Source organism: Squalius cephalus (assembly GCF_949319135.1).
Source record: "Squalius cephalus genome assembly, chromosome: 6".
NCBI classification, from domain to species: domain Eukaryota; kingdom Metazoa; phylum Chordata; class Actinopteri; order Cypriniformes; family Leuciscidae; genus Squalius; species Squalius cephalus.
In genome coordinates, this window is record NC_137127.1 from 43,031,862 (window position 1) to 43,098,033 (window position 66,172).

General features: G+C 40.8%; 5 protein-coding genes across 10 annotated transcripts in view; 4 read left to right on the top strand and 1 right to left on the bottom strand.

Annotated features, from left to right (window-relative positions):
- Positions 1-2,533, top strand: part of bicra (BRD4 interacting chromatin remodeling complex associated protein) — a 12,307-nt gene extending 9,774 nt beyond the window's left edge. For all 6 annotated transcript variants that reach the window (XM_079874752.1, XM_079874754.1, XM_079874756.1 and 3 more), the window contains one exon: positions 1-2,533. This exon is cut by the window's left edge and continues 293 nt beyond it. In XM_079874752.1, coding sequence (XP_079730878.1) covers positions 1-1,404 — 1,404 coding nt within the window. In that variant the 3' untranslated portion in view covers positions 1,405-2,533.
- Positions 2,534-2,968: 435 nt separating this feature from the next.
- ehd2b (EH-domain containing 2b) lies at positions 2,969-11,575 on the top strand. Its single transcript, XM_079874868.1, has 7 exons — positions 2,969-3,315; positions 4,375-4,848; positions 5,183-5,359; positions 7,522-7,619; positions 9,249-9,661; positions 9,895-10,059; positions 10,143-11,575. Exons 2-7 carry the CDS (start codon positions 4,628-4,630, stop codon positions 10,698-10,700), a joined length of 1,632 nt encoding a protein of 543 aa, XP_079730994.1. The 5' UTR covers positions 2,969-3,315; positions 4,375-4,627; the 3' UTR covers positions 10,701-11,575.
- A 2,219-nt stretch (positions 11,576-13,794) lies between these two features.
- napab (N-ethylmaleimide-sensitive factor attachment protein, alpha b) lies at positions 13,795-29,455 on the top strand. The gene is made up of 11 exons (XM_079874516.1): positions 13,795-13,984; positions 16,826-16,905; positions 17,089-17,205; positions 18,302-18,348; positions 19,587-19,664; positions 19,801-19,856; positions 20,224-20,308; positions 27,199-27,303; positions 27,411-27,479; positions 27,794-27,844; positions 28,515-29,455. The coding sequence occupies exons 1-11, from the start codon at positions 13,887-13,889 to the stop codon at positions 28,614-28,616; spliced, it is 888 nt and encodes a 295-aa protein (XP_079730642.1). The 5' UTR covers positions 13,795-13,886; the 3' UTR covers positions 28,617-29,455.
- Positions 29,456-29,941: 486 nt separating this feature from the next.
- Positions 29,942-35,549, top strand: b3gnt2l (UDP-GlcNAc:betaGal beta-1,3-N-acetylglucosaminyltransferase 2, like). The gene is made up of 2 exons (XM_079874515.1): positions 29,942-30,058; positions 32,054-35,549. The coding sequence occupies exon 2, from the start codon at positions 32,322-32,324 to the stop codon at positions 33,585-33,587; it is 1,266 nt and encodes a 421-aa protein (XP_079730641.1). The 5' UTR covers positions 29,942-30,058; positions 32,054-32,321; the 3' UTR covers positions 33,588-35,549.
- Positions 35,550-43,335: 7,786 nt separating this feature from the next.
- LOC307160732 (myelin-associated glycoprotein-like) lies at positions 43,336-60,593 on the bottom strand. The gene is made up of 8 exons (XM_079874920.1): positions 60,541-60,593; positions 60,368-60,422; positions 59,229-59,588; positions 57,052-57,366; positions 56,715-56,972; positions 54,693-54,777; positions 54,525-54,546; positions 43,336-43,738 (listed from the first exon to the last, which is right to left on the bottom strand). The coding sequence occupies exons 2-8, from the start codon at positions 60,408-60,410 to the stop codon at positions 43,577-43,579; spliced, it is 1,245 nt and encodes a 414-aa protein (XP_079731046.1). The 5' UTR covers positions 60,411-60,422; positions 60,541-60,593; the 3' UTR covers positions 43,336-43,576.
- Between the last annotated feature and the right edge of the window lie 5,579 nt (positions 60,594-66,172).

Genomic DNA, 66,172 nt, shown 5'->3' on the forward strand with positions numbered 1-66,172 from the left:
GTATCCTGGTCCACCAGTTCAACCCCTACACCTGCTCCTGTGGTCCGGTCATCTGTGGAGCCAGTCGCACCAAGCGCCTCCTTCAGCCGCACTCCGTCCTCCCGCCCTGCTGATGACGACGATGACGTCGCGCTTCCCCAACGGACCAGCAAACCGCCCATGAAGACCTACGAGGCACGCCGGCGAATAGGTTTGAAGCTGAAGATCAAACAGGAGGCGGGGCTTAGTAAGGTGGTTCACAACACTGCCTTAGATCCGGTCCACTCCCAATCCCAACTCACGCCACAACTACCGACCCCTGAGCAGCCGCAGAAAGTCAAACCACATGTAACCCCACCCACCACTGTCATTAGAACTCCACCCCCAACTTCTCACCCCACCCCCTCCTCCACAATCACTACAGTAACAACACACACAGGTTCTGCCTCCAGTAGTGCAACTTCCTGTAGTGGGGCTAAGCCCTCATTTTCCTCCTCCTGGTCTTCATCGTCCCCTTCCACGTCTTCGGCGCAGATGAATGGCACTCTGGAACACCACGAGGTAGGCGGGGCCAAGCGGATCCCAGCGTCCACAGCAACTCCTTCACTAACCACTTGCCGGCTCCCACTACGAAAGACGTACCGTGAAAACATCAGTCCACGTCACAGGCCGGGAGTACCAGGAGGAGGTGGAGATACGTTGCCCATTCTGCCAACAGGACCCCCTCTTACCGCTTCCCCCCAGCCACAAGGCTCTTCCCCTCAACCTGAACGGACTGTGATAGCCAGTGTTAAACTAGAAAGGCAGGGTGGACATGGGCGGTCTCACTCCCACACAGAGTCGCAGAGCCTCACAGCGGTGGAGGACGTCCTCTACCGTGGCATCAAAAACGCGTACCAACACCACCGAGAGTTCTCAGACAAAGAGGATGAGGACGAGGCAGAGGAAGGTGGTGGTCTGGGGCGGTTGAAGGCCATAGGGAGCAAATACCGAGAGGGAGGAAGGGGCACCTTCAGGATGGATCAACATGCCCCTGGCCCGCCTTCTCCTGGAGAGTCTTCCTGCACAAGAGACTCCTCACTTCCTGCCAAACGCTGTAAGTCAGACTCTCCGGACATGGACAATGCAAGCTTCTCCAGCGGTAGCCCGCCACCGGACGACTCGTTGAATGAGCACCTGCAGTGTGCCATAGACAGTATACTGAACCTCCAACAGGGCCCTCCTGGACATGGAGGCTCAGGGAGAGGGGCTTTAGGGAGGGTTCATGGGGCAAACCTGCCTAACCAGCACCAAACCCATCCTTCCTACAGACAGTCCATGCCTCCTCTCTCCACACCTCCGTCATCCACCCCCATGTCCCAGCATCCACAGGTAGGGGGCAGAGGACAGAATGGAAATCTGGTTTCACAGACGCACAGTAGATAACAGCCCCTTTAGCTGAAGTTGACTGAAAGACTGAAAAGCAGGATGTCAATGGATGGGGGAAGCAAACGGAGACACTTTTCCCATGTTCAGCTGTGTTTGCTTTGTTTGTCTGTGGTTTGTGCTGATGAAATGTGTTCTTTTGGTTTACATATGGCCCTTTAAGTGTACTTTCTAAAGTATAAAAAGTGCACTTTGATATGATTTTCAAAATTTTGTCCCTTTTTGTTTTTTCCTGGGACGGTTCCTACGTGGGTTCCCCAATTTAAAGATTTCTCAACTTGTGAGAGACAAAAATATATCACCATTCATTTAATAAATAATGTTTGTAATTACTGTGACGTATGCAGATTGCAGGAACTTTTTAAGTGATATCATGAAAATTGTCATATCAAATGGTAGTTAATTTGTTTATTTTTTGAGAGACCAATGAATCACTTCTCCCTTTGTTAGAATGGTCCCCCCTACCATGTAATTATATTTTTAGGAACTGGTGATCACTGCATAGAAGCTCATTAATGCATATTAGTATAGTGCTCTGTCTCCCCGAAGACTTGAATTCAGGTTTTGGTTATCTAACTACAGGAATTAACAATGAAGCATTCACAAACCGAAAAGTCACCAGAACTGTAAGAAATCTGTTGACCTTTAAAGCATTCCAGCATCAAGAGCACATTTACAAATCAAACATACAATTACAGCACAGCAAATTTGGGTGATCCTTCTAATACATTTTTTTTTTTGGGGGGGGGGGGGGGGGAGAATATTATTACAAGCTTGAAAAACAAGTCATTTTTGCATCTCTGAAGTGCAGACACAAATCCTCCCTCATTCATGCTTTTTTTTTCCTTCTCTTCGTAGGCATATGTATGTTCAGACACTCGTACACATTTAAGATAGAATCACTGAAAGATCTTTGAACCGTTCAGAAGCAAACACAGCGAAAGCAGTGACATGGAAAAAAGAACAATAATAATGTAAAGAGAAAAAAGAAAATAGAAGAACTGTAAGAATTTGAAGTATAGTACTACAGATTAATTTTGTATTGTATTTATTGTGTATAATGACACTTTTTAAAAAAAACTGTACATTTAGTAAAACTGTAAATTAAACCTTGCTTCTTTTATGAAACAATCACACCTTTTGTTTGCCATGTGACTTGGTTGTTTTTAAGACTGAGTGTATTTGACTTCATCGTGTACATGTAATGATCTTACTGGCCAGTAGGTGGCATTGGTTAATCGGGTCTGAGTCAGAAAGGAGCAACAGAGTGCAATATAGATGATCTGCCATGTGTCTCAAATGTGGTCTTTCATGCCATCATCAAGAGTCACGTGAGCGTCTACTCTGCAAACAGATCTCTAGATCAAACAAAAAAGTCATAATAGAATATGCTGCCCCATGGTGAAGCATCCGCTGAAAGACGAGCAGTGCCACACCCTCATGTTTGCAGGCAGTACTTTATGTAAATGACTGACTCTCCCTATAAAATGCTTGACTCCACCTTAACATGTGGATGCAACTCCTCAACTCCCTGTCCCCACCCTGGTTTAAACCCATTGTCATCACTCGCCTAAAACCAATCAGCCGTCCTGGGCTCTCCCCTGCTTCTGCGTCAAGCAGTGTTTGAAGAAGAGGTGCAGAGAAAAACGTAGGCAGGGAAGAAGGCAGTACTTGTGTGCAAGCCTAAAGCTTATTTTGCAGCAAGGGACAGAAGCACAGGCAGATCAAGACCTCTCCTCTGAAGAAGAACCGTTACTTGAAACGTTTTACTTGGTGCTACTCCAGTGTCTTGGACAGATTGTTCCTTCTAAAGCGTATCCTCGCGTGTAGAAACACATCCAGAGCAAGAGAAGAGTTGCTAAGGTCCGTCATCTCTTTAAGTACTTCAACCTGAGATTCGGCATTCTCCAGGTAAGAGGACAAATCTTGGATTTTTTGGAATGTTCCATTGTTTTGTGTTACACTTTAAAATCCCTTTCTAAATAAAAGAAAAGGTTTAGAGTAGTTGATGCGTGCATTGTTGAACCCCCCCCCCCCCCCCCCCCCCCTCCAAAAAAAAATCCAAAAAAGGATTAAACATAGGAGCAAATGCCTTTGGCCTTTCCTTCCTTTACTGGCACACATCAGTGTTCTGGTTCTGTATTACTTCTGGAAATGATCTGAAACTCAAGGCTTCTCCCAAAGAGTCAACTGTCTGTTGCAACTGAAGGATGCCACAAGGCATTTTCCATCTCCTGCGCAACATGTGAGTTTCATTACATAAAATCAAATCCCAATCCATTAACTTTTTTGCCAAGGCAGCTGTGCTAAAGTTGAACTTTTAATCCGACATACAGTAACTAGTTTCTTTTCAGTGGTTAACTAAGGTTTGGCACAACTGTACTTCACTGGAATACGTTTACTTCAGCATAAACTCCATTTTGATTCAGAATAAGTCCTCTGGAAAAGCATTAAGTAGGTGGTGTTTAGATCTACTGTGTGCCAAATGCGCATTAGGGGAATTGATGAAAAATCCTGTCAGGATTCTGTCAGAAACACTGAATATGCTTGTGTTTGATGCATCACTGGTGCTTTCAGCCCTTTACACACCGTAATCCTTCACACATTTAACTTTCCACTGTGAGCCGCTGCTGGAAAATATGTCTCACTTTTTTCAATATACGGAAGTAACTTATGAATGTGTGTTTGTGGACTCAGAGTTTGGGTGTGTGTGTGTAAGTGTTTCCAAAATGAGCACCAACTTTTTCCAGGGACATGCATGGACAATGCACTCTACTTTCCCTCTGGGCTAAAAACATTTCTTAAGATTCTTTATTTGAAGGTAAATGGAAAAGTTAGACATTTTAATGGGAGCAAGGCCTTCTAACCAAGAAATTATTAAGATGAAATATATAGTTAGAAAAACACCTACAGCATATACTGTAAGCAATATTGTTCTAATGTTTTATTTCCTGTTTTCTTTTTTTTCAGGCAATTTTTTTTTTTAAACTAAAACAAGAAACCCGGGGGTTACAAATTATATAACATTGTATACACTATAGCTTGCTTTATAACTCCAGCAAATCACTGTAAACCTTCAAGGCAGAACATTTAGTTGCTTTACAGAAATACTGTAAGCAAGAGAAGAGTCTTCACAGTCATCCCCGAGGACACGTAAACAGTGCATAACACAGCCATAAATTAACTGCAAAGGAAACTCTGAATACTCCCGCAAGTTTGCAAGATGTCACGCTGGGGACGTAAGAATGTCAAAAAGGCCCCTGAGGTGATTAGGACAGTGACCGAGGGCCTTAAGTCACTCTATCGAAAGAAACTCCTGCCCCTGGAGCAGTACTACTGCTTCCATGACTTCCACTCACCGAGTCTGGAGGACGCCGACTTCGACAACAAACCCATGGTGCTAGTGGTTGGACAGTACTCAACAGGAAAGACCACGTTTATCAAGTAAGGGTTTTTTTTAAGTTTTTTTTTTAAGGGGTTTAAGGAATTAAAACATGTCTATGGCGGTTAAGGGCTTGGATAGTGGTATTAGTACACTCATGGTTTAGGATCTTGGGAGATATATACTCTACATTACATTGGTTTGGCCTCTGTACTAAATTCAAAGGTTATTCAAATTCAAATCAGATTATTTAGTGAATGGAAATACATTTATCTGAACTTAAACAGCAGTTCCATTGTGTTTTGTCCATCTAGTAGAGACATAGAAGACAAGCTTCAAGGTTATTAAAGACTATCATGTCAACACGTTAACCATGGCTTTGTTCTGTCAACACAGGTATCTGCTGGAACAGGACGTCCCAGGGAGTCGTATAGGGCCGGAGCCCACCACCGACTGCTTCACCGCTATCATGCACGGAGACGTGGAGGGGCTCATTCCTGGAAACGCCCTCATAGTGGATCCCAACAAACCCTTCCGCAAGCTCAACCCCTTCGGAAACACCTTCCTCAACAGGTGAATAGATTCATACAGGCAGATGTTACACTGATCCGCTATGTACGACATGACATGTGAGATGAAGGCGGGTTGTGTGAAAGAATGTGCCCACTGATCCGTCTGCTTACACTGGGCACGCAGGGAAGATAACAGAGAAACAGTGTGTTAGTTTTTGCTCTACGGAATTTCAAGAGTCCGTGCCAAATTTCTAAGGGAGGAGGGACTTTCCTTATTTGTGGAAAACTTGTGGAAGGGAGAGATATCACAAGAGAGGGCAAAAGCAGAGCTGTGATGGGTGATGACTTAAGAGGCGTCAGAGTCCTTAAAGAGGTTAAAGGGCTAATTTCAATTTATGTTTTACATTTTCTGAAGATAATGGATTATGCCAGGACATTACTATGGTGTTGCTTAGGTGTTGTAAACATTTTTTAGCTTGTTTCTATACGGTTGCAAGTGTGTGATTGCTTAGAACCTGGTCACTTAGAAAAAGAAACAGAATAAGGTATCATTCATGTAGCACAAATCATGGGGGATGCGTTTGTTCGTTTATTTTTAATGCTTTTAAAAATGTCATGTGGTGTAACCATCAGCTAAAAAGAAATAACCTATTTTTCTTACACCCTGCATACATTTTAGTGTAAAGTTTTACAATTTCAAGTTAAACAGGTAATATATCATGAATTATGAATTCATAAATATCATCACATTTGGGGAATCACACCACATGACATTTTACTACCTAAACTAATCTTGCCTTGACCTTAAAAGGTCAAATTAACTGATATTTTAAGAAACTTGAGCTTGTGAAAAAAGTTTTTCAAATATTAAAAAAGTAGTGAATCAGATATAGAAATAATATGGAAAGAATGATAATATATTATGCCAAACTAAATAAAAGAATGATTTTTTTTCTGATATCACCCTGACATTTTTTACTTCATGCCCTCCACAAGATAAAAAAAAAATTAAAAACATGCTCATTGTAGAAGAGGTGTTTTCAAGTCATTGCATGTACGAATTGCATATTTATTTTTTATATTTTGAATAAATTAGTACATCTGGACAAAAAAAAAAGAGCATTGACCCTAACATTTAGAACAAATCTCGAAACCTCTGTGTGAACGATAATGGCAGTGAAGCTTGCTTTAGCAAACTCCACTTATTGGTGAATTAAGACAGAGCAATGTCTGGTATTGAAATACCAGGCAGTAGCCAAAACAGTGTGAGGAAACTAAGCTGAAGTTCAGGTCCAGGTCATCTAAATACCTTAGTCCTCTCATTAAGTGTGCCAAGAGAGTTTCAACATAATTAGCTTGTAGTTGTCTGTCAACACCAAAGGGGACGCTATTTTGAGTGCCAGGGAGAGTATCAGATCCAGTTTTTCCCTGTTCTCTTTGGGAGTATTTTTGCAAACATGTTTTGAGAACTTCTTTTCTCCTACTTCCTGCCCAGGGAAGCAGTCCACTCATTAAGCCATTTTGAAGCAGGAAGAGACCATGTTTTTCTATGCCGCAGATCATTAGTGACAAGTATTGTTTGATTTTGGCAGCGCTGGTCATTTTCCCTCAGGAAGCCCCGTGTGTTTCAAGCACCACTTCCACACAATGGACCAGCCTGGGTGGAGTGACGCTAGAAGTCTGCTTCTTAGATCACACACAACAGCTGTGATAGGAGTAATGGGTCATTTTTTCAGCTTTTCTCAGGGGGAAAGTGATTTTAACTAAAGAGCTCCTGAATGTTTGATAATTGTGCTGTATCCTTTTAAGGAATCATACACCAACTGTTTTGTGCATAGGATGTAGATGAGACCTACAGTGACTCTGAAGAATATTTTGGGCAGTTTTGGACACATACCCATGTTGTAAAATCATTGTATTAGTTATAAAAAAATGTTTGTGGATGTATGAAGTTGAAAAATGCTACACAGTTTAACATTTTGTTTCATGCTAAGACATTCATGCATTTTTTTAAGTGTCTAAATATTTTGGGGCAACTGTATCTTAGTAAATCAGATGAAACATGTAATGCTGTATTTAACAAAATACATCAGCTTAAAGTCTGTAGCCTTGATTTACCCATTCAACCAAGAGGAACAATTAACTTATGAAGGTTTTTTTTTTTTTTTTTTCGTCTATCACCGAATGCAATACAAACTCTGACCTCATCTCTTTCTCTGACAGATTCCAGTGTGCTCAGCTGCCCAACCAGGTCCTGGAGAGCATCAGCATCATCGACTCCCCAGGCATCCTGTCCGGGGCCAAACAGAGAGTGAGTCGAGGTAAGGCTGAAAAAAAAAGTAAGGAGAGAGATTTGGAAGTATTTTCAGCCAAATTTCAATAAATTTCCCACTTAAAATTCAACTTTATTCAAACTGGTCTACAATATCTCTTTAATATGTGTTTATTAAATGAGAAAATGATTAGTCCTTCACTAGTCCCCTGGGAAAACTCACAATATGCTCCAATATGTCTTTTACTGCAAAAAAATGTAGAACATTCTGTTAAAAAAGTAAACTAGTCCCCTGGGAAAACTCACAATATTCTCCAATATGTCTTGTACTGCAAAAACGTAGAACATTCTGTTAAAACAGCAAAGCTGAATTGACCCCATAAAGACCCCAGAGAAACTCTAGATGTTGGGAACTAAGTGGTGTCATCGTAAATAGAAAGGACAATACTGATCTGAGATCTTTTTCATGGTGAATAACAGATGAATAATTTCTAGGCTCTCCCCCAGACAACATCATTGGGTAATCCTAGCTTATCAGTGTTGGACCTCACTGGGTCATGTCTGCTTTTTCTCACATATTTTCCTGCCTCACAGCATTTGAAATGACGCACAGAATGGGAAAGTGAGCCATAAAGGTGTGACAGGGAGAGGAAAGGGAAGGAATGTAAAAGAATGTTAGGGGGATGTAAGAGACTCACAACATGAGTCTCATCAAAAACACAACATTTGCACATAATAAACAAGATGATTGTTAAAGAGCTAATAAGATCTCAAAATTTGAAAATAGTCTCAATAGAGCACAACAGCTGGGTTCAAGAATTATAATCCATAGAAAAGGGGTAGCCAGCTCTACTCCTGGAGAGCTTCCTTCCTGCAGAGTTTAGCTCCAAACCTAATCAAAAATGCCTGAAAATTACAGGCAGGAGTGTTGAAGCAGGGTTGAAACTGACATCTGCAGGAAGGTAGCCCTTCAGGAGCAGAATTGGCTATCCCTTCCGTAGAGAAACAGCAATAACCTACAAACCAGGTGTAGCCAACCCTACTCCTGGAGGGCTACCAAACCTCTAAACCTAATCAAACAAACCAGAACCAGCTAATCAAGGTCCTGAGTCCTGAACGGATTACTTAAAAACAACAGGTAGGTGTGTTGGATAGGTATGGATCTGAGGTTTACAAGAAGGTTGGCTTCCCACGATACAAACCTTTCAAGACAGACCTACCATGAGCTCTAAGGTTAAGCAATAGTGTATCTAATCTAGAATGTAATCTAGGACCCATAACCCAGTGTGAGTTTACCTGAAAAGAGAATTTGCATGGAAACAAGAACAATGACCACCCACTTGCAAATCAATCTGAATGACATAGTCGTTTCTACTTATGTTAACTACTTATGTATTTGTATCTGAACCTTCAAATGCATTGCATTTTATATTTGTAGCCAATAGTTTTTGTACTGTTGGCTTTGAATTGTTTCTATCATTTGCAATACTTCATGGGATTAGGTCATTCCTTTATAAAAGAATTTAAGTACATAGTCTTTTACCTTTTTTCAGATTTTCAAATACTCTCTTGCTTTGAATCAAACCAGGGCTGGTGGGTCTGATCACCGCAAACTTGCACAACACTTTTCTTTTATTCAATTTGATGATTTTCTTCCACCTCTTCTTTCTCTTTGTAGGATATGACTTCCCAGCAGTTCTCCGCTGGTTTGCTGAGCGTGTGGACCGCATCATTCTTCTCTTTGATGCCCACAAGTTGGAGATCTCGGATGAATTCTCAGAGGCAATCGGAGCCCTCAAGGGCAATGAAGACAAACTCCGTGTTGTGCTGAACAAGGCTGATATGATTGATACCCAGCAGCTCATGCGAGTGTATGGAGCTTTAATGTGGTCTCTGGGGAAAGTGTTTGGTACTCCTGAAGTTCTGAGGGTGTACATCGGGTCCTTCTGGTCTGAACCTCTTATGGTGTCCGACAACCGCAAGCTGTTTGAGTTGGAGGAGGAAGATCTGTTTGCTGACATCCAGAATCTGCCACGCAACTCAGCCCTACGCAAACTTAATGACTTGGTCAAGAGGGCTCGTCTTGTGAGGGTATGTTAATGTATCATTAATGGCTTTTTGTTGAAACTGTGATATCAGAAGGTAAATGATCGAATGTAAACACTTAAAATGATAGTTCACCCAAAAAAATCTAAATTCTGTCTGCATTTACGCACCCTCATATCATTCCAAACCTGTATGACTTTTTTCTTCTGTGGAAAACAAAATAAGATTTTCTGAATAATATCTCAGTTTTTCTGTCCCCTGGGCTGCTTTTCTCATAGGTACATGCCCATATCATCAGTTACTTGAAGCAAGAGATGCCATCTGTCTTCAGGAAGGACAATAAAAAGAAGAACCTGATCTACCAGCTCCCGGTCATCTTCTCCAAGATTCAGCTACAGCATCATATCTCTCCAGGAGACTTCCCTGATTGTACCAAGATGCAGGTTAGTGCAACCACCTTGCTCTTGTATTGAGCTTAAAACACTACTTTTCTTGCTTGACTGTCCTTTCTGTGTTTATTGTATAGGAGCAGCTAATGGCACATGACTTCACCAAGTTTAAAGCCCTGAAGCCCAACCTGATGGCAATGCTGGATGAGCTGTTGGCTAACGACATTGCCAAACTGATGCCCCTTCTAAGGCAAGAAGAAATAGATGCTGGGGTCCAACCTGGGGTCCAAGGCGGGGCCTTCTTGGGAACCCGTGCCGGACCTTTTATGGAAGGGGACCCCTTTGGCGAAACCGCGGATCAAAATGGCGAGGTGGGTGAGGAAGACGAGGAATGGGTAGTGACCAAGGACAAGCCCAAGTATGATGAGATCTTCTACAACCTAGCACCAAACGAAGGCAAACTAAGTGGCATCAAAGCCAAAGATTGGATGGTGAGCACACGGCTGCCCAACTCTGTGCTGGGCCGCATCTGGAAGCTCTCGGATGTGGATCGTGACGGCATGCTGGATGACGAGGAGTTTGCCCTGGCCAGCCACCTGATTGAAGTGAAACTGGATGGTCATGGGCTGCCCCCTGAGTTGCCTGCCCGTCTCGTGCCACCATCCAAACGCCGACAAAAAGGCTCTGATGCTTAGACAATGCACATTTACGATCAACTGATCCTCGTCCGCACTTCCCGCATGTTGTCCAGCTCCACAGCTGCTGCAATGCATCTCCATTCACTGTATTTTGGTGTCATTTTGTACTTTGGTCATTTTGTAACTCGCAATTAATGTCTTACTATGTATTCTTGGTTCAAATGCAACAATGCAAAGATTCCCAGCTGGAAGCCAAAGAGCTCTGTGATAAACCAAAGACTGGTCTCAGTCATTTGAAAGGAATGTCGCATCTGTCGCCATTTTAAAATCATATGACCTCACATCCAGAAATGCTACACACATGACTCAATTCATAGAACTTATAATGGCTCCTGAACTAAGGGATAGCAAATTAACTCTTGTAGATAACAGACATTCATTTTTATCATTTAGTGTGGAAATCTATAGACTTGGCTTTACGCATTTTTCAGTGTGGCTTTTAATGTTGTAGTCAACTAAATCAGAATGTGAAGTCAAGGCAAACACTCAAAACTCTGAAACTGCTTTGAGAGAAGACCTGAGGAGGCAAGTTAAAATACTTTGTTTTTAGAACATGTAAATCATTTTACTAGAATGTTGCTGTCTATGCCTTTAAGATTGAAAAGGAAATATGCTTTATATGTGATCAGTTTTACTGTTTTCTTCCTTTTTTGTATTGAATGAGCTCTGCATACTATGAAAGACTGTCACAAGATATAAATATATATATATATATATATATATATATATATATATATATATAAATCAATGTCATACAAGCAAAAATGTGGAGATTTCTTTCTGACTACTGTAAACGGTTCCACTGACTGCTTCAGTTAACCAATGTTTTCACAGTAAATATATTGAGCTGAATAAAGACCCTTTGTATCTTGGATCTGTTTTGTTTTATAAAAGATTTTTTTAACAAAAAGAACTGCACTGAAAAAGCATAACTTTTGAATAAGTAGAAAACAAGAACAAACAAATTGCCCCAACTAACAGGGCTGAGAACATGCAAAGCTCAAAATAAAATGAATGGAAAATAAAACAACTCATATAGGCTAGTATTTAACTTTACCTCCTTAGGCTGACATTTAACATTTTCTGCTTTTCATTGACACTTTGCTATAGGGGAAAAAAATAAACGTAAACGTTTCAAAGCCTGTTTGGTATGGTTTCTGTGGAAAGAGTCTTACGAATCTTGAAATTTTGGGAAAGGGGGCATACTAGCAGACAGAAAGGCTGCAGTCTTGTGCACACATATGCTGTACAGTTGCTCGGTGACAGGCCAGATAAACAGTGAGTCACAGAGATCCCAGCCAAAACCCCATACCACCATTTTCCATCCTCCAGTACAACCACCCGTTCCTCTCTTCGCTTATACTTTCCAGCTCTGCATCATTCCAGAGACTCTGTTATAACTTTTCACACATCTTGCTCAATGCCTGTGTTTTTCCTCTTCCCTCATGCAATCCCACAGCCTGTGAGAGCATTGTATGTGTGTAACCCTTCAGGTTTATAAAGAAAGAGAGGAAGGGTATCTCCCCGTTTCCACAATTTCGCCATGGAAAGATACACAAATGAGAAACAGAGGCAATCCACCCCTGGCTCCAATTGCTAGCTGGTTTACATTGTGACTCAGTGGTGAAGAATGTGGTGGGATGGGCTTGAAGGAGTTATTAATATCTCTTTTCCTCGGGTCCGTTAGATTTTCTAAAGTCCAGGACTTCGACACAGTCTCTTTATGGAAGACGTTAACATCCCCCTATTTGGACTTTTCTTCAGGCCTGAATCCTGCAAGTTTCTCTGTGTGTGTGGTGACAGAGTTACAGAGGCTGTGTGAACATGCAGACATTTGAGATCCACCTCATAAATTGAGCAAGTGAACACAAATCATTATAATCATCTGCAGCTTATACTGAAGCTCCTAACAAATTCCTTAAACAAAACCGGGTGTTTCAAGTATTTGAGGGTAAAAGAATACGCAAATATATTGCCCATTAAACAGAGAAAGAACATATTTTAGTCAGTGTGTCAGCATAACAATATTCCCTTGGCATGTACAAGGGATACAATGGCATGTCATTTTCCATAAGTCTCTTACCAAGCGTTTAAATGTGTTCACAAACATGCAAACTATAACATTGTATAAGGGATAATTCACCCATAAATGAAAATGTTGTTATCATTTACTCACCCTTATGTTGTTCCAAATCTGTATGAGATTCTTTCTTAGGTTGAACACAAAAGAAGATATTTTAAAGAATGTTTGTAACCAGACAGTTGACGGTAGCCATTGACTTCCTTTTCAATTGGGTGCCTTCAACTTGTGCTGTCTGGTTACCAACATTTTTTTAAATATCTTCTTTTGTGCTCAACAGAAGAAAGAAACTCATACAGGTTTGGAACAACATGGGGTGAGTAGACTAAATGATGACAGAAATTTCATTTTTTTGGGTGAAATATCCCTTTAAGAGGGAAAAAAGTGTTACATAAAGTCATCAAACACGTGGCAGTCTTGACTACATAGCAACCACACAGGCAAGAAAACACGCACAATATTTGTCCATGTCTTGGACACCGCCTCCGCGCCGGGATTCCCTCACAGACCAGCACACGGGGGTCGTATATACGTCACCATGCCTACATGGGGAATTCCTCACAAAGATGCCCAGCAAACTGCATGATAGCTGGGCCAGTGTCATTTCACATTATCAGAGTGCGTCCTCTGGTGGACTTTTACAGAGACCGCACTGTTTTAAGTGTTTGACTCGTAGACTGTAAAAAGAAGAAGGAATCCTGGAGCTCGGAATATCAAGCAGACATTTTGTTTAATTTTTTTTAACACATTTGCTATGTTTATAATTTTAAACGTATTGTAGTGGTTAGTTTATAAGAATCTTTCATTAAGTGCCAAAGAGCGCAGAATTATTATTATTTATTTTTTTAATTTTTTTTAGAAAGCCATATTAAATATATTTGTGCTCATTTTTGAACTTTGAATAAAATTGTACACAAAATGTATTGGAAATAAATAAATTAATATTATATTAGGGTACTTAAAAAAAAAAGAAAAAAAGAGCCCAATTTAACTTTTATTTTGAAATGAAACAGTAGAAGGACATGTTGGAAGTTTCCGCAGGGATGTGTTGATGTGGCTGGATTCCATAGTCTGCCGCTAAAGTTGATCTGTAAACAATATTCATGGATAACTCCGGTAAAGAAAAAGAGGCCATGGCTCTCATGGCAGAAGCCGAAAAGAAAGTGAAATCCTCGCAGTCGTTCTTCGGCTCTCTGTTTGGGTATGTTTTCTAACTTTTAACACACTGCTGATAGGCAAACCGGGGTAAACAGACAGTTAGCATGCTAGCAAGTTAGCTGTCAAACACTAACTTTATATAAGTAATTATCAGAGTGAAAAGAAGAAGAAAAAAACTCCAAACATAAAATCTTGTGGCTCTATATCGCAAAGTTTGAGGTCTAGTCTTGTGATCTGGCGCTAAATGATAAAATAGTCTAGTCAGGCGACGAGAAATCAAGTCAGCTGACACCCTCTTCAGCCAGTTACAACATCACTCAGCGTGTCTGATCACATGAACTCAGAGAACCCTCAAAACCCTCATAGATGAAAATGTAATTCACATTAATTTTATGGTAAATAAAAAAAACTTAATACGTGTCCTTAATGACAACATTTACTGAACCGAAACAACTTCGGCTTACTTGACTACCTACACACACACACATACATTCATATATATGTGTGTGTGTGTGTGTATATATATATATATATATATATATATATTATTAGAAATATCATGTTAAAACTGTTACAGGAGGCTTATATTAACAACGTTTATTTATAGCCTTACATCTCACAATCAACATTGCAATTGCACAATTTCAATTAAAGCTAACTTACAGAGCTTTATTTCTTATTTCACGAGTATGAGCTCCATATTCTCACTATATCATACTATATGGGCAATAAAAGCCTCAAATATATAACTTTTTTTAGTTTGGTTTAAAGGTTCATAAGGTTCATTCCATTTTAAAAAAATATATCCACATTCCTATCAACAAAATATATGTACTAATCAACATTAATTTTATGGTAACAAAAAAAATTTGCTTAATAATGTGTCCCTCATGACAATTGTTATATTACATATATTTTTCGAGCTCTTTCGTATGTATATCGTGGCCACAAATTAACAATTTGTTCTTCACCGATACGTCAACGCGTTCTACTAATTTGTTCATTCACTCATTTAAAGTAAATTGTGCGCACAATATAATAATTTGTTCCCTCGATTTAATAAAACAAGAGAACAAATTCTTGGTGGCCATAATATATATATATATATATACAGAGTTGTAATCAAACTTATTCAACCCCCATTGCAAATCAGGTTTATTTGCAAAATGTACAGACTTTCAGCTGTTTGCAATGAACAAATCAAACAGAAGTAATTGAAATAGTTCAACAAGTGGTTTCCCTAAATTCAACTGAAAATGCAACTTTTAATGACTTCTGCAGTCTCAAAATTATTTAACCTCTTCATGGCAAGCATCTTTAGTAGATAGTAGAACACCCTTCTGCTGTTATGACCTTCTGCAAACGAGATGTATAACCAGACACCAGCTTCTGGCAGCGTTTCTGAGGAATCTGAGCCCGTTCCTCTTGAGCAATGGCCTCCAGTTCAGTAATACTCATGAGATTAGTCAGGTGACTTTGATGGCCACTGTAGAATCTTCCAGGACGACTTCTGCAACCAAGCCTTGGCGGAATTTGAGGTATGATTGGGATCATTGTCCTGCTGGAAGGTCCAACCATGCTCAAGCTTCAGCTTCCTCACTGACGGCATGACGTTTTCTCCTAGGATTTCCTGATATACAAAAATTAATCCATCATGCCTTCCACACGCTGGAGGTTTTCAGCATATGCTTCATTCTTCTTCCTCCAGACATACCACTGATCCACAGGGCCGAAAAGTTCCAGTTTTGTTTTATTGCTCCACAGAACAGAATCCCTAAACTTATGTGGCTTATTTATATGATTTTGAGCAAATTGGAGCTGACTTTTCTCGTGCTTTTGGGTCAGAAGTGGTGTACGTCTTGAAGTCCGGCATGCGTTTAGTACGTGCCTTACTGTGCAGCTGAAACCTCAGTGCCTGTTGCCACCAAGTCTTGCTGGAGGTCTTATGTCTTTCGAGGGTTTTTCTGAACCTGCCTTCTCAGAAATTTGGTTGCAGCCGTTGATCGCTTCCTTTTTCTGCCCCGTCCAGGAAGTGTAACCACTGTTCGTTTAACTTTGAACTTGCGAACTATGCTTCCAACGGTGTCTCTAGAAACATTTAGTGCCTTCGCTATCTTTTTGTATCCTGTTCCTTGTTTGTAAAGGGTGATGATATCTTCTCTTAACTTTTTGGACCATTCTTTTGACTATTTATAATAGGAATGCACTAAAATAAAAATTCTGGGCTGAAAATGAAACCGAAACTTCTGGATACATTTGTCCGAAAACCGAAACTGAAAATGACTGAAATAACCGCAAGCACCCTTCTGAAACCTAAAATGACAAATAGGACACCCTTCAGTCTCATGGACTTAACGGGCACGCAGCAGTGATTGTAAGTCCACAAGACTGAAAGTGCATATGAGGTGTGCTCTTTGTGACAGGGCCTGAGCAGTTGCTTTGAAGTTGTGCGTCTTCAGAAGCGGAGCCGTTTGCAAAGTTACAAAACATGTTAATAGATAATTCCTGATTGCTGAACACACGGCATATTTTTGGCTAAAATTTTCGGCCTTTTTTCTCTTTCTAACAAAAAACGAAAATAATAATATTATAATTTTCGGTGCATCCCTAATTTCTAACATGCAGTCAAACGTGACACTCAACAAACTTAGCCAGTTCAGATATTTCATGTGTTCTAGCTCAAGCAAACCTGGTGCAACTAATGAAGCCCTTGATTTGCATCAGGTGTGCTTGAGACAAATATTTTGCAGATTATATACATATAGTATGTACAATATAAATATGTCCGCATGCCATGTGTGGAGCTCTGTAGTTTATGATTTGTTATAATTTATGACTTATTTAATTGAAATCATCATTATAATATTCGTTATATTTTCACCAGGGGCTCTTCAAAGATGGAGGATGCTTGTGACTTGTATGGAAGAGCTGCAAATATGTTCAAGATGGCCAAGAACTGGAGTGGTAAAGACATTACAATTAGCTTCAGCATAAATAACATATTAACATATCTACTTTTGTCATTTTGTCCTCTTCATTTACATGTGTGAATGGGACAACAATGAGGAAGAAGTTTGTGTGTTAAAGCATACAGTCTATTTATGTCTATTTAATGTTTGCATTTTGTTGTGTAAATGTGTTTGTTAGCTGCAGGAAATGCTTTCTCGCAGGCGGCCCTCCTACACCTGCAGATGCAGAGTAAACATGACGCAGCCACAAACTTCATTGATGCCGGAAATGCCTTCAAAAAATCCGACCCTCAAGGTATTTATTTAAATGTCACTTTACATTTCTCAACATCCAGCTACTATTAACAAATATGCTTTGGGTCTCATTCACTAACCGCGCACACACATAAAGTTGTGTGTGAAATCAGTGTACAAAGATTTTCACAATCATGATTCATCAATAACTTTTGCACTAACATTCATTCAGAATTTGAAGCAAAAATATAGTAAAAACAGTAATATTGTGAAATATTATTGCATATTAAAACAATTTTCAAATGTAATTGTTCAAGTTTTTGCTTCTTATTATTTTTGTGGAATCTGTGATACACTCCCATTCAGAAAGAAATACTTTTATTCAGCAAGGACACATTAAATTGATCAAAAGTGACACAAAAGACATTTGGAAAGTTACTATAGATTTCTATTTCAAATAAATGCTGTTCTAGTGAACTTTCTATTCATCAATAAATCCAGAAAAAAATGTATCAGTCTGCACAAAAATATTAAGCAGCAATAAAAGTTTTCAACATTGATAATAATAAGAACCACTATTAATAGAGCACCGATAAAGCAGCAAATCAACATATTAGAATGATTTCTGAAGGATCATGTGACACTAAAGACTGGAGTAATAGCTTTTGAAAACTGTATATAATAATGTATATAATATTTTACAGAATTACTGTGTTTTTGATCAAATAAATCCAGCCTTTGTAACATGAGAGACTTCTTTCCAAAGCCTTTTAAGCGCATCTTTAGAGAGTGTCATATGTTTGTTATGAGGGACAAAAGGTGAGTTTGCACAGAAAGCCCTTATATGGGCGTTTTAATCAAATGACTTACCTAACGCACGCGGTCGCTCATTTAGAATACTACAAATACATTCATGTTAAAATGAGGTAAAAAATAATTCATATGCATTGTGACTTAGTATAACAAGTTCTCCTGTGTGTACAAATATGAATAATTAACACATTTATTAGTGAATGAGACCCATTGTTTTTTTTTTGTGCACCAACAAAACCAAAAAAAAAGGGTTCTTATTACTTTTGAGTTAATAGTTATCTAGCAATCTGCAGTTCATTGAAAATGATTATGGTTCAGTCAGATGTCTGTCATTCTCTCCACAGAGGCCATAAACTGCCTGAACAGGGCCATTGAGATCTATACAGACATGGTAAGAGTCTTTCTTACATCTGTGGAGGCTGTAGACAGTGTTTCAGAAACAAATAGAGCTGCTTTTGTGGCACAGAATCATTTTGACTCTTTTCAACTGTTTATCTTTTTGCAGTGAAAACTTGTTTTAGAAATTATTCAACATATCCAAACCATTTGTTTATAAAACATATTGCAAGTTACTTAATACACCACTGGAGGGCACTGCAACCCAATGCATGTGTTTTAGTGTGCAGAGACCTGAGTTCTAATTCCCACACAAGATTTAAGCCTAGTCTCAGACTAAAATGCATGTTTGTGCTGTTTTAACTGAAATCAATTTTCACTGGCAAATCTTAAAATGGCAGTCCCATTGTTTTATCTCAAGAGTCACACCAGTCATGTTTTTTTCTAAGGCACGTTTATAAAAGCTACTTAAATATCCTAATTAAACCAAGGCTTAATCCAAGCCCTGTCTGTGAAAACAGGCCTAAATGTCAAGTTATTAATCACAATTAAAAAAATGACAATATGACCTGTAATTCCTGATGAAACCACGGTCTCAAACTTTTAACTTGTGAATATCCTGAGCAGATGGAAATATGCTCCTGAAATTTAATCTGTGCAACCTAAAAATATATTTGGGAGCATTTGAGCAAGTGCAAATAATGGTTGTGGTGAGACAGGTTTTCATTTCTGTACAAAACGTTCACAAATTACTGTACAGTGTGTACCTTATGTGCGCTGATATGCGGTGGCCGGACCATCATTCTATCCAACGTTACATAACCAATCAAACTTCATCCTTACGTTCTTAACTTTAAAGCAGATTTTAGATTGGTTAATATTAGCTGTCAATCACTCCTATTATGTATGGGAATCTTAAGGTTGTCAAATGCCATGCGACTCCCCAAAACTTGATGGTATTTATGAATTCGTTTTTAAGATATTTGTAAAACTTAAGTTTTGATATTTTGAAATTAGATTAGATTAGATTTGAAATGAGATATTTTGCTTGCAGAAATTTTTTTTATCAGTATAATCTGATATTTTCGAATGGCTTTCAATGGAGGAAATAGTTCCCCCCCCCCCCCCAATGTGATGGTGTAGTTTTTCGTCTCAAACTGACCATCTGAACTCGCGAAAGACATTTAAGCTGTTTTTCTCCTGTGAAGTCATTTTCTCTGCTGCGTGTTTCCTCTTGCCTGGGAGGAATGAACCCGCATCACAAGTGATTGTTTTGTGTTTCTCATCTTGTAGGGTCGTTTTACAATCGCAGCGAAACACCACGTCACCATCGCTGAAATTTATGAGACTGAACTGGTTGATATTGACAAGGTCAGACTTTTTTTGTCACAATAATAGATCATTTTCTTTTGTAAACCATATATAATCCATCAAGTTTATCCAAAATCTGAAAGGAAAATGTATTCACCTTATTCAGTGGTTGTTGTACTTTATGACCTTTTCTCAGGCCATAGCTCACTACGAACAGGCAGCAGACTATTATAAAGGCGAGGAGTCCACAAGGTACGTCAGTTTTGAAGCTTTTTTTTCCCTGCTGTTGCTCAATACTTATAGGTCTTCAGTGACGATGTTGAGAAGACCAGTACAATGGGTTATCTGTAACTTTAGATGTTCTCCAGGAAATAATTTAGATTACTCATTAAAAGACGTAATGAATCACAAGCATGTTTGCTGAAGCAGACCTTTGCCCCTTTCACACATTTACAGTACTATTCGAGATATATGGCCTTGTATGCAATATATGACACATGACACTATTATTCATTAGGTCATGGCCTTTTTGGGGGATTTTTCCCGTAATTGTAACAGAGTCTTACTCTAGGACTGTGGAATAGTTTCTAATCTGTTCACTTTGTCTCTGATGCCAAAGTTCAGCCAACAAGTGCTTACTCAAAGTTGCCACCTACGCCGCTCAACTGGAGCAGTACCCTAAAGCCATTGAGATCTATGAACAGGTAAACAAACATATGACAGCCTTGGTTTCAGTGCACTTGATCTCATTGGAGGTCCCATATAAGGGTCATCAAAGTTTAGCCATAAATATTTCCTTGTACAAATTTGTGTTGCTAACATTGATCTGAGATACGTAAATGAAGGTAGCTGTTAAAGGGATAATTCACCCTAAAAGGAAAAGCAAGCCATCATTTGCACACCCTGGTGTTGTTCGAATGCCCTTCTTTCTTTCTTTCTTTCTTTCTTTTAACCACAAAAGGAGAATTTTTATAAAAATGTCCCGCTCACGCTCGTGCGTACAATGGCAGTGAATAGCGATTATGCTTTATCAAGCTTTAAAAAAAGATGCAAAAATATCACAGAATTATCTAGTGTGACTCGTGCTGTATATTCCAAGTGTTCTGGGGGTGTAACGATAGGGCTTGGTGAAAAACAAACCGAAATTTCAAGTATTATTTAACGAAAATCCTGACCTTGGCCGTTGGTCTTCTGTGCACGGCATGTGTTCATGAGACTCTGTTAGTGCTCATGATCACTCCCTTTCCCAAAAGAAAAGGGAAAATGGCTCATAATTTGTGGTTTGCTGATGACGTTATGCAGAGAGCTATGAGAAGGGAATATTTCCTCTTAAATATTTCTTTTTTGGCATCTTACCATGTTTTTGTATCTTTTATATACGTCTTTAACGCTCCGCTCAACGGTCGGATTAACGCTGTTAACTGTCGTAGCAATCTTTTTCCAAATGAAACATTTCCTACTACATTCTCTGCTAATTTTCCCAAGTAAAATGTCCTTGTAACTGTTATACTCCTCCAACAAACACATATTTTCCGGCATTTTTCGGGCATTATTTGGACTTAAAGGCAAGATTTATTTCGACTACCCAGACTGCACTATCAAGGCTCGAAATTGCGACCATTTTGGTTGCATATGCTCCTGAAATTTAATCTGTGCGACCTAAAAATATATTTGGGAGCATTTGTGCAAGCGCAAATAATGGTTGTGGTGAGAGCAGTTTTCATTTCTGCACAAAACGTTCACAAATTACTGTACAGTGTGTACCTTATGTGCGCTGATATGCGGTGGCCGGACCATCATTCTATCCAACGTTACATAACCAATCAAACTTCATCCTTACGTTCTTAACTTTAAAGCAGATTTTAGATTGGTTAATATTAGCTGTCAATCACTCCCACTCCCTTTCACTGCTCTCCGTTGTCACGTGACAGGGAGCTGACTACGGCGCGAAATTTAAAAGGCTGAATAAGAGAGAAGATGACATGCTGACAGATTTCTTTTGTAAGCTGTCACCTAAAGTCACAAATAATCCTGCACTGGAGTTGATGTGGTTAATGTGGATCCACCAGCTGAAAAGAGATCGTACAGCTTTTGGAGAGAGTGGCTAAAAGATTTCGAGTGGCTCCGCTATGCTGATGGACCAATGCATTGCGTTCATTGTAAAACCTGTGGGACAGACAGCACCAGTGCTACCAAGTAAAAAAGTTAATTTTGAGCTCTGTCTATGCTAAAGTACTCTGCCATGCAACTTTTACAGCTTGGTCTTTCTGTGCTAATGGTGTTTGGGAAAAACTGTGATCGCTACATCTTCTCCGCCGGCCAAAATACATTCTTCGTGGCTCCTGCCAGAATCTGCTTTCAAGCGGAGCCAGTATGAACTCAGTTTGGTCTCAAAAGCGTTTGGATCGTCGCAATTTATCTTCGCGTCATGTCTGCCCTGCTAATTTCTACTACCTCCAGAAGTCTACTCCATCCAGCTGTGGTGTCCGACTTGACACAATCCGGTTTGCACATCTGAACACTCGCTCTATAAACAACAAAGCGGCTTTACTTTGTGACATTGTTTTGGACAAAAAACTGGACTTTTTCTGCCTTCCTGGCATCAGCCAAATGACTATTTCAATCTAAATATGTGTGCTCTGCCTGGCTACACTTATCTTGACCGGCTGCGCTCCACCGGTAGAGGTGGCGCTCTTGCTGTCATTTATAGATCTGATGTTGCAGTAACTGAGGTTTCATTGCCTTGCTTTTCATTATTTGAATGCTTGGCCTTTAAGATGAATGGTCTCTCATCAGTTCTTGTGTTAAATATCTATCGTCCTCCCAAACTTAACTCTACATTTTTTTCTGAATTTACAAAGTGTTTGACACTTTTAACAGTTACTCTTTTAACTGGTTATTTAAATATTCATGTTGACAATACACAGCAAATCCCCAGTGTTAAATTAACACTCTCAGTGTTTGAGTCCACACTCAGTGTTATAAGTAACACTGAAGCAGTGTTAAAGTTAATGAGATAATTAAGTGATTAATTGAGTAATGATTGAGCATTATTGAAGACATCTGATGTTAACAAGCAGAATCACTGAAGGAGAAAACCATAATTGGTATGTTACCATTATGGTGATCAGTGTTTGCTTTAGTTGGACTGTTGACCCTTAAATCATTAACTTTAGATTTTGTTTGACTGCTGTAACTGAGTTATAACAGCCAGGTGAACAAAGAGAAAAGGTGATATGATGGTGTTGGTTGTGTTAATATAATCATTATTTCACAATCATTTAACCTGAATCACTGAACTCATATAGAGCCTAATTTCTGAGTTAGATATACTTTAATTATAGCAGCACTGTCCTTGAAAAGCATTTTTTTTTTTTTTACAATGTAATCCAAATAATTTCCTAAAAGTTGTTCACATACAAAAACATTTTTTTTTGTTTTTTTTAGACACAGACATCAAGAATCAGCCTGTGAATCTCAACAATGGTGACAATAATAAAGCATGTTGCAGTGCATTCTGGGTACCACCAATCAAAACTCATTCATGGCTCCCATCATGCATTGCTGCATGAATAAATAATGAGCTTATGTTCAGAGTTGATCTGTTTGTCACCATTGTTGAGATTCATACGCTAATTCCTGATGTCTGTGTGTGCCTAAAAAGAACACTTTTTAAGAAGTTTTTTTTTTTTTTTTTGCGTAATTGATTTGATCATTTGGATTTCATTAAAAAGTCTAAAAATGGATGCTCGACAAGGACAGTGCTGCTACAATCCATAAGGTAAACTTAACTCGGAAATTATACTCTCAATGAGCTCAGTGATTCAGGCCAACTAATGATTATGTTAAAACACAACCAACACCATCAGATCACATTTGCTCTTTGTTCATAACTGAATTACAGCAGCCAAACAAAATCTAAAGTTAAAAAAGTAAGGGTCAAGAGTCCAACTAAACAAAACATTTTTAAAATTCATTTTCTCCTTCAGTGATTCTGCTTGTTAACATCAGGTGTCTTCAATAATGCTCAATCAACACTCAATTAATCACTTAATTATCTCATTAACTTTAAAGGTTGTATCAGCGATTTCAGGCCCAAACATAAATGATCACATTCATCTAATCTTTCCTAACGATCCGCTAGCTGCCCGCCCCATAAGCAAGCCGTCAAAAAAACGCGTCTCTGTAGGCAGCCTAGAGATCTGCACACAAAATCAACTGCGCTCACCAACACTCAAAACCAAAACAAATAGTGTTCCAACCAATCAGGGATGGGTGTTGTGAGGTTTTGCGCTCGTGCACGGCTGCCTATGACGGCTGCACGCGAAAACCTCACAACACCCGCCCCTGTCGGTGATTGGTTTGAACACTATTTGTTTTGGTTTTGAGTGTTGGTGAGCGCAGTGTTTTTGTGTGCAGATCTCAGAGCCTAGGTTGCCTACAGAGACGCGTTTTTTTGATGGCATGCTTATGGGGCGGGCAGCTAGCGGATCGTTAGGAAAGATTAGATGAATGTCATCATTTATGTTTGGGCCTGAAATCGCTGATACAACCTTTAACACTGCTTCAGTGTTACTTATAAAACTCTGAGTGTAGACTCATATAAACACTGAGAGTGTTAATTTAACACTGGGGATTTTGCATGGATTGCAATAATGCTGTGTGCTTCATGGATACACTAGAATGTTTTAACTTCACTCAGCATGTTAACTTTCCGACACACAAACACAGACATATATTAGATCTGGTTTGCACTTCAGGAGTACTTATTGAACAACTTGAGTGTACTGATGTATGTATAAGGGATCACAAGCACCTCGCGTTCAATTTGACTCATCCTCCTTTGTGGACTGTGAAAGAAGTGTTATCTGTTTTAGGGAAATTAGTGATATTGAGCTTGACCTTCTTAGTCATACTATTGGTGACTTACCAGTTGCGGTCTCTATCAACCAGTATTATGCTGCTTTTACATCTATTCTGGATGAGTTTGCCCCTCTGAAAAAATGTTGTTTCTTTTAAGAGATCATTTACCTTGGTATACATCTGAGTTAGCCTACTTAAACATTTAAGGCGATACGCAGGGAGTTGGAGCGGAAATCTAAAAAATCTGGCCTAACAGTTCATAGATCGATGTTGGATCAGCATCAGATTGAGTATCATAGTGCTCTCAAAGCTGCAAAAGTGGCATATTATTCTACTATTATTAGTAGTGACATCTCTAATCCCAGAGTTCTGTTTAGAACAGTCAATAAGAGAATGCTTGTTGAGATGCATTCTCCTAATCTCTCTGGTTTCATTTTTTCAAGTTTCATTTTTTCAAGTTTCACTAAACTTTCAGTTTCAGTTTAGATTTTATGTCTAAACTTGTTTTGTCAGTTAATTCTACTACTTGCATACTTCCACTCCCTACGAAAAACTGTCTGCCTGTTATTGTACCGCTCATCACTGCTATTGTCAATGCTTCACTCAATACAGGGAATGTCTCTTCTGCTCTAAAAATGGCAGCAGTTACGCCAGTTCTTAAAAAGCCTGGGAGTGATATGATCGATATGTCGAATTATCGACCCATTTCCAATTTACTTTTCCTGGCAAAAGTGCTTGAGCGTGAGGTTGTTGACCAACTCCATACTCATCTCTGTACGAATAGCTCTGTTCTGTCTAGAACTGTGTTAAACTGGTTTAAATCTTACCTCTCAGATCGTGCCCAATTTGTCTACCTGGGTACTAACAGATCTCAGACTGTGCCTCTGTGTCAGGGTGTCCCTCAGTTTTGGGTCCTGTTTTATTTGGTGTTTATATGCTGCCTCTTGGGCTAGATCATTCAGAAGTATGGCCTGAGCTATCACTGTTATTTGGACGACACCCAGATTTATATCAGCTCTCAGCCTGATCTCTATTCTTCCTCTTCAGAACTTTCTGAATGTATTTTGGAAATGAAAGCGTGGATGAAACTCAACTTTCTAAAACTAAATTGCTCCAAAACTGAAATCCTATTAATTGGCACTCCATCTAATGTCAGTAAATGTAATGATTTTAAACTTTCAGTAGACAACACTCAATTGTCCCCTTCTGGCCAGGTGCGTAATTTGGGCGTGATTTTTGATGCTCAGCTTACTATTCATTCTCATTTTAAAAACATAACAAAGGTTGCTTTTTTCCATCTGAGGAACATTGCTCGTATTAGACCCTTTCTCTCTAGGCCTGATGCAGAGAGGCTTATCCATGCCTTCATCACGTCAAGGCTTGATTATTGCGGGTTTACCAGCAAATTCTATTAAGAGGTTGCAATGTATACAAAACTCTGCCGCACGTGTTTTGACTTGTACATCCTCAAGCCATCACATTACTCCCGTGCTCCAGCAACTAGGCTACATTGGCTTCCAGTTCAACCATGTATTGATTTTAAAAATTCTGATTTTAACCTATCAAGCAGTACACAGGTTGACTCCAGATTACATCTGTGATTTGGTTACTCTATCCATTCGCGCTCGCGCTCTCCGCTCTGCTGGCTCTCTCTCTCTGTGTCAGCCTTGTTGTAAATTAAAAACCATGGGGGGAAGGGCCTTTTCCTATAACGCGCCAGTATATACAATGGTAGTGTATATATATATATACACTACCGTTCAGAAGTTTGGGGTCAGTAAGATTTTTTTAATGTTTTTAAAAGAAGTATCTTTTGCTGCTCAAGAAACATTCATTATTATCAAAATAATAATATTTTTTACAAATTCTTTGAGTAGAAAGTTCAAAAGAACAGCATTGATTTAAAATAGAATATTTTCTAACATTATAAATGTCTTTACTGTAACTTTTGATCAGTTTAACTCATCCTTGATGAATAAAAGTATTGATTTATTTTATTTATTTCCCCCAAAAATAAAATTAATTCTTACTGACCCCAAACTTTTGAACGGTAGTGTTTAATGTTACAAAAGCTTTAGATTTCAGATAAATGCTGTTCTTCTGAACTTTCTATTCATCAAAGCATCATGAAGTGAAACCCACAAACACGTTTGTCTAGAGTGTTTACAGAGAAAACAGTGGAAAAACAGCTCAGTGGAATGCAAAAGTCTACCAAGAACTACTACTGTATGTTAGATATGTTTGCATGATGGTGACTTGAAGAAATGTTTAGCATTTTTCTTATTTTCTATTATTTCTGAGCATATATCAATCATTCTAATGATTCTTCTGCATCTTGATGTTGGTCGCTATTCACTGCCATTATATGGACCAAATATATATTTTAAAAAATTTCGCTTTTTGTGGTCTGAAAAAGAAAGAACGTGATACTGCATTAGAACGGCATCCAGGTGAGTTAATGATGACTTAATTTTCACTTTAGGGAGACATATCCCTTGAAGAGTGATCATACACATGTTTCACCAGTCACAAAAGCATCACATTTATACCACAGTCTATCACTTTTTCTAATTTTCTCAAATGAAGCCTGATCGAATCTCATGTGTGGGTTTCATTATCTAATTAACAGATCTCAAGAATGCAGTCAGTTTAACCTCAAACTCACTATTTGTAAAATGTAGATTTGGAGGAAAAAAGTTAAGCTATTTCTTTATTTCTGGTGGGTTTCCAGGTGGCAACGCATGCAATGGACAGCACTCTGTTGAAATACAGCGCAAAGGACTATTTCTTTAAGGCAGCTCTCTGCCACTTTTGTGTGGACATGCTGAATGCTAAGGTATGAAACACCCTACAATTACGCATTCCTTCAAACAAGCAATGGAAAACAGCGATGTCTTTTGCAGCTTCCTTTCATATTCCTTGTCTTTGATGCCTCCCTTGTAGCTCGCCCTCCAGAAGTATGAGGAAATGTTTCCAGCCTTTTCAGATTCACGTGAATGCAAATTGTTGAAGGTAAGGTTGGCTCTCAGCTCAGTATTTATACAAACCATTTTTGTATTCTTCCTGCTAAAGGTGGGTTTCTAGATTGGCTTGTCATGCAATGATATTTAACTAAATCTGCTGAGAGTTCAAACTATACAAACTGTAATCGCAACTGTTTTAAACCAGTATGTTTAAACGAAACTTCCTGGTGGTGTGAAAGTATTGTGAATAAACCACAATCATTCTGCCTGAAAAGCGTGTTGGGTGACATTAGCACATTGTGGTCCTGACAGTGGGATAATGCATGAATTATGTGCTTAAAATGTTCTTTGTTTTTTTAACAGAAACTTTTAGAGGCCTTTGAGGAACAGAATGTGGATTCATATACTGACGCGGTAAGATGAGCTATTAATTGCTCTTTCCATTTGGTTTCAACATATCAGTTTCACTCAAAACAAGTAAAACTACCCACCTGACACGCCGAAAGCCGTTAACAGTAGCCATGATTCCAGCCACCTATTTTTATGCAGTTTTTAAGGTATTGCGTTAAAAAAAAAATAATGGATGGAAACCCCAAGGTGTGCATAAAAAAAAAGGAGGATGGGATTGATAACTGGACTAACACTGGACTCAAATGTTGGTTTGGTCATTCTGAAATGCCTGAGCCAAAGTCTGTCACCAAAATGATTCGGTATAATGACCTCTCAAAAGTGTCACAAACACCAGGCATCCGAATGCAACATGACATGACAACGTTTACTGCGCTTTGTCATTAAAAAAGTCATTTATAATGTAAGATAAAAGATCCGCAATGGCTTCCCTGATTGCTGCAACTTCCATTTTTATTTCAGATATTTTGCGCCGGTTTGCCAGGAAGTGACTATTTTGTTTTCTCGAACACATAGAATGTAAACGGTGCTTTATACGTAAATGTTTCCAATTTTCCGCACAAGTTAAATTTGCAACGTTGGATAGAAACATAGCTAGTGACTGTCACACCAGTTAAGCTGAACAATACCAACTTTATCTTCATCAGTTTCACTGTCATTTCTCTCCATCCTTCAGGTGAAGGAGTACGACACAATCTCACGGCTGGATCAGTGGCTCACCACCATGCTGCTTCGTATCAAGAAAACCATACAAGAAGACGAAAGCGACCTTCGCTAAGATCCTCCTCCTGATCTCTGCCTCTTTCCGCTCGCTCTGCCTCGTGCCTTTAACAGCACAACTTCAGTACGATGGCTGACTATCTCTCTCTTTTACCACCAGCTCAACTGTCAGTGCCTTAATTTCCTTGCTTTACTTCAGACCTCTCTCTATGATATGCCGTGCCGCCAGACCTCAAAGAACACTAAATAAAGAGGGGCTGGTTGTTTAAATGTGATTTTGAGCGAGTGTTGCATGAGAACTGAAACCAGCCACATTTATATTATGGTGTGCTGTGCACACCAAGCTTCAGAAATGCTTTGTCATCTGGCTATTACTGAGCTCAAAAAAGCCTTAGTTCTTTCTGTTAACCTCTTTTGTGGCATACATATTTTAATTCTTAGCGGAAGTACCTTATCTTGCATCTCTGCATATTTTGCTTGCGACTAACCTTTTTAATCAAAATTTTCCAGTTTGTTTATTGTTATTATTTTGACATAAGGATAAGTAAAAGGAGGACTGATTCCACCATGTACAGGGTGATTTTATTTATTCTCTAAAAAGTGAAAGGCAAGTGCTGGCCTGTCCTGTAACGTTTAAAATATTTACTTTCATCTGTGATTAAATTGTCTCTCAGCTTAAAATCTAAATACATTGCTTCTGTAATTAATATATCTGCATGTTTTAATGCTCTGGTGTGCAAGTAAGTTTAGAGAGGTTATTTCCCCCCAAAATAACCATTTCCTCACCACACTGGAAAAATGAGAGATTCCTTAAGGTCTTAATTATAAATATATTATAAATTATAATCTTTTCATTGAAAGATGACATAAGAAGAAGAAATGATATAAACCATTTCTCTGCTTTGTTTATAATGTTAATATTTACCAGTCGCTCATAAGTGACATAAGTGATCGGCGGTCTTGTACAACGCTTCTCGAGAGACAACCGTGTGATTCACTCTTTAATTTGCATGTTGATAAATGAACGGGGAAACATATCAAACATATTTTCATATCGTGACAACTATTTTTATAAGTCAGGAACACGTTCATGCCCTCAAAATAATTTTGAAATGCTGTTGCAATTATTTGTAAATAAATAAATAAACAATAATAAAAATAATGACTTGTGAATAGTGCTATATTCTGTAATTGTACATTGCTATTCTTGTTATGGCGGGGCTTAGGAGCCGTTCCTTACACATTACATCTGCATAAGGATATCAAAGCATTCCGCTTAAATAAACTCCCAAGAAAAGGTGTTAACAGTCCCGTGGTTCAGTGTCCAGGTGTGTTGAATGATAAGCACCAATCAAAGACAGGTGCTGATGGGAAAAAAAGGGAGAGGCAGACGTCGCGTTTTACAGTGAGGAACAAGCTCACACTCCTCGTGGGTAACGACGCGGTTCCTGTAGTGAAGGAGATCAGTTTGGACTAAGAACGTTCATAGACGCTCACACGGTAAGTCCTAAATGTTTTTTCTCGCTGGTTTGAAAAACGTTTAACGTTACTTTTAATTTAAATTTAACTTGCCAGTCGGTTTAATACCTTCCATAGTGAGCCTTTACCTTTTATCCACCGTTAGTATTAAACCATCATAGGTAGCATATAGCCTATACATTAATCTGCTCAAATCTTATTCACATTTTTACAGCAGTGACACCGCGACGATTTAATATAGGATCTCCTCTAAACCGTATAAAGAGCTTATTTCTTTGTTTAATAACTATTTTCTTGATCTACTGCTTTCTTTTGTAACAAATGTAGTGAACTTGTATTTTTTCCCGAAAACAACACTTAATACATTGTAGGTAGGCTAATGTGAGTTTTCCAAAGTAGGTTCAGTTTCTAAACGAGTTGTTTAGAACTAGGCTACTTTTTCAGGAAGCTGTTTCTCAATATGGCCAAAAAATTAGTCTAGAAGGGCTATGACCCCTCTCAGTTTAATCTAACGTAGTACATGGTTTTTTGTTTGTTTGTTTTTTTAATATAGAATAGAAGAGTGTTAGTATTACTGGATCAAGTGCTGTCGAAAAAGAAGCGTCTTCAGCTGCAATATGCATAGCCTATGTATGCGCCTACACTGTTTAACAAAAAAGCAGTAGCATTTTTAAGTGTTTCGAACAGTTACATTTGATGATGTATTATCTTGGAAATAATTATTTTGCCAATTAAGTTTTTGTAAACATGCTTAACATTTAAATTAAATAATGATTCAAGACCGATGGTGGTTTATCCATAATGCTGGTAATACTGGAAAGGCAAGCACATTCCTGAAAATAGGTAATACTGGAAAAGCAAGCACATTCCTGAAAATAGCCATGGCTTTGAGATTCAGCCTAATTTGAAATGCTTTTATCATTGAATCAGGGCAAGGCTGGAACATAAGTCACATGTTAGATCAATCAGAATCCAAATACCGCTCCTGAAGGATAATCCATTGAGAAAGGAAACAAATATTTGCTGTAGAAGTTTCTACAAGACCAAATGCACACACTTTCAAGGTTGCCTGCGTTATCTGTCCCTGAGCTCAATACAGTGTCCTTACGGGAGTGAAATGTACTTCATCTAGAGCCTGTGCTGTTTAATTGGTCACCTGAGACCATATTTCCAGTAAATGTAAAGCTTGTTTATTTTTAGATCCAAATGTTTGCCAATGTAGCTGTAATCTTGGCATCTACAAGCTCTAGCCCTGTTCCAGTGAGTTTTAAGAGTTTGTTCACCCTAACAATGAATGTTCTGTCATCATTTACTCACCCTCGTCTTGATCCAAACCCATGCGACCTACTTCTCCCACTCCTGCGAGGAGTTCAGATGATGCAAACTCTGAATCAACAAGCACCAATGCTACATTTCTAAATATTGTAATCATTATGTTGACAACTTGTAATTAATAACCTCAATGAGCTCATTGTCTTAAATTTAATACATTGTTTGCTAAATGTGTGATTTGCTGAAATACTTTACTTTGGCACAGTCACCTCTGATATTAGATCACTCTAAATTGTAGTGTAGACACATGCATTTTCTGTAAAGCTGCTTTGAAACAATATGTATTGTGAAAAACACTGTACAAATAAATGTGAATTGAATTTAAATTCTGAAACACAAAAGAAGATATTTTGAAGAATGTCTTGGTTTCTTTTGTCCATACAATGGAAGTCATATTGAGCCCCTTCGAAGTATCTTGTGTTCTGCAGAAGAAAGAAATCCAGGTTTTGAACAACATAAGGGTGAGTAAATGATGACAGAAATTTTCATTTGAGCGAACTGTCACTTTAACTTTCAGAAAGTTAGTATTTAGGCAAGGCTTCGAGCCCAGTGGTATTTGAAGTGCTATGTGTTCATAGTACAAAACCAAACAAACAATCTTTGTTTCAATATGTGTTTCAAACTGCTGTTCAAGAGGATGTTCCTGTGATCTCACTTGCATTACTGTTTCCTTGTGTCTGCTAGGCTCACAGCTGAACTTGACATCAAATGGGAATATAATCGAAGAAACTGAATTCGAAGGAAGATGCACATAACAGATGTTTGTCATGCCTATAAAAAGCAAGTGTAGGATCAACTAACATTGATCCCCCCCCCCACCCAAGAAAGAACAAAAAAACAGCAGCACTTCAACGCAAGAGCATTCTGTTGTGTGAACCCCACCATTTCCTGTTGAGACCAACATCCTTTCTTGCTTCTCAAAGTTAGCTTATCTCAACACAGTTGTTGTAAAATGAGAAATAAGTATGCTAAATTCTTCATCGTAGCAGTAGCTAGCAGCCTTTGCTTTGTCATATTCTATTCCAAACTAACGGATGTGGAACGCACACAAAGAGACTTTGCCACAATCCCTTCGGTTGCAACTGCCACTTCTAGAAAACCCACAGTTGTACTGACAAACACTATAACCAAAAAACCCAAAAGTGTTAAGCCAAATGAACTTCCTCCCCTTACTATTTCTGAGAAGTTCCGAAATGACATTCCCAAAAACGGTGCCTTCTGGAACCGAAAACTTCATTCTCTCTTCAGGCAGTTTGACTCCGCCAACAATGAAACGCATAGGGAGCTGCATAAAAAGTTTCACTGTCAGCCTGAGAGTTTAGAGTTGCTACAAACGAACATTCAGGATATTCATTCGTATCCCCCTCTCTACGGAGACTTCCTTAAAAGTATGGAGTGTCGAGACCCACCGGTTCTTCACGATCAGCCTGGCAAGTGTGCGTCGGATCAAATCTTCCTTCTCTTTGCAATCAAATCCATCCCAAAGCACTTCGAGAGGCGCCAGGCAGTCCGAGAGACCTGGGGAAGAGAAGGGTTGTATGAAAACGGACTTCAGGTACGAACGGTCTTTCTGCTGGGTCGATCATCTGTGGATGATCCCAGTCTCGACAAAATGGTTTCATTTGAAGCTCAGCTGTTTAAAGACCTGCTTGTTTGGGATTTTCACGACACCTTTTACAACCTGACTCTCAAGGAGCACGTGTTCTTCAAGTGGATGCTGGATCACTGTCCTCAGGTGCCTTTCATTTTTAAGGGTGACGATGATGTTTTTGCCAACACTCAAGCAATCCTGAATCACCTGAAGTCTCTTGATTCCGCACAGGCCTCGACATTATACACTGGGCAGATAATTTCTGATGCCGCGCCATTACGGGACCCTAAAATCAAATATTATGTTCCTCAGTCTTTCTACGAAGGTCCTTACCCTCCTTATGCTGGTGGCGGTGGATTCCTCTTTTCTGGAAACCTTCTCCCATCTCTTTACCACGTTTCCTTTTACATACCCTTCTACCCTATTGATGATGTCTACAACGGGATGTGCTTTAAAGCAATTGGAATCACTCCGACCAAACACGATGGTTTCAAGACATTTGACATTCGGGAGCAAGATCGAGAGAACCCCTGTGTGCACAAAGACTTGCTCCTGGTGCACCAACGCAACCCTCAGCAGACCATGAGACTGTGGAGAAATATGCACAGCTCCATGCTGACCTGCTGATATGTCTGGTCAATTGTAAACGGACTATTATTAGACCAATTAAGATGATAAATAAGTTAAAGAATAAGCTGGCAACATTTTCTGGGGACAATAATGTGCATTAAAGTACCTTTCAAGACATTTCTGATACTCTGGATGAAGGCTTTTTTTTGTTAGTTTTCACTTGGGGTTGAAATGACTTGGGATTGTTTCATTATTGTACTTGAAAGAGAACACGGGTGATGGTGATGAACACCATTTATGTTTCTGTGCAATTGACACTGAGCTCTTTGTAGGTTATCTTTAAGGCAGTGTTTCCCAAACCTGTGCCTAGGGGCACACCTACACTACACATTTTTGAACTCTTCCAAATCAAACATGCCTAATTCAACTCACCTGCTCCTTTATAGAGACTTTAAGACCAGAAATAGATGGTCAGATAACAGACACATAAAAAATGTGCACTGTTGGTGTGCCTCCTGGAACAAGGTTGTAAAACACTGCTTTAAGGGTTAGATCACCCAAAATGACTCTGTCCAGCAGAACACTAATATTTTGAAGATTGTTTCAGCTGTTTTTTGTCCTTATTGTGAATTTGGTACTAAATCTTTCAAATTTCTAAAAAGACCAAGATTGTGTGAAATGAACTCCACTGGAATATCATGTTTTCTGAAGCGACATGATCACGCTATGATGAACGGATCAAAATGGTTGCCATTCTTCTTAATATCCTCGTGTTTCAAATTTTTTTTTTTTGGGTGAACCTTTATTGAATGTCAGACCTTGTTTTTCATATTTCATGACGTTTGGTCACTTTTTAATCTGTTCCTCATACAGAGCTATCATGTTGTTTCACGTGAGGGTGATAGAGTTCCCCTTCGAAGATTTCGCAACACTTTCCAGCTGATCACACTAATTTGCCATATTGAGCAACAGAAAACTGCTTGGTTTTAAAAAAGTAACTTCTGTGTGAGCTTAGCTTCATAATTTGCTGCGCTATTGAAAATAGATAATGAACCTTTTTCCCCCTGCAAAATTTCACTAATGTGACTATACCGAATATTAGAATATGCAGTATTAGTGAAGCTGATGGATTAATTCACTCTACCTTTACGTCCCATTTTGAAAGTTTAACGTTTTGGATTTTCATTGACTTGAGCAGTTTGTCTTTTCTTCACAATATATTCTGTGTTCAATGGGAGAAAGAAAGCTACTATTTTTCCAAGTCTGCATGTGGGACCTCAAATTGGCATGGGGGTAAATGGCGAGGGCGGCAGTATTCCTTGGAAATCACTGTTCTTGGAAAGCACATGTTCCTGGAACATGGGTCTTGTGGGAGATGAATGTCTTATCAGGCATTATATATCTGGGCTGCGTTTCTCAAAAGCATCTTAAGCTTAAGTAGATTATAGAACCATTAACACCAATGGTCTCTACGATCAACTTGGCTCATTATGCTTCTGACAAACGCAGCCCAGAATGTTGAGCTGTGACAAGTTTTGCGACTGGCAAAGTTATCTGTGAATTATTTCTATACGTGTGTAAAAATGTAACAAAGTATGCAATGTTGTATGTACACTCTAAAAAATGCTATGTTTTAACCCATGTGTGGGTCCAGTATAGACAATTCAATAAAACATTTTTTAAAACAACTGTTGGGTTTGTCTGTATTTGACCAAAACATGGGTTGAAACAATTTAAGTTCAATTTGTAGTATGTGCTGAAATGGTATTTAAATGTATAGGGCTAGGCTGTTATATCATCATTATCTTATTTTTTTTTCCATGTCGCAGTATCCATGTGTGTCTCTGTGAATTGTAATGAATTGCACAGCTAAAACATAATGTAAAGTTCACATCAAAGTTATTGTGTGAGTGTTATATCTTGAATAAGAACCTAATGCAACTCAAGGGGCTGAATCTGTTTAACAAGTATTGTAGGTGATGGACAGTTTTAATTTCATTTTGAATATGGAGGAAGCATGCATTTACACAGAGCTCTCAGAAACGAGGAAGCTGTGGTAGGTAAGAGTTCATTATTGTGACATGAATGAACAAGTAGGCTACGTGCTGTGTGGCTTTGACACTTGCTTATGAGACTGAATATTGGAATCAAACTCTGCATCAACAAAACATCATAAAGGAACAGGGTGTTTTGGGGCAATGATGTACTAAAAACAGGTTTTTCTGTTGCATTTTTCACGCAGAGATGACAATGTTTTCAAAATGATCCCCACTCATACGAATTCGCAAAAATGAATAAAAGCGTTGTATTATGCTTGTCAGGCCAGTAGCTGGTGATGTGACTTTGACTGAACACGTAAGACACATGCACACAAATTCACCATTTTCACAAATTCGTATTTTAGTAGTTATGTAGTTTTGTAGTTTTTTTCAGGTTCCCAAAACACTGTTGTCGTGTAAATGAATGGCCAAAACGCATGCGTGTTTTTAGTTAAAGTGTCATAAATGGCCCAATATTTATTTATTTTTTCCACATGCTGGTTAAAAAAAAAGAAAATTATGCAATTAATTGACAGTTACAATAAAGACAGCATGTTACTTAGTTAATAATAAATAAATAAAAAGTTCATTTATAAATCGACACTAGAAACCACTAATTCAGTCACCATCCCCTACTGACTGAGATGGCCAATACAAGTTTGCATGGAAACTTGAATTATTTTCCGTTTTTCTAACATTAATCATTGCCATTTCACTGGTAACATTGTTTTGTTGGCATACAGAGGACATTTAGGTAACGTTATCTATTTATTGCTCTTTTCTCGTCTGTATTAGCATGTGGAGCCCCTATGCTGATGAAAAAAATATGAGATTGGAGGAAAATTCTATTTTGATTGATTTTTTTTTTGTGTGTGTGTTCACTAGCAAAACCTTTGCATTCCCTCGAGAAACTTTGCTGTGTCACTCAAAAATAAAACATTTCAACATTTTAAAAGATCAAAAATACAAAACTGGGGTGCGTTTCCCGAAAGCATCGTTGGCCAACTATGGTCGCAAGTTCATCGCAATGTCCATTGAAGTCTATTAGTCCAGTCATTTTAAGCCAAAATGGGGGTCAACCTTGAACAAATTGCAACAGAAACAAACTCAACTGATTTTGTATCCTCAATATGTCCTGAGTAAGGAAAAAAAAGTCCCGAAGAATCCCATTAGGGGAAAGTTTCGAAAAAGACCCAAATATAGCCTATTCATACGCCTATTAATTTTTTTTTCTCACGTGAATAGGAACATGAATAACATGAAAATTACTGAGTTGATTACTTACATCAAGACAAACAAAAATGTATTACAAGTTTTTTGAAATTGTTTGTTAACATGGACGGACAGTGCATAATCTAATTACATATGTGCTAATTTGCATAAATACCACAACAGATCTAAACATTGGGCATAGCCAGGCAAGGGTGCTGTAAAGGGGTGGAAGGTTAGGACGATTCTAAGGGCCCAGGCTGATTTAGGGCCCAGAAGAGCAGACCCCCTTTTTCTTTTCTTATTTCTTTTCTCTTTTTTATACATACGTTAAATGTGCTAGGGCCCCTCACGCACTAAATGTGTATTTTGTCCGTTTTGACTATAGATTTAATATTTAAAAAACAAATAATGTATTTACTGGTTCAGTCACACCCCTCCCCCTCACAATGGTTCATTCCACCTGCGCTGTCCGAGCTACGATCGCTAAGTGTAGTAGCGTCTCTTGCTTAGTTATTGCACTTGTTATGATGCAGCGCAGACAGTGACACACGCAGGCATGTCACATCAAAAGTCAGGGCATCAAAAACGGAAAGAAAAGAAGGAAAGAGAAGACAGAGAACGCCAAAGTCGACAGTATGTCACACAGTTTTTCAAAAAGAAAGGTAGCTTGCCCTATAACTGTATTCCAAAACTTTCAGAGTTAACGTTACTTATTTTTGTTGCTACATGACCTGCTTTTATCTAGCTAGCAGCTAGCATAGTAAAATAATTACTGAATTATGATTTACATCCAACAATAATAACACATCTCTGCTGTCTCCGGGTTATCATGTCTCGTAGACACAGATTCAGCGGCTGCTGCACACCCACGTCCTCCTTCCCCCACGTCCCCCGTCCCCGTCTCAGCCGAACAAGGTGAGCCTGAGCGCGAAACTTCATGAAGAATAAAGCCTCTAAACACGTCTTATCTACTGTGTTCGCCACATGATGATAACTTTACAAAACAAAAAGTAATCTACATGCTTCAAAAATTACAAAATCAGTTTGCCGTTTTTGCCAGCAGAAAGGCACGCTGCTGGGCCATTATAAAGTGATGTTGAACATAACTTTGTTAGACCTGGATAACAAACAGTTGATGTCTGGTTCAGTACTTGTTTAATCCTGGACTGGTTTAGGCCTGGCATTACTCCTGTGTGTCTTGATTTTGAGCCCTTTTGATAGTTTTATTCCTGGACTGATTTAATTATGGGTTAGTTCTAGCTGATGTTTCCTGATTGAGCAGTTTGACCCAGCTAAAGCTTGTTCATGTAAAGTATATGTCAATATGTGTACATTATGTTCTGTTGTGCTTGCAATTGCAATTGAGATAATAAATGTTCTCCCTTTTATGTAAACAAGTACATATTTCTATATATTTTTCTTGTTTTTGTAGGCTTTGTACTCATCTTTAGACATTTTAACTATGCAATGTGCTAAGTATCTTTTTTAAAGTATACAGGGCATGTTTATTGGGTTACATTTTATCTGTAAAAAATGTAGGGGGCCAAAAATTTGGTTTCCATAGGGCCCAGAATTTCTGGCGGCACCCCTGTAGCCAGGTGAAAATGTCTTGTTGAATCTTGTTGACATATAACAGTAAAATACTTAATATTAAGGTCTGAATTGAACCCATTTATACTACCCATGAGCATTAATACAGGCAGGAAGAAGGACTTTAAGCCAGCCTTTATTAATTATTATTGCAGATATGGGGTTTGGGGCTGGGTCCGTGGGACTGTTTCTGGGGATTTACTTTTTATTTTACCTACCTTTTGTCTTCTGCATTCTCCTTACCATTGTCTCCTGTTCTTCCCTCAGACTCGTCCCCCGGAAACAGTCCCACAGACCCAGCCCTAAACCCCATCTCTTAAAAACGAATAAAGGCTGGTTTATAAAGTACTTCTTCCTGCCTCTATGTATTAATGCTCATGGGTAGCCTAAATGGGTTCCATTCAGACCTTAATATTAAGTATTTTACTGTTATATGTCAACAAGATTCAACAAGACATTTTCACCTGGCTATACCCAATGTTTAGATCTGTTGTGGTATTTATGCAAATTAGCACATATGTAATTAGATTATGCACCGTTTGTCCATGTTAACAAACAATTTAAAAAAACTTGTAATACATTTTTTGTTTGTCTTGATGTAAGTAATCAACTCAGTAATTTTCATGTTGATATCTAAAGGTTAAAAATGTTACCCTATTCACGTGAGAAAAAAAATTAATAGGCGTATGAATAGGCTATATTTGGGTCTTTTTCTAAACTTTCTCCTAATGGGATTCTTTGGGACTTTTTTTCCCTTACTCAGGACATATTGAGGATACAAAATCAGTTGAGTTTGCTTCTGTTGCAATTTGTTCAACCTTTTTTCCTAAAATGACTGGACTATATTGGTAACGACGGAACTTGGGACCATAGTTGGCCAACGATGCTTTCGGGAAACCCACCCCTGGTGTGCACATCCAAACCATCTGATGCAGATTGCACCTGATGAAGACCTGATGGTCGAAATGTTGTGCTTTTAATAAATTTATCTTGAGCAGCATGCAGTGTGCGGACTTCACTTTTCTTTTTTTGGTAACATTTTAAAGGAACCTGGTGTTTTTATTTACTCCACCACATGTCGTTCCTACGGGGTCTCTACAAGGACTTGATGTAAAAATATGAGAAATTATATTTTAATGCTTTTGCGTTTGCTAACAGAACCTTTGCATTCCCCTGTGAAACTTTGCATTGACTCAAACTATTTTTGAACGCTTCTGCGAGCAAATTCAAAGTTTATCAGGGGAAATTGGGGAATGCAACACTTTTTCAAGAGAATGCAAAAGGTTTTTGAGGGAATGCAAAAGTTTGCAATTACCTGAGAAACTGTGCATTCGGTCGCAAAACTTTTGCATTGAAATATGTCCTTCTGACTGACAGCAGAGTGTCTCTGGACTCCATAGCAGCTTTCATTGGCCAAAGCCCACCCAGAGGCCGTCTGACTGACATGTAAATCAACCAATCACAGTTCTCTCTTTGTTCCTCGTTATGTTTAGGGGCGTGAAAATGTAACATTGATGTCCCCACAATAACAGACCGGTGTATAAAACTCTTGGACGTATTTGAAAGAATCTGTGCTGTGAACTTTACATCCTTCACATACTTTTGAAAATCAAGCATTTTTTTTAATCCTGATAAGTACTTATTGTCACAGTTGTAAACACGAAGGCGTTCTTCTTCCATGAGGGGGTTTGACGTCACAGCATCTTTGTTTCCAGGCGGACCTTTTAAAGAACGCGACACGCACGTCTCCCCGACATCCTATAGAATTCAACCAATCAGATGATGATACGGTACATCAGACGTTCAGCAAGCGGTCCGTGGCAGTGACGTCTGAGGCTGAGACTAGGGCAAGGGTGCCCAATCCTGTTTATGGAGATCTACGTACCTGTGGAGTTCAGACCCTGATCAAGTGCTCTTGAAGATCTTAACTAGCTGGTTCAGTTGTGTTTGAGCAGGGTTGGAGCTGAACTTTGCAGGTAGATCTCCAGGAACAGGATTAGCCACCCTTGCCCTAGTCTCAGACTACCACATACTTATGTGTATGAGTATGTATGTACTCATACATATGTGGCCACATACTCATGGCCACAACAAGTATTCTTAAACCCCTGCTTTAGGGCATCCGTACATTCCAGACCCCAACACCCCCAGGCTTTGTAAGATCTTCACACAGACCTTTTTTTCCTATAATAATACAAAAAGCACACAATTGACAAACTATTAGTTAAAGGGATAGTTCACCCAAAAATGAAAATGCTGTCCTCATTTACTCACCCTCATGTTGTTCCAAACCTGTATGACTTTCTTTCTTCTGTTGAACACAAAAGAAGATATTTTAAAGAAGGTTGGTAATTAAACAGTTGTATTATTGTAGGAAAAAAAGGTCTGTGTGAAGATCTTACAAAGCCTGAGGGCGTTGGGGTTTGGAATGTACGGATGCCCTAAAGCAGGGGTTTAAGTATATGGCCATGAGTATGTGGCCACATATCTATGAGTAATGAGTAAATGATGACAGCATTTTCATTTTTGGGTGAACTATCCCTTTAAGCGAAATTAGAAACTTTACACAAGCATTGTAAATTTAGCAACAGTATGTATACAGAGTCCTGACTGTTACAATAGAGCCAGCATTTTACTAAGTTAATAATAAAGTTCATTTATAAATAGACTGTTAAAACTATTAATTCAGTCACCATCCCCTACTGACTGAGATGGCCAAAACAAGTTTGCATGGAAACTTGAATTATTTTCCTTTTTTCTAACATTAATCATTGCCATTTCACTGGTAACATTGTTTTGTTGGCATACAGAGGACATTTAGGTAAAGTTATCTACTTATTACTCTTTTCTCATCAGTATTTGTCTTGAGGTAGGCCTCATCCAAATGACGTATTGATTTCAGTATTTTTGTGGAATTTGGATTAGGTTAATGATTACTTCAAGTATGGATTTATGAGGTCAAATGGTACTGTACATGTTGACAGCTTGATTATTTCTCATGAACTGAGGCAATAATAATTGTGAACAGGCTGTTTTTAAATATTTGTTTATTAATTTCCCCAGGGGCTATTTTTATTTATTTTTCTTGTTACAAGTTTTTAGCACTTTCCACACAGATCCTGCTGATGTCTTTATCTTCATGTAGAACATTTGTAAGGTTGTTTGAGTGCATCGGTGTATGAGAACCCTGGTGGTAATTATTCAGTGAGAATGTGACAGTCTTAGAGACTTTATTACCAAACCTATTTAGAATCCATATTGTCAGTTTACATCAATAAATCGGGGAAAATGTAACATGAAAAGTTATATTTTGTCTTAAGGTGTTGATTCCGAACACATAATGATTGTGTTGTTTTCTTGGGCACAATATTTTAGAGCTTATTTTCAGTAGTCTAATTATATTCTGTAATATTTTGTTCTGTCTCTTATTGTAATTACATAATTATGAGATTGTTATTGGTGAGTTTCACTGTAAAATAGTGCAAAATGCTGCTTTAATTTTTTGAGAAAATTCACAGCAATTCCATGCAATTACTGGCTTGAGAAATTCCACTAGTTGTTGACATCAAGTTTTTGGTCTGTCTGATATTTTAAAATAATTTAACATTTAGTCTGTCCATATTAATCATGAAAATTGTAATTCTTTTTTTTCAACTGGTTGTGGAGTTTAGAGAGATGATTATTTTACTTGTAGTGCCTCCTGGTGCTGAACTACAATATTCACTGTCACAAAAGTTCACTGCATGAGCGTTCCCGACCGGAAGTGACTATATTAATAATAAATAATAGATTAATATTATATCAATACAAAAACGATTATTTCTATTTATTTCTAAACCTATAATATGTCCTTAAAGTCCTACAATATGCATGACTCGTGCCATCTGTTTAATGCTGTAATTGTTGGGTGTTCTCTTCAGAGTTTTTAAAAAGCACAACATGAAGAAATAAACTCATCCTATAATAATACTACAGCAAAAACAGTTCACAATAGGCTATCCGTATAGAAAGTCTGTCAGTGTAACAGTTTTTTTTTCCCCCGCAAATGCAAACACCTCACTGAAACGACAGCGTATAAAACACAGACTAACGTACAGACAATTCTTTTAACCTCTGTTTGAGGTTCTTGTGATTTTTGTGTTTACATTATCCTTCTATACTATTCTTTACCTGCCTCAGCCCTGCCTGTCGTCTTCTCATCAAGAGGGGTTTTCTGACCCAGGGGACGCAGGTATTATCTAAGGACTTATACAGAGATTGAACTCTCTATCGCCCCCTAGATCACAAGGTGTGGTGACACCACCACTTTATTCTTTTATTCTTTATTCTATGCATTGGCCAACCATTTGGTTCTTTGTTTCGTATACTTGCATGTATTGTTTATGGCCTAATATTCACCGCCATTTGTTCTGCATATCTGCCTGAACGGCTCTTAACTCCAGGATGTTCTGGGGGCATTTGTACTTTGCTTGTGTAAATAAGTGTAAATCACATAAGATCTAAATGATCCTACTTAGTGTATGAAAGAATGAAAAAATTACCCATTTGTCATGAAATGGAAGTTGTGGTCTTTTTCTACCCTATCGTATTTGTAACATATATTTGAGTGAAACGGCTTCTCAAACAAGGAACAAAAAATGTAGAGCGGGACTTGATTTTGTCCATGGGGAATTGATTGGATGGTTGTGTTTTGCTATTGCTGTTATTTTATGTGAGTGACAGTTTGTGTGAGTGACGGTAATTTACCTTTGAGGCAATAAACACTCATCAGAGAAGAGATTTGGCAAGAAATTCTTATTAAAGATTATGAGGGCACATCAATTAAAAAAAAATAATGATGATAATAATGATTAATTAAAATAAATAAATAATGGTGCACAGGCAAATCATTTATAATAAATAATGCAATATTCCATAAAAAAAAAAAGGAACTCAAATTTGATTTCATGGAGACTTTAAATTATTTAATTGAGCAAAGTGAATGTATCACAAAAATAAAAATAGAAACATACAGATAAGTATTCAGAGTTGAATTATAAATGTGGAGGGTTTGCATTCTTTAAAAGGAGAAAGGAAGTAGCAAAGATATAGTTCTGAACATAACAGATGGGAAGTTGAATATGCTGATGCTTATTAAAATGATCATTACTGGCATGCAGAAAGTAGACTAATTGTTCAGTGATGATCCATATTCCACTTCTCACTTCAACAGTTTGCATAAATGTCTTCGTAGGAGAGATTCTTTTTGAATGTGCTTTCAGGGTTAACGGTGCAGGTCTCCTTATTTTCATATGTATTTGACTGAAGCTGATGGCTTTTTGTTGCACTTGACACATTGGCATAAATGTCCTGATCTTGGTTTGTTTCCTGAAATGCATTAATACATGAGCTGTGAACTTGTACTTATTCTGTTAGCTTTATGATAATTCACTCACAACATAACATTGTTCTGAAAGCAATAAAGCACTCATCATGTGTAACACTGCAGTATTAGCCCAGTTTCAGTGCGCTGTAAAATAATGGTAATCTACTGTGTTAATTTACAGCTCTCCTTTTTTACAGTATGTTACCGTAGAAATACCATGGAAGGTAACTCATATCATTTGGGAAACCGATTGCTTCAAACAGTTCGAGTTTTAAAACTTTATACTGATAGGACTGTGAACTAACTTCATTTGAGTCCACTGATAAAGAATATCTCAATATAAAACTGCAAACATAATGTGTAATAGTGAATTAATTAAACTTTAACTCAAATCTTTGCGGTTCGTATTTAGTGAACAAAAGCACACATATATGTGCTAAAGTACTTAGCAAGGAGATTGTCACTGCATCAGTAACCACACAGTTACTGCTTTTAAATAAAGCAACAGACAGCAAAACATCAGTGTTTCTCTGCTCATCTTTGACTGAAGCACAGGCTCTACTCTCCAGCACAATGGTGACCCACAAAACGAATTAATTACACTAACAGATCTCTCCTATATCATCTTGTGCAAAAACACATAAAACACTTCAATTTAATATTTACTCGCCTTTTCAGTTATTGACTTCACATAACTTTTTTCAATGAACTTTCACTAATATTTCAGTGAAATTAACCTTCCATTTAGTAAATCTGATTGTTACGGTTTACAGTATATTACTGTTTTTCCTTGATTTTACAGTAATCTACTGGCAGCTGTGGTTGCCAGTAAATTGCTGTTGTTTTTTACAGTTTGATGCTGTAAATTAATTTACAGTTGATTACCGTTAAATTACGCTTCACTCTGTTTTTTATTTTATTTGACACATTTAACCCTTTTAACCCAACTGCAAAATCTTCAGTTTTAAATGAACACTTGTGTGTCCAAACTACAGTATTGAAGTAACACTGAAGCAGTGTTGAAAGTTAATGATATTATTCAGTGATTGATTAACTGATGACTGAACATTAGTGATGAACACCTGATGTTAACAAGCAGAACCACTGAAGGACAGAGGAACAACAAGAACAGGAAAAAAAAAAAAAGCGAAACACAAGAACTACAACTGACTTCCAGCTACAGAAGACATTAAATCTCTCAAGACCTCAGCAGAGGAGGATTAAACAACTCCAAAAAACAGCATTACCAGCTTCACTTATTACTAACCAGATTGACTTTGTTTCATACATCTACAGAAATTCTTATTGAGAATTAACAGAGGTTTAGATTTTTGAACTACCGCTTCATTTAGACACACACAGACATCAAGAATCAGCCAATGAATCTCAACAATGGTGACAATCAACAAAAAAGATAACATCAACGCTGAACATCACAAAACACGCAACTAAACTCAACACAAAACCAACAGCAAAAATAAAAGCAAAAAGTACAAATTAAAGCAGCACTATGCATTTTTTTTAGCTTAATTTGAACAGCTTCGGAGTCATTGGAATGGTTATATGACATTTTTCGGGTTGAATTGTGGTCGTCTCGCACCCCCCCGAGCGCCTGTGAGCCGAAAAACCACACTTGCAACTTTGGGCCGGCAGGCCGCCGGCCTCAGCATCAGGAAGTATCGCGATGTAACGAATTGCTTTACGGCATTGCATACATACACTATCTAAACATTTATTTGCTAGCCTTCTGTGTATCATACATACCTCAGTGGACATGGCTCCATGCGTTCACCGGGTTCTTTGAAAACAAATGCACATGACCAGCGGGAGAAGATGGATGGGGGGAGAGTCGCCAACGAGTTTTGACGACAGTGTTGTCAAATATCTATTCCGAAGCTGTAGGGGGAGCTCTATAGAGAAACCCGCGAGCAAAACGCGAATCGGCAAAGCTGCATAGTGCTGCTTTAAAGAAAATATCCAGACAATTCAGCTGCATAATTTTTTCATGCCACAATGCATGCTTAGCCTGGGTTTCCCCATACTGCCTTGAGCAGCGCGATTTTATTCACGCTGCAAGGTAGTCTGGACACCATGGACTAATTTTTCCCCTGAAATAGGGAACCAATCACAGAACGGGGAGGGAGCAGGAAGACGATGACGAAGTATATGCGACACACCGAAGCAGTTTGTTTATCTATGGATCCAACATGACAGACGTAAAAATATATGCATATTTTTAGGAACACATCTACAAAAATATGCCTGTATTTCAAGTTGATAAAATAATTTAAAATCCACATCAGTTTATTTGTGCCGACGCGCCACGCCCTCCCAGGATCTATAACGGCCTAAAAGGACTTTGACGTTACCAAGGCTACTTCCACTTTTAAAAATGCATCACAACCGCGCGCGCGCGTTCTGCTTGCAGTCGTCGAGATAGATGCTGAGGAGTTGAAGAAAAGAATAGCTAGTGGAGATTGTAAAGTTGTCGACAATACGTCATCAAAAATCAAGTCTAGTGTGTGGGAGAAATTTGGAGTTATCTGAAGAAAATATTGTGAAAGGCTTTGCTGCAAACATTTTCGTGTTGGATAGCCGCAAATGTGGAACTTCATCCCTGAGGAAGCACGCAGATAACTGGTAACAAAGCCGTTCTATCGAACGGTATTTTTCATATTTAACACTGTTAAGTATGTGTGGTGTGCAGGGTGTGTTTGAACCCAAAATTGTCAGATGTAGGCTAGACGAAATTGTGTGGCATATAGTGGTGTAGCCGCGTCTGTTCGATTTGTGTGGTAACGTTAGCCATGTTCTTCATGTATCGGCCTTTTGACAGCTTCGGCTGAAGTTGTCCTTAATGGTCGTGTAATAACTTCTGTATGACCTGGCAATAAAAATGTTTGTAAGTGTGTCTATAATGTGATAGTCTAAACTGATTTTATTTCGGGTGCGGGTCGGGTGTCGGTTCTATTTTAAGCGGGTCGGTGCAGATTTTTATTAGTGCTGCTGTTGGAAAACGGGTCGGGTGCGGATTTACAAAATCGGACCCGTGCAGGACTCTCTGGTGTACACATAAATCTCTGACCCATCGTCGTCTTCTTCGTTGAATATCTGTCGCTCTACATACGTCATCTGGTATAATTTGAAATGATTGGCTATGAGCTGCGTACAGGCGCATTTGATAGACATTCGTAGCGCCCAATAAACGGCTCTGGGCATTCGTAAACCACGCCTCAAATACGAGAAAATGAACATGTAGTTTCCAGACCACGTCTCAAAGAGAAAGTGGTCTGACGTTAGCCAGGCTAATGCATGCTGGGAGTCATGGACGATTTTTTTGTACTATGCTGGTACCCATCATGCATTGCACCATTAAACTTTTGATTGTCACCATTGTTGAGATTCATATGCCGATTCTTGATGTCTGTGTGTCTGGCTGATATAGAAGTTAAAAATGTTTTGAGCATTAAATGTTTTTTAAATCCTTCATATTTTCTGGTTGTCAAAACTCTGACAGATCTCCATCTGTAAAATCACAGTGACACCACAATCAAAAATACAAAACATCACCCATATAAATATATTAGACAATAAATGAGATCAGTGAATCTGGCCACTAGATGATGATTGTGACTATTAACAAACACTGTCATCTGATTCTGTTTTCTTTCAGCTTCGTTGCCATAGCAAATGTATTTTAAACACACAGTTGCAGCAGCCAAAGAAAAACGTACTCGGTTACTCACGTAACCTCGGTTCTCTCTAGTAGAGGGAACGAGTACTGCGTAAGAGAATCTTACGCTAGGGGAAAATCCTTTTTCCACGAGATATTGAAGCCAAAAATTATCCTTAATTTTGCAATAATGTAAAGCGCGTTGCGGCAGCATACAGACATAGGCAAGACGGCTCGCGCGCCTATTGGCTGGTCTGCTGGCAACTGCGTAAGCCTATAGAGCGAGGCCTAGCGTGACGTCAGACCCAATGGACACGCTTCGCGCCCTCTGCGTCACGTCCCGCCGAAACAGGCGTGGCTTAGGCCTATAAATACAGCTCGCAGGCGACACATATCTGGTTTTTTCATAGTCGAAGCAACCAGAGCGTGTGCATGCACGGCAAGCTACACAGTACTCGTTCCTTCTTCTAGAGAGAACCGAGGTTACGTGAGTAACCGAGTACGTTCTCTTACGAGAGGTCTCTCGTACTGCGTAAGAGTATCTTACGCTAGGGGACCTACTGTAAGACGCCGTGCGTGCTGGGATCTGACACCACAGGCCCAAGGGCAAAGCCCGGGGTTCATATAGTGCACAATCACCCAGGGGACTCACAGGGAATCCGGGAAGAGGGGGGGGTTGGGCCACACTCTTCCACATATAACAGCGCCACATGGACGCAGAGTACAACATACAGACAGGGCGGGTTACGGCCTGAACTGATGGTAAAATGCGGGACTTATACAATTTGCCCAAGCATTTTTTAATTTTTTTTTCTCTTCTGTCGATTAGTGAGCTATGCTCAGCAGACACAGTATTCTGGACCGATAGCATCAGTACAGACAACACTGGTCATTTAGACCGACAGCAGCCTGGCCTGCAGGGCGGGAACCTCTAGGTTGTAAAACCTTATAAATGTAGACGGGGAGGCCCAGCCTGCAGCCATACAAATATCTTGCAAGGCAATCCCACTTGACCAGGCCCACGATGAAGCCATGCCTCTCGTGGAGTGCGCTCTGACACCCAATGGGCATTGCATGCCCCTGGAAGTGTACGCCAGCGCGATAGCGTCAACTATCCATCTGGATAGGCTCTGTTTCGACGCGGCCAGTCCCTTAGAACGCCCGCTGAATGAAACAAAGAGCTGCTCTGTCTGTCTGAAGACAGAAGAGCGAGACACATAAGCTCTTAATGCCCTGACTGGGCAAAGGAAGCTCTCGTCTCCTTCCTCGTCAGAGACCGGTAGGGCTGACAGGGAAATGACCTGTGCCCTAAACGGTGTATTGAGGGATTTAGGAACATAACCGTGCTTAGGTTTGAGTATAAATCTTGAGTCAGTAGGCCCAAACTCCATGCACGTCGCGCTCACTGAGAGTGCGTGTAAGTCCCCTATGCGCTTCACAGAAGCGAGAGCCAGAAGAAACACCGTCTTGAAAGACAGGTGTTTAAGATCAATCGACTGCAAAGGCTTAAAAGGGTGACCTTTCATGGCTTCCAGCACCATAGAAAGGTCCCAAACAGGGACTGAGGGAGGTCTGGGAGGATTCAGCCTCTTAGCTCCTCTAAGGAAGCGGATGACTAAATCGTTCCTTCCTATTGACTGACCAAGCGTTGTTCCTGAGAACGCTGCTATAGCCGCCACATAAACTTTGAGCGTGGAAGGGGTCCTGCCCTTATCCAACAGCTCCTGTAGGAAGGAAAGAACCTCTGTCACCCAACAGTCTGGGGGTGACACACCACGAGCTGTGCACCAGCCAGAAAACACCAGTAGAGACATCGCGTAGACGGAGCTCTGGCCTGCGTGATCGTGTTTAACACCCCTTTAGGGAGGTCAGCGGGTACCCGTTGATGGCCCAAACATGAAGGGACCACAGCTCTGGGTGAGGATGCCAAATTGAGCCTTTGGCCTGAGAGAGGAGGTCTCTTCTCACTGGCACTGGCCATGGGGCAGTGCTCGCTAGCTGCATCACAACTGGGAACCAAGGTTGGTTTTTCCAGAACGGGGCTACGAGTAGCACTGAGCATCCTTCTTCCCTGATCCGCTCTATCACCTGAAGCAGGAGAGAGACGGGGGGGAAAGCATAGAGTGGGCGGTGGGGCCATACGTGAGCCAGCGTGTCCCTGCTTTTGGAGAAGAATTCCAGACAGTGAGCGTTTTCTTGAGACGCGAACAGGTCTACTTCCGCTCTGCCGAATTTCTTCCACAGCAGTTGGACTGTCTGTGGGTGTAGAGACCACTCGCCTGCCGGAACATGGTTCCTGGACAGTCTGTCTGGTCCTATGTTTTGGAGCCCTGGCACGTGTGCTGCTCTCAGCGAGAGCAGGTTGCGCTGAGCCCACACCAGGAGGCGTTTTGCTAGCCTGTACAGGTTCCAGGACCTGAGGCCACCCTGGCGATTTATGTAGGACACCACAGACATGTTGTCCGAGCGGACCCAAGACGTGGTGTCCCTTTATTTGGGGACAAAAGCGAGTCAGCGCATTGTCTACTGCCAGCATTTTGAGGCAGTTTATGTGCAGAAGCTTCTCCCGTTCTGACCATTGGCTGAAGAACGGTCTGCCCTCGAGCAGCGCTCCCCATCCCGAGGTGGACGCATCCGTGGACACCACTTTCACTCTCGAGGAAGTCCCCAGGCTTACACCTGATTGGTACCAGTCATTTGCCTTCCAAGGTTTCAGAGCTGCAATGCATTTCTGATTGACCTTGAGACGAAGCCGACCAGAGACCCACGCTCGGCGTGGTACTCGTGCTTTCAGCCAGAACTGCAGTGGGCGCATGCGGAGCAAGCCCAGCTGAAGTACTGATGATACTGAGGCCATGAGACCTAGCATCCTCTGAAATTTCTTGAGCGGGACAGAAGCGCCGCAGCGGAAAGAGTTCGCTGCCCGCTGAATGTCCAGCGTGCGCTGCGGTGATAGACGTGCTATCATGGAGAGCGAGTCCAGTTCTGTGCCCAGAAAAGATATTATCTGCCTGGGGGACAGAGAACTCTTCTCCCAGTTCACTCTGAGACTCTCGAGAGATTCTCGAGGTGATCAAGTAAATGGTCCTGTGCTCTACGAGCTCCAAGTGAGATTGTGCTAGAATCAGCCAATCGTACAAATAGTTCAACACTCGCATGCCCTGAAGTCTGAGGGGTGCGAGCGCTGCGTCCATGCACTTCGTGAATGTACGGGGTGCTAGGGACAAGCCGAATGGCAGGACTGTGTACTGATATGCCTGGCCCTCGAAGGCGAATCTCAAAAATCGCCTGTGGCGTGATGCTATCTGTATTTGAAAATACGCATCTTTCAGATCTATTGACACAAACCAATCCCCTCGGCGAATCTGCACAAGGATTTTTCTGGTCGTGAGCATCCTGAACTGTCGCTTCACAAGCACTTTGTTCAGCTGCCTTAGATGTAATATGGGTCTGAGACCCCGTCTTTTTTCGGCACCAGGAAGTATCTGCTGTATAACCCCCCTTCGCTCTGAGCTTGAGATAAAGGCTCTATGGCCCCTTTGCTCAACAGTTTCAGAATTTCGGCTCGAAGTAGATGTGCTACTTCTGTTTCCACCGTGGTTTCGACGCGCGCCGTATAGCGGCGAGGGCGTCGGCGAAACTGCAGCGAATAGCCTCTTTTTATAATGTCTAGCACCCATTTCGAAACCCCTGGTAGCTCTGCCCATGCATCTGCACGGATAACTAGGGGTTGAATGCGAAGCGCGCTTCGTTCGTTCAGCGACGGAGGGGCTTCGGTGTGCTGTAACATAAGCGTGGCGCTTATGACATTTGAGGCAGGGGGCGCGCTGATAACAGCGGGCAGATTGCCCGCGCTCGACCCCTCTATGGTGGCCAACCGAGAGGGGGAGGGCTGGGCGAGTCCCGTAAGAACTGTCATGTCTAAAGAGTGGATGTGGGCGCTGGAAAGCGGGCACATTTACAACACTGAGAGCATTGCTCGCCTGAGCGGAGCGAATGCATGCTGGTTTCGTTTTCACGGAAAACCTGAGACATGCGGGACGTAGTGTTTGTGGGCACTGGGTAGTGGGCACGTTTACTACGTTTAATGCGCAATCGATCTGAGTCGATTTTATGTGCGCAAGCCCTGTGTGAAGGGCTGTGCTTGTGTGTAGGAATGGGCACTGGGCAGTGGGCATTTTGTTTACACACATAACACCATCGGCCGTGGCCGGGACACCAGAAAATACGCTCTTTTTGAGATTTATCTGGGTAGCCGTGAAAACGGCATTTGTGTGCAGGCAAGCGGGCAGTGGAACCGGCTTGTTGGCTGCTAAATACACTGGACCAGTCACATTTCTTGGAACTGGACGAGCGATGAGCTTTGATGGAAGTCCGGCCGCAGCGGGACTTGAACACCGTCGTTTCCATAGGCGTGCTAGGACGACTTCAGGACCTCGGGCTTCACCACAATCCTAGGCTGTGGACCACGCGAGGCGAGACGGGGCGGCGGCTGGATGAGCGAGAGCGCGGTTTCGCGCTTCGGGCCTGTCGGCGCTGTGAAGCGGCGGCGGTGGGCGGAGGCTGAGTCTGTGAGCTCTGAGCAGACGGTTTCGCACGGCCTGCTGCAGAACTGGAGCGCTTCGGTAGGAAGTGCTTCATGGCCTGAGACGCTTTCTGTACCTCAGCGAATCTTTCCGCAAAGTCCTTGACGGAAGATCCAAAGAGGCCAGCGGGAGAAAGCGGAGCGTCGAGGAATGCGGTGCGCTCAGACTCGGACATCTCAGAGAGCGTCAGCCACAGATGTCTCTCAGTCACGGTGAGAGAGGCCATGCTCCGTCCTATGGCCTGTGCCGCGGACTTAGTAGCGCGGAGAGCGAGGTCCGTAGCACTTCTTAAGTCCGGCACGCAGATTGCATCTGGTCCTTTCTCGTCCAGTTTTCGGAGGAGATCGGCCTGGAAAATCTGCAATGTGGCCATGGTGTGTAGCGCTGACGCGGCCTGCCCGGCGGCGGAGCAGGGTTCACGTCGTGCGGCAAGCTTTCGAGGGTAGCGCCATCTTAGCGCGCCGTCCAGCGGAGGGCGGGCATAAGTGGGTAGCTATCGCCTCTTTGACCGGCGGCAGGGAATGGTATCCTCTGTCCTTGGTACCGTCGACAGCGGAGAATGCCAGAGAGACAGAAGAGCGCATTCCTCCCGAATAGGGGGCATTAGCGACTTCTTCATGTAACTCAGGAAGAAAAGGCGCTGGCTTGAACACAGGCGAAGCGCGTTCCCCGGGCAGAAAATAGCCATCCAGCGGGTTGTGAGCAGGCTGCTCAGGCGTAGACCACTCGAGGCCGAGGCTCGCCGCGGCCTGTGTGAGTACGCACATGAGCTCCGTCTCAATGCTCGTTCTTTTACCTGACGATGCGCGGGCAGGGGGCGCGAGGTCCTCAGAGCTCGCCCAACCTTCACTGCCTGACGCCAGAATAGAGCAGGGCTTCCTCGTCAGCGTCGTCGACGGAAGCGGCGGCAGACCACGGCCGCTGTCCGTCAGGAAGAGAAGCTGACGAAGCCGGTGAAGCAGGCGGGCGAACCGGCGAGCTTTGGCGGCTGGTAGAAGGTTCCGGGACCCGCTGAGCACGGCGCTTTTTACGGCGCGGTACTACGGCGGGCGGGGGTGCAGCCTCGGTGAAAAATGGCAGGCGAGTCCTCAGAGTCGCCATGGGCATAGGCTCGCAATGAGGGCAGCCGCCGTCAGCGAGCGCGAGAGCTGCATGTTCCTCACCCAGGCAGGAAACGCAGATCACGTGGCGGTCCCCGTCGCTGAGTGTGGCTCTGCACGAGCCGCAGGAAGGCATCTTGAAAAAGACGCAAGCTCTTTTAGAGAGTGTGTGTCGCAGCAGTGAACACACACACAGCACAGAGAATAAAAGGATATAGGCGCCGGATAGCGCAGCAGGAAGGCGATGAAGGCGGCGCGGCCAGCGACTTCACGACTCGTCCCGCTGAGAGGCTTGTTCAGACGGCGCGGCTTCTCTCTGGATCCAGCGATGTGGATGCTTCGCTGAAGGATGAAAAAATCAGATCATATGTGTCGCCTGCGAGCTGTATTTATAGGCCTAAGCCACGCCTGTTTCAGCGGGACATGACGCAGAGGGCGCGAAGCGTGCCCATTGGGTCTGACGTCACGCTAGGCCTCGCTCGATAGGCTTACGCAGTTGCCAGCAGACCAGCCAATAGGCGCGCGAGCCGTCTTGCCTATGTCTGTATGCTGCCGCAACGCGCTTTACATTATTGCAAAATTAAGGATAATTTTTGGCTTCAATATCTCGTGGAAAAAGGATTTTCCCCTATCGTAAGATTCTCTTACGCAGTACGAGAGACCTCTCGTAAGAGAACTAATGTTCAACAGTCAAGGATCAAGAGCCCAACTAAAGCCAACACTGATCACCATCATGGTAACATCAAATGGAAATAAAATCTAAACCTCTGTCACCTTTTAATAAGAACTTATGTAGACGTCTGACAGAAATAAAGTCAATCTGGTTAGTAATAAATCAAGCTGGTGATTCTGTTTGTGGAGTTGTTTAATCCTCCTCTGCCGAGATCTTCAGAGATTTAACGTATTTTATCATCAGTTGATTTCATATTTTTTCTGTTCTTATGTTCCTCCTTCCTTCAGTGATTCTGGTTGTTAACAGCAGGTGTTCATCAGTCTCCAAATTAACTCACTTGTTTTCATTCACTCCTTCAAGTGGACTATATTAGTGAACTAATGTAGGGAATAGTGAATGAAGGTATAGTGCGTGATTTGGAACACAGCCGCTGAGTGTCAACTTTGAGTGCTGTTAATTCACAGTATATTCCTGTAGGCTACTTTTTTTTTCAAAAATGCCAAATATCACCCAGAATGCATTTTTTATACGGTATATTGCTGTTTTAATGGAAAACAACTTGTTACTGTGAAAATTTTGCCGTTTTTTACAGCAATTATTTACAGTTGTTTGCCTTGCCCTTAAAGACCTCAAACTGAAGTTTTGTAACAGTCAAATTTACAGTCTATTTCAGAAAACAAATGGACTAAGAATAGTGAAGACATGTTTTATCTATTTATCTAAATCACTTCATGAGAAACATATCAAGATACTTACACTTTTGTGTGTTTTTTTGCACCTGCATATACCACACACACACACACACACACACACACACACAAAAAAAATATATATATATATATAAATATTATGAATAAAACATTCTCATTTCTCAAATAATGTATAAAATATTTTATATCATTTAAATTTCTAGCAGGATCCTACCTTCTGTAAATCAGAACAATAGGAAGTGCAAATAAAAGCAACGAGAACAGTGCCAAAACTGCAAGGAAAGCAGTGAATGATATGCCTGCAAAAACAAAGAGAACTGACAAACATGGCTTTTGTTCCTGTTCATTTCAGTAATGACAGTAATGTACAAATATATGGTGAATCTGTACAGCAGAGTTCCTCAAATCCGGTCCTAGAGAGCCACTGCTCTGCAGATTTTAGCTCCAACTCAAACAAACACACCTGAACAAGCTAATCAAGAGCTGTGTCCCAATTCAGAGGCTGCGTCCTTCAAAGGCCACGAAGATCAGAACGAGCGTTGTTAAATGGGACGGTCTAGCCTACGGAGGATTGTTCTTGACGCCTAGCAATTGTGACAGCTGCTGTTGATGAGTGGCAGTAACATTTGTACTGGACTTTTTTAAAAGTTATATTAAAGGGGATGTCTAACACTATTTCATGCATTCTGACATATTTACACTGTTAAAGAGTTGGATTCTCATGTTAAACATGGCCAAAGTTTCAAAAAACGTGTTGGACGTATGATGGAGTATTTCTGTGCCAAATTCTCTCCTTCAGGGTTCGTATAAGTTTCGGAAAGTTTTTTTCCGAGTATGGCCCTGTATGGCGTCATCAAGGGTGGAATTCCTTGTATGGGCACTTCTCCTGGAAGAGCGTGCGCACACATCAACCAGGGCTGCGTTTCCCAAAAGCAACGTAAGCCTAAATTGATTGTAGAACAATTGCCACCAATGGTCTCTACGATAAACTTAGGCTCACAATGCTTTTGGGAAATGCAGCCCAGAGCAAGAGCAACGCCCATCAATGTGCTTTGTTTGTTGCTCGAGAAAGATTTGACATTTCGTTTTTAGACCACAAAATCAACAATGTCATCAAAGAGTGTTTTTGGTTGTGAGGGAAGGACAATCTTGTTCAGCTTCCCAAAGAACCCAGCATTAGGGAAACAGTGGATGCAGTTTGTTTTTCCGGGGCAGCAACGGAGTTGTGCCAAGTGTGTTTCGGTGGCACAACATTTCGGTGACGAATGTTCTATAAACAAGGCCCAGTTCGACCCTGAATTTGCAGATCATCTGAAACTGAAAGATGGAGCGGTCTCAGCGATACAATATCCCGGTCATGAGTCGGAACTGCAGGCGGTAAAACTGCATCAAATGTCTGTGTTTTGCTGGCAATCGGCAATCAAAAGTTATCCAGGGAAAGTGTGACGATGTATTGTGTGTGTTTAAATACATTTGTTTAGCTGACCACCATAAGTGTCCATTTTTTATTTTAAAACCAGTCCGTGCTTGTGACTCTTTAGCTCCGCCCACGCCATGCCTCCAGGAGCTCGACTGTTTTTGGAAAGAAACGGTACAGCTGTATCTATCTTTTATAAATCTGATCAAACTAAAGACTCTTCGGAGATATGAAGGATTCAATACTACTGTATAGGTATTAAAGATTTACATGAGATTGGCAGAAACTGTGTGTTATGTACCCTTTAAACTGTCTGAAAACAAAACAGGGTTCACAAACAGTCTAAATATGTTCATCATGGTCCATTTCTGTCTATAGCAAAGAGTAAACTATATATATATAATCACATCTTAGTAAGATATAAGTCAACATTTGAACTGCTTTAGAGTTTTTTGTTCTATTTTTACATTTGCATCATTAGATATATGAGTAAGCTGAAACCCAATGCTTATGTTTAAAAGTGTAATTCAGCAAATTCTCTCAAAACAATCTTGTCGTCACCAGCGCACAAAGAGTTGTATCCTTCATTTCATGGGAAACGAAGGACGCATTTGGAGGCCGCATCTGAAGGAGCCTTTGAATTGGGACAGCCTTCGTCGCGTCGTGGTGAAGCAATGGCCTTCGAATGCGACCTGTGAAGGATTCAGCCTCTGAAGTGGGACACAGCTGAGGTCTTTAGAGTTACTAGGAAAATTGCAGGTAGGTGAGATTGATTAGGATTTGGGGAACCCTGCTCTACCGTCTCAAGCACAGACTGACCTGGGACAGTGATCTGTAGGATTGTGGAGTTCCCTGCACCATGTAGGTTCTGTGCCTCACAAATGTATTCCCCACTATTATTATGGGTCGCAGTAAAGGAAAGCACACGCGAGGCACCCACTTCTTCCACTATACCATCCTTCTTCACGAACCACCTGTGGACCGCTGGAGGGTTGGCATTACTTTGGCAGGTAAGGGTTACATTATCACCAAGCCAGACTGAGCCTGTACCAGAGATCTGTGTTTCCTTAGGAGGATCTGTGGGCCAGAAAGAGAAGAAACTGAGTATTTTCATAAAAAGGGAAAAGCTGCAAACTGTGTTGGGTTAAAACCTCACACTCCACATTGAGGATGATGGTCTTGTGGCTGAGCAGGGGTTTGTCCTGTCTGTCTAGCAGATGGATGGAAACACAGTTCACTTTCAGCTCATGATGGTGGAACGATGGGACGAAGTTCAAAATGGCTGAAACATTCTGTGTCCTATCAGCATTCAGTTGTGTCCATTGTGTTATGTTCCCACCAAATGCAGGATCCCATGTTACATTTGGAGAGTTACTGGGGCAAGGCGCTGGAACAGTGCAAGTCAGATTCCCCACCTCACCCTCCCTGAGTCTCGGCACAATCACATACGGCTCAGGCTCAGCCAACGAATCTATCAGGATATGGAGAGGAGAAAGAGTGATGATAATGGTATTCATTTGTATAGAAAGTCGAAGCATTTACAGATAATTACACTTTATTTCAAGATGCCCTTGTTTATGTGTAATTAGGTAATATTACAGTTTTTTTACAGTTGCTATAGGATACATTTCTCAATTAATTGATAAGATAACAGTACAATTGATAAAGATTTTTGAAAAACCAGAACTCAGACATGTCAGATCTAGTTCGCAGCTAAGAACAGCTAACATAGGAAGTGTCTGTGTGAATGACGTAAAGAAAACTTTTTGTTTTTCAATATCGTGAAGTATCATACGCCAGTATAAGGCGCCAAGGGAAAGTCTTTAAAGACGCTGATTCATTCAGTTACAAACCAAGGGTAGGGATGGGCAGTATTTAAAATACCTAGACCCATTTGAAATACAAAATTCTATTTAATAAAATTTGTATTTAAATACATTTAAGTTTAGTATTTTTGTGAAGTTAACCTCTTTATTATTGATTTCCTGTATCAACTAGTTCATTCACATGAGCTGCAGCTGCAACCTAGCATAGGCCTATATACAGTACTACACAAAGAGATAGGTATACGGCTGGAGATTTAATTATTTGTGTAATTGTGTATATTTTCATATGCAGATTATTGTTCCCTACTTGAGTTTGAAAATAAAGCTTATTCCATTGAGCACAAGGTGAGAGCATTTTCTGCATTAATAAAGATGTGAGAAATAAAAAAAAGTATAATTATTATTTTTGTCCAGAAAGCTTATATAATTTGATAAGTTTCAATGCATTTAATGCACTTTTTTTTTACCTCTAAATTATTCGATTTTATAAATAATTTTAATATAAATAAGCACATTCTTCACATTATTTCACTTAAATACAAAATAACTCATTAATGCATAACCCTGGTAAATCAGGTCAAAATATCTAATTTTGGGTGTGTCTGCTGACCTATTGTGGGGGGAAAAAAATAACGTGATATTTCATGACTCTTGCCACTAGATGGAGCAAATGAACTGTTCCCCTGGATCCCAAAGTCCCATTTGAAGTCGGTTTGCTTCAGTGTGCATTCATGTAGTAGACTATATGTTTAGACATTACAATTTATTTTTGTTTTGGAAATATGTGGGAATTTTAAGCATGTTTTTTTTCTTTGTGTGTGTGTGGGGGGGGGGGGGGGGGTTGTATTTATACTGAAGTAGTATTTTGCAATAATTAAAGTCAGTAAAGTGGACAGTAGGGATTTACAATGCAGAACAACCCACCCCCACACAAATGCAAAATGAATGGTGAAATTATTAGCATTTTTGGAGCTGTAACAGTTTTTTTATATTCTGAATGAAAATCAGCATATTCAAATATTCTTCGAGGTTTTACTCATGCCTTCATTTGTGTGTGTTTGCTCTGGATTGTTTTAGACAAATAAAATAAAAATAAAAATCACCATTTTCTCATTCATTCTTAAGGGGGTCAAATTGACCCGCGAGGGAAGGATTTGGTAGCCTACTATTTTTATTACAACCAATTTTATTGTATTACAATTTTTGTGTGTATTCCAAGTTTAAGTGTGACAAAAGTCCTAAGGTCTTGGACCACTCCGATGAACACTCAATTCATAAAAATGTTAATATTTCGGGTCAAACCGACACAAACAAAACACAACTATGTTTTTTGGGAGTAAAAATATCCAAAATTAGTGGCACTGTTTGACCTAAAATGTAAGTTGCTTATAGCTAGGCTACTATGTGCCCCGTAAAACTCTGAACATTTTTCAAAGATGTGATGCCACAAACCGCTTAAACTGAAAAGTAATGTCTGATTCTTCCTGGAACATTTGCACTGCCTTACCTGACACCTTTATCTGCACAGCTGTAGTTGCAGTCACACTAAACCCCTCAGATGAAATCCTGAAGAAGTAGCGATCTGAATGCAGGCTGGTGAGATTCATCATGACAGAAGTGCAGTTTTTCTTTCGTAAGTCCCCCACCACCTTTATCAGAGGTTCCTTCTGTCGGTGAGCGTTGGTAAAAGCCTCTGTATCATAGAGTGACCACAGAGATCCTTGTCTCCAGGTTGCGTTTGGTGAAAGGTCAAGATATTTTTCATTCTCCGTTGAAATTTCAAATCGGCAGGGAATCAAAAGGCAGGAGCCGCTGGTGGCGTTTAGGAATTTGGGGACCGACGTTTTCATGTCATTACACCAAGCAGCTGGAATACAAATGTGCTATAATGAAATGTAATAAAAATCTATAGGCCTATATATACATATATATTTGGACAATTATGCCACAATTAACAATGTATACTAGGCTACATGTATGCATTATAGACTATGTAGCCTAAATTTATTTGAAAGAAAATAGCACAAGAACACTTTTCAGTCAACGCATTTCACTCAATGAAGCTTGTTAGGTTTCAAAATGAACTTTCTGTTGTCACAATAGAGCACATGTACATTTCATGTACACTCTTAAAAATAAAGGTTTGGCATCTTTGGTTCCATGAACCTTTTTGGAACCTTTAATTTTAGGAGTACATGATAAACATGCATTAACTACCATGAACTAACAATGAGCAATACATTTGTTACAGCATTTATTAATCTTTGTTAATGTTAGTTAATAAAAATACAGTTTTTCATTGTTTGTTCATGTTAGTTCACAGTGCATCAACTAATGTTAACAAATACAACTTTTGATTTTAATAATGTACTAGTAAATATTGAAATTAACATTAGTCAAGATTAATAGTTGGAGAAGTATAGTTCATTCTTAGTCCATGTTAAATGTTAATCTTAACTAATGAAACCTTATTGTAAAGTGTTATTTGTTTGCATTCTTTTTTTGCTGATCTAATTAAATGAATTTCAAACATTTTCAAGTATGACATTAGTGTCCAATTATTATTATTTATTTTTTATTTTTTTTGAGGTTGAGGTTATTGTTAGTTCAATTATATTCTTAATGAAAACAGAAAAAAAGACCAACCTGATAGAAAGGTGCTGAATACAAGAATATCTGCAGCAATCATTATGAGAATCACCTAATGTGTAGAAATAATGAAGATTAAATGTAGCATCTTTTTTATAGTCATTTGTCTTGACAGTTGTAACAGTTTACAATTAAATAATTTCTAATTTAAAACACATTTGATAGTTTACCTCAAATAGATTTTCATGAGACTACAGCGACCCAGATAAGAGTGACCTGTACTGTGCACGTTTTTCTCATTTGAAGCAGAAAAATACATTGCAAGCTCTGATCGAGATATTTGTTAACGCCTTCAATGCAAAAAGCAGAAGTAAAATGTTTTTCTCATTTATTTCATTTCATTTATGGTTTCAGCCAGGACTTTGGTGTGCATAAAAATCAAGAGTACCCAGTTAAAGAAATGAAAACATCAGAAAGAACAAGAAACCAAGAGATGAATGAAAAGAGCAGAATAGGATGAAAAAGAACCTAATACAGAGGAATTTGTTACATTGTAGCCAAATATGTTATTGTTTCTACTGCAGATTAATAATTCATAAATTCATACTGTTGGAGTGTTGGTGATTTGCTAACTGTTTTAATATTTTTGTCTAACCTAATACCCTGATCTTGCTCTTGATGTTATAAACTGTTAAGATAGCCTTGCACTGACACATCCTAAAATATGTCACTGCTATTGTTTTGTCTCAAGATCGACATCAGTAACGTTTTTATCTAAGGTACTTAAATGCCCTAATTGAACTAAGGCCTAATCCTGGCTTAATCCTTGTCTGTGAAACCGGGCTTAAAGGCTTTTGAATTATGGCAAAACAAACAAACCAACAAAATCCCTGCTGTGGTCCTTGCGGCATTAGCTCTTTTTTTATCACACTTTTAAAAAAATTTTTTTTTATGGTTTGTATTGTGCAATGCAACCAAGAAAATTTGAAGTAAAAAAAAATGGCAGAAAAAACAGTCCATGCTTTTAACAGTTTTAGATGACTACAGAAAAACCAATATTCTTGTTTATTTCAAACCATCTATTATATAATTTTATCTCCTTTAATGTTCCACGGAAGAAATAAAGTCATACTGGTTTGGAATGACGTGTGGCGAGGGTGAGTAAATTAATTTATACATGAATTAAACATATAATTAATGAATGAAACAGTTTTCATTTCATTTCAGTTTTCACAAGTTTTCCATGAGACTGACCAGCAGCCCAGACAAAAGTGACCAGCGTTGACTACGTGAATAAACTTTTTTACTTTGTTGGTGTGAAAATCTATCACAGAAAATGTACTCGGTCACTAACGTAACCTCGGTTCCCTGAGAGTAAGGGAACGAGTATTGCGTAGCTAATACGCAGTGGGGAAACTCCTTTCCTCGAGAAATATTGAAGCTAATAATTTAAAACGCCACACCATTAGCAACTGGCTGCAACAACTGGAGCCTAGGGAGCACCCCGAGGCTCACAGAAACAAGCCATAATAAACCCCAACATAGTGACAGTAACCAGACCTGAGTCGGGTTTCATGAATAAGGGTCTGGAGCATAAGAGCCAGGCTCGCTCCAACATAAGTCCCAGAACAATTGTGCTTATGGACAGTAATAATAGACTGATAAGACTGGACATCGTTGGGTCTAATTATCATACTGAGAGGACTCAAGCCTGCAGGCAAGGAACCTCTATATGATAATATGATAAAATCTCGCAAATGTGGACAGCGAGGACCAGCCGGCCGCCGCACATATGTCTTGAATTGGTACACCACTAGACCAAGCCCACGAAGAGGCCATGCCTGTCACAATGGAAATAAGCATAATCTATAAAGTATAATCTTTAAAAATGTTTTTCTATGGCATAAAAGTATTTTTGGTCTAGTGTGGTCTAGTGCAGGGATTAAGCTTAAGACTGACCCTGGAGTCACCTATCCCAAATTCCAGGCAGGAAGGCCTCACAGAGAGCGCCTGTATATGTCCCACTCGCTTGACTGATGCCAGAGCCAGCAGCAGAGCAGTTTTCAACGAAAATGGTTTGAGATCAGTCGACTGTAGCGGTTCGAACGGCGTCCCCTTTAGGGCCCCAAGGACCATGGAGAGGTCCTATGCCGGTATAGTAGGAGGCCTGGGTGGGAATACTGACCACTTCAGAGCATAAAGGCGCCTAGTAGACGGTGCTCTAGCCTCAGTGATGGTATTCAAGACCTTCTCTGGGAGGTTCCAGGAAACCCATTGGGGGGCCACACATGCAGGGCCCATAAGTCGGGGCGAGGGTGCCAAATCGTCCCGTTCGCCTGTGTGAGGAGATCTTTCCTCATTGGCACTGGCCAGGGAACAATGTCCATCATCTTCGCCAGCTCTGGAAACCACGCTTGGGTTTTCCAGAGGGGGGCTACTAGAAGGACTGGGCATCCACTCTCCTCGATCCGTCTGATGACCTGAAGGATCATAGAGACTGGTGGGAACGCATATAGAGGGCGTCTGGGCCAGGAATGGGCCAACACGGCCCTGCTCTTTGAAAAGAACATTGTGCAATGAGTGTTGTTGAGGCGAAGAGGTCAAACTCTGCCTTGTCGAATACACTTCATAACAGACGAACCGTCTGTGGGTTGAGAGACCACTCGCCTGGGGGAGTGAATGCAGAGAATGCAGGTTGCAGAGAATGCAGAGAGAATGCAGGTTGCAGTGAATGCAGAGAATGCAGCCATATCACCCTGTAGCCCAAGACTGGTTGCCCACTGAAGCTAAGCAGGGCTGAGCCTGGTTAGTACCTGGATGGGAGACCTCCTGAGAAAAAAAACAGGTTGCTGCTGGAAGAGGTGTTAGTGAGGCCAGCAGGGGGTGCTCACCCTGTGGTCTGTGTGGGTCCTAATGCCCCAGTGTAGTGACGGGGACACTATACTGCCAAAAGAGCACCGTCCTTCGGATGAGACGTTAAAACCGAGGTCCTGACTCTCTGTGGTCATTAAAAATCCCAGGATGTCCTTCGAAAAAGAGTAGGGGTGTAACCCCGGCATCCTGGCCAAATTTGCCCCTTGGCCCCTGTCCATCATGGCCTCCTAATCATCCCCATATACTGATTGGCTTCATCACTGTCTCCTCTCCACCAGTAAGCTGGTGTGTGGTGGGCGTTCTGGCGCAATATGGCTGCCGTCGCATCATCCAAGTGGATGCTGCACATTGGTGGTGGTTGAGGAGATTCCCCCATCTATGTAAAGCGCTTTGAGGTCTCAGAAAAAGCGCTATATAAATGTAACAAATTATTATTATTAATTATTAATGCAGGTTGCAGAGAATGCAGAGAGAATGCAGGTTGGCATGCGACCAAAGGAGGTGATTTCTGGCCATGACGTACAGGTTGCCTGATCTGAGGCCGCCCTGGTGATTTATATAGGACACCACTGACATGTTGTCCGTGTGGACTAAGACGTGGTGTGTCCTGAGATCTGGCAGAAATGCGTTCAGGGCCAACCAAACTGCCCTCATTTCCAGGCAGTTGATATGTAAGCTCTTCTCCGGGCTCAACCAGAGGCCAGAGACAGATTTGCCCTCGGACAGCGCTCCCCAACCCTGGTTGGAGGCGTCTGTGAAAATTACCTTCCTCTTGGCGGCCACTCCCATAAGCACGCCCGACTGGTACCAGTTCTGGGCTTTCCAGGGAACCAGAGCTCTGATACAGCGCTGGTTCACCATAATGTGCAGGCCTCCTGACCGCCACGCATGGGCTGGCACACTGTGCTTTAGCCAGTGCTGAAGAGGGCGCATATGCAGTAATCCTAGCTGGAGTACTGACGATACAGTGGCCATGAGACCAAGAAAGCCTCTGAAACTTTCTGAGGGGCGTGCGCGCACCTACCCTGAAGGAGGCTATCAGCTGTTGAACAGAGAGAACGCGCTCTGGAGTGAGCCGCGCTTTCATCGTTGTAGAGTCTATAACTGTGCCCAGAAAGATTACGTTCTGGCTGAGTAACAGTTTGCTCTTGGAAAAATTGACCCTGAGTCCCAGGCATTTCAAATGGCTGAGGAGCATGGATCTGTGTGTCAATAATTTGGTCTTCAACTGAGACATAATGAGCCAATCGTCAAGAAAGTTTAGCATGCGCACTCCCTGTTGCTTCAGGGGAGAAAGCGCTGCATCCATGCACTTCGTGAAAGTACGAGGTGCTAGGGACAGACCGAATAGTAGGACCGTGTATTGATAAGCCTGCCCCTCGAAGGCAAATCTCAAGAATGGCCTGTGAATGGGCGTTATCTGAATGTGAAAGTACGCGTCTTTCAGATCCACCGTAAAAAAACAATCCCCCGGGTGAACCTGAACAAGGATTTGTTTGGTTGTTAACATTCTGAACGGCCGTCTCATGAGAGCTTTGTTCAGATGTCTCAGATCTAGAATAGGGCGAGTGCCACCTTCCTTCTTTGGTACAAAGTAGTAATGGCTGTAAAAGCAGCGCGGCTCAGCGCAGGGGGGACTAATTCCCCTTTTGCTAGCAGATCTTGCACTTTGGTGCGAAGCACGTGAGCCACGTTGCTTCTCACCGAGGTCTCGATGACCGCCTGAAACCTTGGGGGTCTGCGAGCGAATTGGAGCTTTATAATGTTCAAAACCCATTTCGACACTCCGGGGATAGCTTGCCAGGCCTGGGCCCTTGTGGCTAGGGTCTGAATACACATTGGGGCTGGGCCGCCTAGCATAGGGGGACCTGATACCCTTAAGTTGTGTTTTGTGCACATTTTCTCTTCTGGGCTGTGACAGGCCCGACACAGAGACAGAGTGACAACTGAGGGAGGGCCACCTAGTGAAGGGGGACCTACAACTTGTGTGTTGTGTGTGTGAAACATGCTCTTTTTGTGCTTTATTTGGGTCGCTGTGAAAACAGTATTTGTTTGTATAGGCACGTGCAGTGCAACGGGCCCACTGACTACAATATAACAATCTCCAGCCGCCTGAACTGAACAGGGAGCTGCGAGATCTAAACAAACTTTTTTCGAGGACGGTCCGGCTAGAGCGAAACTTGGACCCTCTCTCTTTCCTCCTGTGGATAGGAGGGCTTCGGCGGCTCGGGGTCCAACACAATGCGTGGTCGCTGGCCTTGGCGCCGGGGCAGTGGGTAGCGCTAAGCTGATCTTGAGCGATGACGGGTATCAGCCGCAGGGCGGGGCTAGGTCTGTGGCACTGCGCAGGTCACGGAACACCTCAGGGTTCGGGCCAGACTCGTCCATTGCCTGGAGAAGCTTGGCCTGAAACACCTGCAACACCGCCATGGTGTGCAGAGCTGATGCAGCCTGACCGGAAGCAGAGAAAGCGCGTCCAGCGAGGGCTGAAGTATTTTGGCAAGGCTTAGAAGGGTGAACCACTCTGGATCTCCAGCCAACAGCAGTGGGCGGGCATAGATGGGTGGCAACTGTTTCTTCGAGCGGAGGAAGCTTCTTGTAACCTTTTTCCGCCACGCCGTCAACAGAGGAGAGCGTGGCGGAAGTAGAAGCGCTCGTGCATGCTGAGTACGGCATTCAGCCATACTCAGATTTCTTGAGTTCTTCGTGGACCTCAGGGAAAAAAGGTGCTGGCTTGTGACGGGGGGCCTTCCGGTGCCCAGGCAGAAACCATTAAATCCAGCCGACTTCTAGGTGACTCCTCAGGCGAAGCCCATTCGAGACTGAGGTCTGAAACGGCCGCAGTGAGGATACGCAGCATCTCAGCGTCCGAATTAGTCCCGGTAGCTGCGCTAGTACCAGACTGCGAGAGGGCGGGGTCAACCGAGCCCGACCACTCTTCCTCAGACGCAGCGATGGAGAGGCTGTCGTCGCGTTCTTCGTCCGACC

Bases quoted from the DNA above. Each gene is read 5' to 3' on its own strand.
- napab (XM_079874516.1), top strand. From the start codon at position 13,887: ATGGATAACTCCGGTAAAGAAAAAGAGGCCATGGCTCTCATGGCAGAA. The intron at 17,206-18,301 runs GTATTTATTTAA...TTCTCTCCACAG, and splicing joins CAAAAAATCCGACCCTCAAG to AGGCCATAAACTGCCTGAAC. The intron at 19,665-19,800 runs GTCAGACTTTTT...ACCTTTTCTCAG, and splicing joins AACTGGTTGATATTGACAAG to GCCATAGCTCACTACGAACA.
- b3gnt2l (XM_079874515.1), top strand. From the start codon at position 32,322: ATGAGAAATAAGTATGCTAAATTCTTCATCGTAGCAGTAGCTAGCAGC.
- LOC307160732 (XM_079874920.1), bottom strand. From the start codon at position 60,410: ATGATTGCTGCAGATATTCTTGTATTCAGCACCTTTCTATCAG. The intron at 57,367-59,228 runs GTAAGGCAGTGC...ATATCCTGATAG, and splicing joins TGTGCAGATAAAGGTGTCAG to ATTCGTTGGCTGAGCCTGAG. The intron at 54,547-54,692 runs GTAGGATCCTGC...TGGTATATGCAG, and splicing joins ATTGTTCTGATTTACAGAAG to GTGCAAAAAAACACACAAAA.
- ehd2b (XM_079874868.1), top strand. From the start codon at position 4,628: ATGTCACGCTGGGGACGTAAGAATGTCAAAAAGGCCCCTGAGGTGATT. The intron at 4,849-5,182 runs GTAAGGGTTTTT...CTGTCAACACAG, and splicing joins GGAAAGACCACGTTTATCAA to GTATCTGCTGGAACAGGACG. The intron at 9,662-9,894 runs GTATGTTAATGT...CTTTTCTCATAG, and splicing joins AGAGGGCTCGTCTTGTGAGG to GTACATGCCCATATCATCAG.